Genomic DNA, 72,089 nt, shown 5'->3' on the forward strand with positions numbered 1-72,089 from the left:
CCCCAACCGGCGGGATACTGATATGGCGACGGTCAATGCTAAATTTGATGGCGATAGTCGGTGTGAAGTCTGTTCGGGCACAGCACCCAAATGGCAATGGGGCGATGCTGTGTTGGATGGCGATGACCCAGTGGGGATCATGATTGCAATGGTCGGTGGTGAACAATTTGGCGATGGTTGTTGATCAACGCTTCAGCGATGATCGGTGGTGAACGATTCAGCAGTAGTCAGTGGTGAACACTTCAGTGACAGTCGGTGGCATAGTGACTATGTAAAAATAGGAAAAAAGAGAAGGAAGGGGGAGTGGGGTGGGGGAAATGTGGGTGGAGCGGAGTGCACTTATGTTGTGCGACAATGAGGTCAGCATGCGAGAACATGAGCACTTATAAAAAATGAAAGAGCAGACTCTAGTCACCTAGTGTTGATTGTGTGTGCACGTGCATTGTGTTCAGCAGAGACTAGTGTGTTGTTGGTGCATCAGGTGAGATGCCTACCATACTGACTCACCTAGACCTAGATGTGATGATTATGATGATTGCGGTGGAGGCGGGCATCGTACTATAGCATAGCAACGAGTAAGGAGCCATGTAGAGTACGTGTCCAGCTTATTCTTTACCTTAGAGGCTAGTGGCACCTTTATGTTAGACTTTGGTGCTATGGCGGGCTCTGACGTCGAGTGTCCGGCCCCAAGGCGAGGTTCTTATGTAACTTTCTGTGGGGTGGAATTTGGTTCCTGTGAGGTCCCTCGACTGGTGGTGGCGATGCTTGTGTTGAGTCGAACCGCTCGTGGCACCATTGTGTATTCAGTACCTTGAGGCTAGCCTGTTGGGTCCGGATCGTTTGGCAGGTTCTTGTGGTGCTATATCCTGTGAGGATACAGGTTCTTGTGGTGCTGCCTTCATCGCCTTCGGGGTTTGCAATGCCTTCTTCTGGATCCAGGTGACCTTGTTGCCTTGGCTGCCCGAGCTGTTGGTGATGCATGGCGATGGATGAGGTGTGAGCGTTTGGATGCGGCTTCCTTCGGCTAGTGCCTATGCATGGGGGAAGCGATCTCAAGGTGGCCGGAGCTACTGCTGCTGCATTACCGTTCTTTGAGCATCGATTCCAATCAAAGTGATGTTGGGCAGTGAGGATAGCATCTTGTACTTGTAGCTCTCAAATTTCTGAGCCGAGGATGATGGCAGCAATGGCATTGGTTTACCACTGCGGTAAGCTTTGTGCTCCTTTTGAGCTGGGCCCTAGGGTGATGTGTTGGTGGAAGCTGGTTCATCCGGTCATCTTTGTTGCATCACTTCATTATCATGAATCAGCGAGGTCGGGGCCAAAGAGGGGGGGCTTGGTCTGATCAGTGGGACTATCGCCATGTAACCACCATTGGTAAGCAAAGCAGTTCGAGCATGCCAGTCAACTTGGTAATTGATGGCGTAGCACCAGGTTCTTCCTAGAATAATCTGTTCTTCGATGGCTTCTATAGGGAGAACAGAGGAACATCCGAACCGTTATGGTTGCCCAATATGTGAAGTAATTACCAAGGGACTGAATGTATCTATAATCTTTATAGAAGGAGGGAGAGATAGAGGATTTAGAGAAACCTTATTATTACAATTTTAACTTTTGCAAAGCAAACAATAGGGATCTTATAGAAATAGTTTAATTGAGCAATTATATATGTAAGCATAACTAAGAGAACCTAAAAAAAGGTCTACAAGGACTTTAAAACTTTTTAAATAAATCTAAATAGCAATATAGCTTAAAATATTGGGAATATGTATGATTAATACGTGAAAATTTAGAGGTTACCTAGTAAATGCAATAATGGAAGAGCTCCTAGACATCCGATCATATGGAGATCTATAGGCATGGTCATGGTACCAAAGGATATAGATCCATTCATGTTTAAAACCCAAAGATGATCATAAATATTACTTATAAGCTAGGGCCTAAAGTGGAGATCTAAGCACATGCACCTTGTATGAGAGCTTCTAAACTACTTCCTCAACATATGACCGAAACTGTGAGAATTCATCAATGCAAATACAGTTGGGGATCGAGCAAGTGTGACCTTTAAGACAACCGATACCTTAGAGTCTAATTCTGAAGGCGCAATAGCACTCACGACCATTCGCTCGTGCGGAATAAGGAGCCCAACAATCAAGGTGAAGTGCCATAGCATCCACACAATAGTCACAGTAGTTCAGGCAGGGCCATGTCGCAATAAAGGCGGGGCATGCGGGCTATTACTCTGCACTATGTAGTGCCAAAACGTAACGGCCAGGGAGTACAAAGCTCAAGCCTATAGAGTACAATCCGATCACACGAGAGGCTTTAAGTCTGCACACAGTCTACGAGAGGCATCACACAGCAACTAGGGAGGTAGGGAGGCATGAGGCGTAGTGAGATTAAGCAAATCTAGGGATCCTTAAATAGGCTAGGAGCTTGAAGTCGGGTGGGTCGATTTCAGTAATTGGGGAGAGGGGAGTTAAGATTATCGTGTAGGTTAGGGAAAATAGACTAGGCAAGCTTAGGTAAGCTTAGAAGTCGGCTGAAGGAAGTAGGTTGGGGAGAGGTGAGTTAGACTAACGTGTAGTTTAGGGAGTGATTTAGTAGAGGTTTTATTTTTAAATAGGTTTAGTTAGTTTTAATTTAGTTTAAGCTCATTTAGAAAAAATAAAATAATAGGTTTAGATAAAAAAGCGAAAAAACATAGAAGGGTAAATTAGGAGACTTTTAGTAAAAAAACCAAAAATAAGAGCCAGTAAATAGGTCATAAAACGGAACAACAATAGTAAAAAATAATTTTAAGAAAAAAAATTGAACAAAAGAAAAAAATGGGGGGAGTTTAATAGAAAAGGAAAAAAAATAGATTTAAAAATCAAACAAAGGGGCAAAAACATTCCTGATAGTAAGGAAGATTAGAGAAAAACTTGGATTTATTAGGAAAAAATAGAAGAGATAAGTAAGGTAGTTAAATTATGGGGGGAAGGACAGGGAGAGGGGGGGAAGAGAGAGAGAGAGAGAGAGAGAGAGAGAGAGAGAGAGAGAGAGAAAGAGAGAGAGATCAATATATATATAAATATATAACACATATACACATATATTAAGAAGAGGAATAGCTTTGACTATGGATAAGTTAGGGTAGAGATTAATTTAGGGGGGTTTTTGCAGGGACAAGAGAAGAGGAGGGGAGGGTTTGGTGGGGGGGAAGGTGGGGATAATGTGAATGTCTAAATGTCAACACCTACATGAATGTGTGTAAGAGTGTAAAAGATGTGTGTGTGTGTGTGTCTGGCTATACTAGCCAGACAAGGCATTTCGCATGTTATGATATTTTCTATGTAGGAGATAACTCCTATTTTGGGGTAGTACTTCTTGTGAATCATGATCATAGCCCATGTTGGCGTCTAATGACTGTTGAAATGGTCGTTGGTTGGATGATCATACAATGCCTTTTGAATAAGAGATATTCAAATTAGCTTCAGTCTATGCTCCTTAATCTTCTTGTGATGACTTCAACAATGCGCCACAACCTTGGATAATAATTCTAGTCATACTCATATGCTAGCTTTTGAAAGATTGCAATGGACTCAATTGATCTCTCATTTTGGTCTACTTGGTCTCCAGAAAGAAACACAGCATGTCCTTCCTAGTTACACCTTCCAACACAATGCGTAGTCTGCTTATCAATGCTCTCCTAGATCATTGGTATCTCTTTAATGTGCATCAATATCGAGCTTTTATGTGTAACATGTGGACTGATTATGCTTCCCTGCACTCCGATCATGATCCCCGCTAGTTGCATCCCTCTTTTTATGATATCCAACATGATAGATTGCTCAAAAAAGGTTGCTCTTGATAGACAACAGCTACTTGTAGCATGATGCATACAAAGACATGGCCAATGGTGCTATTGCTCTACTATGTCAAATTGACAGAAATTAGTCATTTTCATGATCTATCACAAGCTGAGGCTGATTGGTTATGCCATGCTACTCAATACCGTTACTACTGCAATGATTGCTAAAAGTTAGAAAATTGGGAAAATGGGGCTAGTTTGAGAGCTTTTACTAAAAAAGGCTGCTCCTTGGAAGAATTTTTCAAAAGTAGGACATTATAAAAGGCAAACTGATAACATTTGTTGGGTAAAAAATATGGACAGTACATGGACCATCTCAAGAGCATAACTTGCTTAGGCATATGTCACCTACTTTGTTAAGATTTCGGATAGGCTAATTTAACAACTCATGGATGGGATGTTTTGACTATACTAGAGTTTTTCTTACAGTATTGGATGCCATTTTTCCTGCACTACTATATATGATTAATCATGCCTGTGAAATCCAATACATGCCACCAAGTTGGAAAAAAGGGTTGGTCTAACTTTTCCCTAAAAAAACACTTATGTCAGCCTTTTGTTGACTGGCAACCCATCACTCTTATGCCTATTGGCTTCAGACTAGCTACAAAAATGTTAGCTTGCAAGGTCATTTGCATGATGGCTTACATCCTAGTCTATATGGTTTCATTCCCCAAAGACATATTATAGATAATATAGCCAATGCAGATGTGGGAATTGAATATGCAAAGTATACAGAGTAGGATGTTTTATTGATATAAGTCGATATTGCTAAAGCCTTTGATATGGTACAATGGTATTTCATCTCACAAACCATAAAATCTCTGGGATTTGGCAAAAAAATGCAACATCTTATATATTGGCTATATTAAGATAGCACAGCTACTGTTGGTATACTGGCAGGAGATAGAACTGATCAATGGAGTCTTTTTTATTTGGTACGACAAGGTAGTCCTCTTAGTGCTCTATTTTATGCCATAGCTACTCAACCTATGCTTTGTTATATGGATTATCTAGTAGCTATAGGGGCTTTGCATGGCTTCGATATACATGGCAGTAAGCCATTAATCACGCAAGCACATGCGGATGATCCTTTTTCTTTTCTCGAAACACAGAGAGGGATTTTTCACCTAATGCATGCTCTATCTTTATATGGTCTACATGCTGGTCTGCATGTTAATTTTCAGAAGTCTAAACTTCTCCCTCTTCATGGCAAAGCTTGGCATCATATTTTATGGCCAAGGTACAAAGTTTTGCCCATACAATTGGTATGCCACCTTGGCTACCCATTGGGATGGACTATCATCGCCCATCACAGTAGATGGACTAGGTCCTAGATATGCTAAAATAGAAGCTAGAATACTAGAAGCTGTGACCACTTGGTCTTTACATGTTTGCAATCGCATTATTCAATCCATACTAGTTGCCTACTTCTAGTTTTATTAACCTCTAATGATGTTTACAAAGTGGGATATTGCTTCTTTTATGTCTTCTATTACAGAGATATTTTGGAAGTCCCATTATCACTGCAAAGACATCAACTGCTTTTTGTGAATAATCTTTTCTCTCCCAAAATGCATGGGGAACTAAATGTCCTAAGCATTCACATAAATATTCCAGCCATGGATTCATGTGACTCGGCATTTGATTCTACATCTATCTTCCTTCACTTTTGGTCCCTAGAAGCCTACACATTCGGATTTTCTATTTGGTCACATTGAAGGCAAGGTTAGGGGATGCTTGTTTTTTACGTGTTTGCTCTCTGATTGGAAACACATCCTTTAACATCTTAATTGGAATGGTAGGGATACTATTGCAGGAAACTCTTTACGTGCTGAGAGCCTTCATTGGTCAAAGGTAATCTCCCCCTCCTTTGGCTTTACAAGAACCTCATCATTCTTATGTTCTTTGTTCTAAAAGAATGTCCCTTGTCAATGATGTGCTCGATCTTGTTGGTGTGGTCATCCCTTTTCCAGCTGTAGTGAGATAGTTTACATTGGGATAGCTATGGGGGTTAAAGGCCACTGTTCCTTAACCCTAGTTATGTACAATACTCAAACACATATATATGGGGATGACATAGAAGATTAGGGTGTTCAAAGCCCTCTCAACTGGTATTAGAGCGCGAGTGTTCTAGATGAGCCCGAGTGTGTGCCTGGAGCCTGAAGTCTACTACTGCAACTCTGTGGGAGGAAGGAGAAGCTTTGTTAAGTGACTTTACCTGCATCTTGGTGTGCAAATACCTTGCAAAACTTTTGGAAAGTTCTTTGAGTGGTTATGGAAGGTCCTAGAGTGGAGCAAAGATGTGTTTTTTGAGCAAGAAAGACAAATTTCCCTTCTAGTGGCCGTTTTTTCCCTGTGTGAACCTCGTGGGTGATGTTGATCTATATTTTGGACCAGCTTGGCTCATTCTATGAGCATTTTGGAGACTTTGAGGGGCATTTTGAAGCTATTTCATAAGTCCTTCTGATGATGCTATTTTTTTGTGAACCTTGAGCTTGAGTCCAGCTACCACTACCAAAGCTCTTTCAAGCCTCCATCTAGCTTTCAAGAAGCCCAAGAGAAGTAGTAGTAGCAAGAAAAACCCACTGGAAGCAATCATTTCGCATTCTTTGAGCTCCTATAAGCTCTAGATGCATGTGATTTGGATACATTCCCACAGACCACCATTTTCCATTCCATCTATTCTAGTGGATCGGGGGGCCAGAACGGTTCTTTGCAAATTTTGGGGTGATTTGATGAAGGATTTCTCAAATTTTGATGCTCTGTGTCATCGATCTACGTCTCTATTGCAAAATTCTTTAGTTTTTCACATAGGTGACACGTGGCATTTTTACTAAGGTCTAAGTTACCTAAGGTTTTTTAATTACTGGTAAATTGCAAGTTGACTCCCCGTTTTGCATCCATCAGTTGAGATTTTGGAGTTCCAGCGCAAAAGAGAGATATTCGCAGGTTGTCTTATTGAGTTCAATTATGCAATGATGCCCATGTTTTGAGCCATCTCAAGTCCTATTTTCAGTAGCGGTCATTGCCTTGGGGCTGTGATTTTTGGGACATACCTTATGTAGATCACTCTAGTTGTAGTCTAAGCCATGTGCGCTCATTCATGGTTTGCATTGGGTTGTAGTGGATGCTGTAACGGCCATTTGGAGCATTTTGATCCTTGTTGGATTCATTGATAGGCCCAGATTGCCTTGTGGGATGCTCTATTACTGGACGTTTGGCACACAGATGCTATTTTATGCTAAGGGATAGCTTTGACACATCGCAGTTAATACAGTGATAGTGCTATGCTCTCTTGGATGAGGCATTATTGATGCTTACACCCATGGATGGTGTCTATGCTTGAGGCATTTGGCTCTTAGAGAATTGGGTTTGCCTTTGTTTTGTCATTATAGGTTACATTTTCTTTTTGGCTGGATTTTCTCATATGGATGCACAGTGTATGCACATGAGTCAGTTGCATGTTTTGATGCTTTGAGCCTTTGATGTTTGGTGATATTACCTTCCATTGTGGCATACATATTTGGGTGCACCTAGTATTTGGTGTAATTCTTTCTTACAAGCACTAACATTTGGGATTTTGCTTTATTTGCATCATGGCATCCTCTTCCATGTCTGAAAAGGAGTTTTTCAGCATTGTGGTCTTCAATGAGAAGAAGATGCATAAGACACCCATGAGGGATGTGAAAATGAGGAGAATCACTTTCCAAGATGTGAATCCACCTGCATATGTTGATAGACAGCAAGTTTTCCATGCACTGAATGTGTACGAAATGGTGCCACCAAGTACTCCCATAGGTACAGAATCAAGAGCAAATGATGGATCATCTATTGGAGCCAAATGTGGCTAATATGCAAGTGGGACAGCAAGTTGAAATGCCCTTGAGAAGATCAGCTAGAGTGTCTAGACCACCTGAAAGATTTGTTCCAGGGGTAGACTATGCGATGCTTATTGATTGCGGAGAGCCTTCTTGCTATAAAAAGGCTATGATGCGCAAAGATCAATGCAAGTGGGAGTATGCTATGCAATCAGAGATGAATTCACTCATGAAAAATAAGACTTGGGACTTAATTTCTTTGCCACATGGAAAGAAAGCACTCTCAATGGAAGTGGAATGGAAGAGGGTGAGAGAGAGAGAGAGAAGGGTGTGGACTTTGATGAGATCTTCTCTCTGGTTGTTGTGAAGATGACCACACGTAGATGCGTACTTGGACTTGTGGCAGCAGAGGATATGGAGATTATGCAGATGGATGCCAGACAGCTTTCTTACATGGGGATCTGCATGAGGAAATTTACATGGTGCAACCAGAAGGCTTTGAAGAAAAGGGCAAAGAGCATTTGGTTTGCAAGCTGAAAAAGAGTCTCTATGGCCTTAAGCAAGAGCCTAGAGAATGGTATTAGAAATTTAATGCTTTCATTCGGTCCTAGGGATTTAGAGGGAGTGAAATTGATCACTGCCTCTACACTAAAAAGGCTAAGGATAATAGCCTAATACTCCGGCTTTTTATGTGGATGATATGCTATTGGCTAGCAAGAACACTCATGAGGTGGATGCATTGAAGGCCAAGTTGCATGAGGCCTTTGACATGAAGGATTTGGGACCTGCAGGTCATATTCTTGGTATGCGCATCACATGTGACTAGAGTAGGAAACTCCTTTGGCTTTCAGAGAAGGAGTATGTTACAAAAGTATTGCAACGTTTCAATATGGAGGGGGGGAAGGCAGTAAGTACTCCATTGCCTCCATATGTGAAACTGAGTCAGGTAGATAGTACCAAATCAAATGAGGAGAGGACCATGATGGCCAAGGTTCCTTATGCATCAGCAGTTGGGAGTCTTATGTATGCTATGATAGCTACTAGACCGAACATTGCATTTGCACTAGGAGTTGTTAGCCGATATATGGCTAATCTAGGAAAGAGGCATTGGGAGGCAGTTAAGTGCATCATGAGGTACATGAAGGGTACACGGAGATGTGTATCTACTTTGGCAGAGGAGAGATGTGTGTACTTGGGTACACAGATTTAGACTATGCAAGGCGTGTGGATAGCAAGAGATCGACTTCTGATTATGTGTTCACCTTTGCAGGTGGTGCAATGTCATGGATGTCTCACACACAGAAGTGTGTTGCTTTGTCTACCACATAGGTCGAGTATGTTGCAACCATAGAGGGTTGCAAGGAGGCTATTTGGATTGATTGGCTAGTGGGAGATTTGGGATTGATTGGCTAGTGGGACATTGAATATTGATTCCATTAGTGCTATTCGCGGCGGCTAGCACAAAATCCAGTCTTTCATGCAAAGACCGAACACATTGAGGTCAAGTACCGTTTCATCCACGAGGTACTTAAGGACAAGTGCATAGATCTTGTCAAGGTTCATAAAGATGGTAACCGTGCAGACATGTTGACGAAGAGTCTACCTAGTTAGCGGTTTGAGTATTGTCGTGTATTGATGGGCATTGATAGTATGCTCACTGTCTGTTCTCCCTTAAAGGCACATTGGCCTTTCAGTGGGAGGTTATGGGGGTTAAAGGCCATTGTTCCTTAACCTTGGCTATGTACAATACTCAAACACATATATATATGGATGACATAGAAGATTAGGGTGTTATGCACCCACCAAAACTTGTGTGGCTCTCCCTCTCTCTCACCTGCTTTTGTTGAGAGCACTTTTAATAGTATTACAAACCACTTTGGCATGTATAATCACAAATACTCGATGCATTTTAGCCTATACCTTGGCATATTTGGGACTCAAAACTCCCTCTTTGGCAAAAGTTATTCTTGTGGCAAGTTCTGCTTGGGGTTCTTCTTTTTGGATAGCTTTTGCACAAACCAATTGTCTCGACGATGCGTGTCCTTAAGGGATTCTATTCCTCATCTTTTGACATTGCCTATAGTCTTAGGATTTCTTACTTCTATTACAAAACGGCTTCAAGCTCAATCCCCAATGCCTGTTTGGCAAGTTTTTTGGTTGTTTGGATTTCATCCACTACGGCAGCGTTTTGATCTCTTTTTTTTACTGTGTTTGATATTGGGCTCTCTGGACACTATGGAAGGACCGTGATCATAGGGTCTTTGGATACCCTACCCTTTTCTAAATTACACTTCTTTTGGACATCACTATGGCAATCATTCTCTACATGTGTGGGATTTAGACTATCCTGCTTTTTTTGTTATACAATGAGATCTTCTGATACTTGCAATTACTAGTCCCTATTTCTAGGACTGCCTCTCGGAATATAATTTCCAACAGATTTCACATATTTAAAAAATATATGTGTGTGTGTGCACGCACGCGTGCTGCCATGTGTCTATGCGTGTTTAGATTTAATAGTCCCATCAATAAATCAATTCCATCATTTGGAAAATTCTAAAAAGAATTGCGAAAAAAATTTGAGAAAAATGAGAATTTTTACTAATATTGAGTTTGCAAAACAAAAAAACCACAAGATAGGTAAAAAAGTATCGAATCCATCAGGTAGTCCAGGTTTCAAGGTCAGGGTCCACTTACCTGTCACCATCCAAACCACCCAATTGTTAGAACAATGTGATTGCATTTGGGAAGACATGTCATGTTTGTATTCCCTGGCTTGTTATCGCTTTACTTATGAACTTGAACATACCCTTAAGATTCTAAAAAGACTTAGAACATTAAAAAATGGGGGTTTTTGGAGACTATATGAAATAGGAGATTGGTGTAAAAAAAGGTGGGAAAATAATAACGTTATACGAAAGTAATTAGATACTTATGTGTAAACAAGTTTATAAAAATCCAAGTAATAATAATGGAGCCAAATAGCCAAGTAAAGCTACATAAAGAGAAATATAATGATACAAAGAAATTATAAAGAGTCACATTATTCATGAAGAGATTTAAGAGTGTTCTATGTTGGGGGAGAGTACTATTAGGTATATGTATAAACAATACTATAGAATTAATAATATAGAGCCAATTAATTTGAACAACCATAATTATATGAAAAACCATTAGAAAGTATACGAAAATAAATATCTAAAAGAAAAGAATAAGCGAGCTACTCACACACACATATAAATAAAGTAAGTGTACATAAAACCTTTAAAGAGAAGACATAACACCTTTGAAGAGAAGCACAAATAACCACCGAGGTGGAGTTGGGTAGTGACAAAGAGCAACAAGAGTTGTGAAAACAAATTGACTTAAAGGAATCAAAGGGAACTTGCAGCAAGCAGACAAGACACAGTCTATTCCCATCATAACATCCTAATGTATTGGTCCTTTCTAGTAAGTGGGATGAAAATTGGTTGTCTCTACCCGTAATATAGTAGGGTCCAAGGCTTCACAATTATTCCAACTAAGAAGCACAGTGTGGCAACTGCCTGCCAAAAGTTGAGAGTCGAGTCAGGAATTAAGAGCAAATAAAGAGGGAAAGGCAAGAAGCTAGAGAAGACATGTAGCCAATGGCTGAGAACTTGAGTAGGGAGATTCGCCATGAGGCCGAATTGTAAGTAGAACTCAAGGAAAGACAATGCAGGTAGTTAGGGGGTCGTAAGTTGAAGGAGCATGAGAAGCCAGTTTGTCTCCAAGCCATGAGCCATCAACTAAGCAACCAGGCCATGAGCCATCAACCAAGCAACCAGTAGCCAAATAGTCACCAAGCAACCAGCCTCTAGCCACTAAATGGTCAAGCCACTAATGCAACATGAAGGGGAGCAAGAACCAGAAAGGCGCAGATATAGATGAGGGGGATGAGCACCTATGGGAGAGGAGAAGCCAAGATGATAGCTTGTGGGTGGGACAAAGATTCAGTAGAGTAGGCACCATGAACCATGGAGGGAGTGCGACAAGCAAGCAAGAGGCCATGAGAGGTTCCATAGTGGATCGGAGGGAAGATTTAGAACGTAGGGAAGGGAGATATAAAAACCAAACGATCACCTTAGAGTCAAAGGAGAGCTTGTGTGATATAGGGATGGTGGGAGAGTGTAAGGCAAGCAACACTACGAGGTCATGAGGAGTTGGCCATAAGGAGAAGAAGAGAGTGCAGATGTGTGCAGATGTGCACTACGAGGTCATGAGGAGCTGGCCATAAGGAGAAGAAGAGAGTGCGGATGTGCATAGTTTGCAACTCTTAAATAGAGCTTATAGAAGAATAAGGTGTTGAAAACTTGCAAGGAAGGGCAGTGCTACAGTAATGTTTCAAGGTTGGTGGTGGTGAATGGAGAGGAGAGAGAAAACGAGGGCTAAGTGTAGGTTGCAGGGGGCAAAAAGGTGAGAGGACTAGGGGTTAAGGGGGGTGGTTTTTTTAATACAAGCCAAAATAAGGGTGGGAAAATAGTTCAGGGGGTTATACAAAAATTAGGGGGAGAGAGATTAAGGCCTATAACGAAAAGAATAAAAGATTAAACAAATAAGCAAGAAGGGTTTAGAGCCTATAATGAAAAAAAAGGGGCCAAATTAGGGAGGGAAAAGATAGCTTATTAAAAAATGTGTAACTAATTAGTGCAAAAAAACTCAAAAAAAATGTGTATATGTGCGTCTGTCTGTGGGTGTGCATGGCCCACCCCCATCCTAGAGGCGGATGCGTCAATTTTACGAGCAAAAACCTATGAGCAGGTTTATACGAGCGTGTTTTTCAAGAGATTTTAAAAATAGTATTTCTTTAGGAAACATGGTTTTTACACTTTTATTTTCATTAGAACTAGATCCCTTTATCATAAAAATATACAAACTAGTCACCCATTCATTTTTACATAACATAAATCTTCTTATTCATAGACATCCCTTTGTACCCTTGTTATTACCTTAAAAAAGTATTGAAAAATAATTCATTTAAGAAACGTCCCTCATAATCACTCTCAACATAATAATATTATACATAAATAATTACTTATTAAACACATTTATATCATATGGCAATATCTTTCAAGTGTTTTTATAGTATTAATAACAATATATTTATGGACATATTTCTATAGAAGTTTAAATTACTGTAAATAAGTATTAACTTGGGCTTATATATCACTCTCATAAAATACATGTAATATTTAATACTATATATGCAAGGTTTTCCAAAATATAACCCCATAGATGTGCTCAAATGGGGTTTTCCGATCAATTTGAGTGGCTGAATGACTATATTTGGACATTGGATGTGAAAGTTATGTCACTTTTAAAAGTGCTGTCCAAGGTAGTTTCGCCAGCGAAACTACCTTGAAAGACCTTGTTCAAAGGGGTTTCGCTGGCGAAACTACCTTGATGGCTTGCTTCAATGAGTTTTCTTTGGAGAAACTGTTTCATGAAGATAGGGTGAGAGAGGTTTTTCAATGTCACCCCCTATTAAGTAAAAAGTTGTAAGAAGGATCATAAGGGAATTTTCATAGAGAAGTCTACTCTACATGTGGGTTTCTTCAAAATCCATCCCATTATGTTCTCACCATTCCCAAAGATTCACATAAATATTCGTGTATAAAATAGGCATTCCTATAATACTTTTCATATTTCTAAGTGAAACTATGTTTTCTTCTTATCCATTTTTGTCATATTTTTGCATAGTTGGAAGCTTTTTTTTTCCTTCGCTCGGACGCTCGGAAGATTTCGCTCAGAAAATGCTCGTCCCCCCTAGAGGCTAACACCACATGATAGGGGTAAGCCCACCATGTGGAACTTGCCCCCAACCAAAGAGATTAATTAGAGAATTAATATCACATCATAAACTAGGGAATGTGTTCTTTTATAGAAGTAAGGGAAATAAGTGGTTGAAGTTGTAGCATAGCCCAATTTCACGAGAGAAGGAATCCACTGGTTTTGCAAGTGAGATTTAATAATTAGGATGCAAAACTAAGGGGAACCACAAATGACTAAAAATTATCCATACCAAAGAATTGTCCAATGAGCGCAAATTAATTATAGGGCTCTAGCTAGTTGAGAAATTGATGTGTGTTTACATTTAATAGTCCCATCAATAAATGAGCCATACAATTAATTCCATCATTTGGATAAACAAGTTATATATGAGACAAGGACAAAAATATTGAAGACAACTACATTGGATATTTTGACAAAATTGTAACAAATTGACAGCTTTTCTTAATAAAGAGTCTGTAAAAAATTCTATTAAAATTGAGAGTTTTTACTAATATTGAGTTTGCAAAAAATCCACAAGATAGGTAAAAAAGTGTCGAATCGATTAGGTAGTCTACATTTCGAGGTCCCATTATTGTCACCATCCAAACCAACCAAACCAACCAATTGTTAGAACAATGTGATTGCATTTGGGAAGACAGGTAATGCCTATATTTCCCTGCTTGTTATCGCTTTACCCATGAACTTGAACGTACCCTTAAGATTCTAAAAAAATTTAGAACATCAAAAAATGGGGGTTTGGGGAGACTACATGACATAGGAGATTAAAAAGGGGGGGAAATAATAAAGTTATATGAAAACAATTAGATACTTATGTGTAAACAAGTTTATAAAAACTCAAGTAATAATAATGGAAGCAAATAGCCAAGTAAAGCTACATAAAGAGAAATCTGATAATACAAAGAAATTATAAAGAGTCACATTATTCACAAAGAGATTTAAGAGTGTAATATGTCAGGGGAGAGTACTATTAGGTATATGTATATACAATACTATAGATTTAATAATATAGAGCCAATTAATTTATATAACCATAATCATACGAAAACCCATTAGAAAGTATAAGGAAAATAAATGTTCTAAAAGAAACACGCAAGTGGATATATATATATATATATATAAAGATTGATTGATTGATTGATTGATTGATTGATTGAGAGAGAGAGAGAGAGAGAGAGAGAGAGAGAGAGAGAGAGAACAACTATAAAGAGAAGCACTAACATATATTACAAAAAAATAGTAAATTAAACTACATACCTAAGTGTGAGGGAAAACAAATAAGTATATAAAGGGAAAGTAAATATATATGTTAGTAAATTTGACTTTATAAAGCTAAAGTCACCAAAAAAGAATACAAGTGAGGAACGTATATAAATGTGTGTGTGTGTGTGTACATACATACATGTATATACATATATATATGTGTATGTATATGCATGTACACAAACACACACACACACACACACACATATATGCTACAATGATTTAGAAAGATGAAAATATGGATATTTTATTCTTATACTGAGGGTAAGATAGCAAGGCTTATAAGAAATATCAAGTGTGGTGTTCCCCTTAAGTCCAAGTACATGTTCATTTCGCAATGGAAGAGGGGGGGGACTCTTTAGTAACTCCCCATCTCATGTGTATTGAGGCAACAATTGTAATAACTTACAACAATTAAACCCTATGAAATTTATGGGTATAAAGTCAAATTGTTTTGATTGTACAACATCCCTAGAATATTTCAATAATTTTTGCAACATACCTTTGGGAATATTTTTTAAAAAGACCTCATGAACTATACATATACTTTAAATCTAGCAATGGAGATAAGAAAGTATTTATAAGGCTTTAAGCATTGTTAAAATCAGACCGTGGCATTGAATCCAAAAAAGTGTGCATTTTGCTTGAAGGATAGAGAACGCTGAAGCATGGCCAATCTTGTGTGGGTGCCATGTGGAGGTGCCTAGAGTGGGTATGCTTTGCCTACACCTACCTAGCCACTTCAAGAGAGTCTACATCCCACTTCTTCTCCTCGCAATTATTAATATGAATTTTCTCGCTTGAAGTCCTAGTATAAATGCGATTAGTGTTTCTCCACCTTTGGCACTTGTCACATCACTTTGGCTTTCCATTTTCACCATGCTTCAACATGCCTTCTAAAGCCAAAAGTTGTCTTGGAGATGCCCAATTGAGTTTCTATGCCCACCACTTAAGGAGGATTACTAAAAGGCGAGCGACAAAAAGCGAGCAAGCCAAAAAAAGCGAGCAATAAAAAACAATAAAAGATTTATAAATCCCCCATTTTAGTAGCAAAATATAATAACTTATTTAAAAGTCCATATGTTTCCTCAATGCTAGAAGGTTAAATATGCATATAACTTTCTGAGCCACTAATACTAATTTCACATCATCCATGAGATAGTTTGTATGTTCAATTTTCGATTCATTGTTTGTATTAAAGACAAACCCTACAGTAACTGCAATCAAGTTCTCTCTTTCCACTAGAGTAATTGAGATCATCAATGCAACCTTCCGCATAGGTGGGGTGTTTCCAAGGACTCCTTGCATGGATTAGTCTAGATTCCATGCATATGTAAATGCTTAGCTTTTTTTACTCTATTCACTCTTGGAATGAAACCCATGTTTCTTTGTTACTGGAAAAATATCCTTCCCTAATGATTTATTCTTACCTCCCACTAATCTAACCAATGCAACAAATTAACCACAAATTCATATTTTGGTGCATTAAATTTTACTAGATGGTGCACAAAGACATGATAATCATCTAAAGTACGCCTTGCCATTTGATTTGATATGTAACATGACCCTATTTGGACTTGTAAATCAAAAGATACAAGGATGTGAAAATGTCCTCTTTTGGGCCAAAACAGGGAGCGCGTCAAAAGAGGACATTTTCACATCCCTGTTTTGGCCCAAAAGAGGACATTTTCACATCCCTGTATCTTTGCAAGATGTCAACATATGATTTTTTTGGCCCAAAAGATGAGTTTTTAACATCCCTACATCTTTTTATTGTCAAATATAAATGGCATAATGTTACATATCAAATCAAATGACAAGGCATGATTTAGATCAATACCATGCCCTTTTGCACCATCTAAAAAAATTGTGCATCAGAATATGAATTTTGTGAAATTCTGTCCAATTTTTTGCACCAAGTTTAAAGCAAGGTTTCCCATAATGGGGAGTGAGAAGACACTGTCTATTTTGGCAAAAAAAAAACCAAAATTTAAAATCCTCTACCTTTTAATTGCACTCTGGGGACCACTCTTTATAAACCCATAAAGCATGTGCAAGCAAGCATGTATTAAAAATTACCCCTATTCTTGCAATTTACATTTTGTCATGTAAATGGTTGAACCCATGTATGTGTTTACATTTTAAAATATCTACATATATAAATTACATTAAGTTGCTATTTTATAAATCCCCTCATGCACACAAACAACATGTAAGTCCCCCCACTAAAAAATACCCCTCAATGCACAAAAGTGGTATCTTACATGTTTATGAGTGACCCCCTAGGATAATTGCCAAACCCAAATGGGGTCATGTTAGAATAGTCCTTAACTTTAGACTACTCAATTTCAAGAAATGTGACACATAACCACTCTTTTGAATACTTTATACTTCAAGCAATTATTTTATAAAAAACTTAGATTCTTTCTTTGCTTGCTTGATTTTCCAATCACTTCAACTAATTGTCGCTCGCTTTTTTGGGCTTGCTTGCTTTTTCTCGCTCGCTCTATTGACTGCCTCCCACTTAAGGGGGTGAAATGCCCTTTCTATTTGTGATATCATGTTTGCTAGGTGCGATGTACATTCAAGGGTCCATCAGCATGCCATTACTGCCACCATAGCTATGGCATATGCTAGTATTTACATGCGCGCATAGGCCCAAGCATGGTGGAGTACCACGTGTCATTTGTGTGTGGTGGTGTTGCTACAGCCTACTATTATTTTTTATCGATTCTTCCACACCATGATTGTGCCACCTTTGGCATCTTGTGTGACTCTTTCACGTCTATATGTGCATTGTCTTAGTACCAACTACAGAAGCATGTGCTATTGCCACCTATCTACATGTGTCCATATGCTTGAACTATCAACCTGGCTTGGCCATATGTTGTGTCTAGGATCTACATCACTGCCTACTGTCCCCATTTGGCCCATGCACTTATGAATGTCCTAGGTTGATACTGTGACGAAATGAGGCCCCCCTTAGTGGGTGGCCTAATCACTCTACAAGAGCCCAAGCCCCAAGATGGATCCAAGGTAAGGGCTTTGCCCTTTTTGTAGCCTTTATATGACCTCCTCACTCTAATGCCTAATTATCTATGAAATTAGTGTCCCTTGCTACCAAAATCAGTTGAAGTTTGACATTCCAAATGAAGTTGAAGTTCGGCATTCCAAATGTGAGTTGTAGATGTAGGGTTAGTGGTTGCGTGATGGAAGTAAACATGTTTAGTTTCCATATGAGATTGTAGGGGTCTAAGGATTTGTAGATAAGTAGGTATGACTATGCAAGGTTACTAGAGGCTTGTTGACACTAGATGTGGTGTCATCTTTGATTAAGGAGCAAGGTAGAACTCCATGAAGTGATTTTGTGTAGGATGGTGCTAGAAGCTCAGGCGACAAAACATACTCTTATACAAATATGTATTCAACTTCAAGATCATAACATATTGTCTACATGTGAATTATCATAGATATAACAAGTGCCATGTTCCATCTCCATTTCATTCTTATTATGTTTATGGGCTAACAATGCCACATTTCTTTTTCCATCCATTTAGCGCATGTGCTACTGCCACCTATGGATACATGGGTCCATATGCTTGAACTGTCAACCTTTGGCCAAATGTTGTGTCTAGGATCTACATCACTGCCTACTATCCCCATTTGGTCCATGCACTTATGAATGTCCTATGTTGATACTGTGATGAAATGAGCCCCCCCTCAATGGGTGGCCTAATCACTCTAGGAGAGCCCAAGCCCCAAGATGGATCCAATGTAAGGGCTTTGTCCTTCAAGTAGCCATTATATGGCTTCCTCACCTCCAATGCCTAATTATCTATGAGATTAGTATCCCTTGCCATCAAAATCAGTTAAAGTTAGACATTCCAAATGTGAGTTGTTGATGTAATGTTAGTGGTTACATGATGGAAGTAAACATGTTTAGTTTCCATATGAGATCATAAGGGTCTAAGGTTTTGCAGATAAGTAGGTATAACTATGCAAGCTGTTTGACACTAGATGTGGTGTCATCTTCGATTAAAGAGGAAGGTGGAACTCCATGAAGACATTTTGGGCTGGATGGTGCTAGAAGCTCAAGCGACAAAACATACTCTTATACAAATTTGTATTCAACTTGATCATGTGACCTATTGGCTCGCTCTGTTTGAGAAAATCATTTCTCAGAAACCTTTGATCGTTTGCAATTGGAATCAATTGCAAAGTGATTCTAATTTTCAATACAAAATTCACATGAACAAATGAAAGGCAGGGCCACTGCGAGAGAGGGATATAGAGAGGGAGAGATGACATCAGCACACAGAGAGAGAGAGAGAGAGAGAGAGAGAGAGAGAGAGAGAGAGAGAGGAGGTTGAGCGACAACAAAGAGGAAGGGAGGGCAAGGGAGCGAGTGACAGAGGAAGCCGATTTATAGAGGAGGGGCACAGGCACGAGAAGAGGCGAGAACCTTTGAGACCAAGCTTTCATAACCTCCTCAAGCTTAGGTGTTAATTCTTTCGCTCCATCCCCAAGCTTAGGTTAATTCTTTCGCTCCCTCCCTCGCTAATTAATAGAAAGAATAAAACTCATCGGGGGCACCTACTTGTGAGTTATCAAAGATCAAGCAGCGTGAGAACGAAGCAACATTTCTGCTGTATGAATTTCTTGACGGGTTTAGCTACATTCAAGGTGAACCTGTAGGTTTTGTTTAGCTACAATGTAGCGAAAATGGCAGAAAATCGATGTTGAAACTTATTGTTGTTAATCTCTCTGATGTTAATGCATGCTGTTGGAATGATTTTACAAACCTTGGAAAGCACAATCGAAGGCCAAGCTCGTCCAAGCCTCTATTTTTTCCCTTTTGGCGGGCAACACACCGCCCAAGCCCTTACAAAGTATGTGGCAAGGTATTATAGGTTTAAGCCGCACCAACCTTGTTGCAATAAATGCCTTCAACTATGTAAAACCCACGCCCATGCTCTTGGGCGGGGGGGTCTTGGCTGCCCAACTTTGTCCACCCTCCTTTTTTGGTGGCTCCAATAATCTCTTTCAAAGTGGCACCACACGCTTGTAACAAAGGCTTGGCGGGCGGGGACTTGGGCGATGTGCAAAGGCCCTAAGCTAATTTGAGACGGTGGATCGTGCATGGTGGGAATGCCCTCCATTTTTTAAATTGAGGTCCCGCCAGGACTTAGCGAGGGGTTGAATTTACGCACACACACACTCTCTCTCTTTCTCACACACACACACACACCCCGCCATAACTACGAGGTTAGGACCCCATTGACAAGGGAGTGCCGTCTTTGCTTGGGGTTCTCTCTCTCTCTCTCTCTCTCTCTAGCTAGGACCTAGTCAGGGGTTCAGCTCAAGCACACTCACACACACACACACACACACACCCGCCTTAATCGCCAGGCTAGGACCCCATTAGCATGGGGATGCCCTCTTTACTTGGAGTTCTAACTTCTCTCTCTCTCACACACACACACACACACACACACACACACTCTCTCTCTCTCTCACACACACACACACACACACACACACACCTCCTGCCGTAACCACGAGGTTAGGACCCCATTGACAAGGGAGTGCCCTCTTTGCTTGGGGTTCTCTCTCTCTCTCTCTCTAGCCAGGACCTAGCCAGGGGTTGAACTCACACACACTCACACACACATACACCCGCCTTAATTACGATGCTTAGGACCGGGATGCCCTCTTTACTTGGGGTTCTAACTTCTCTCTCTCTCTCTCTCTCTCCTCTTCTCTCTTTCTCTCTGTTAAGTAAAGCTCCTTCGAAAAGAAAAGACGTGGGTTACCAGAAGATAGCGTCACTGAAGAGATGGGGATTTGCCAAAATGCATGTATGTACGTGTATTGTGGTCAAGCAACACAAGCATATCTCACTCCCTGCTTGCAGCTTTCTGCATCAGAGTTATTAACAAAAGCACTAGCATCATCTCATCTAGCGACAGCTCTAGAAAAGTAGCCTTGCTTCTTGAACATTCTTCCTCTGCTCCTCGAAACAGAGTTTGATTGGAACTGCAAAGCACCTCGAAACAGAGCTTGATTGGACTTCAAAGCACCTCGAAACAGAGCTTGTGATTGTAGATTTTGCAACAGTCTCCAACACCTATCTATCTATCTAGCTTTGCATGCTGAGCACGATCGCCCAACCAATCCTTAAGAACCTCTACAGGCAACGCGCATGCTTTCGTAGAGATAATTTGAATCGCCTTTTCACGTGGAGTTCGCTTCCCGGAGCCTCATGAGCTCCTCCTTCGAGCATGCCCACCTCTCCCCGCATTTTCTTGCCTCCCATGCCTTCTGATCCCCCACAAGATCAGAAGGCACCATTGGGTGCTTTGTTTTCCTCTTCGCAGCTTGTAACTTTGAAAGCACCATGAAGGAACTAGCCCCAGATCATGGTATTTCCCAGACTAGCGACCTCAGGTCCGCTGGTGCTGCACCTCAAGATGGCGCGGACATAGCCAGCTGCTCGGAGTCGTATGGAGCCCAGCTTGCCAAGCGAGTAACGGCGTTTGTGCAGCAATCGAAGACATTGCAAGATGCTTGCTCCGCGTCGAGTGCACGGGTAAAGAGTGAAGAGATTGCCCTCAGTCAACAGGCGCTGGCACTGGAGAAAGAAATGCAGAGGCTTCGATCCGATGTATATACCGCTTTGGAGAACGACGAAATTGCGCCACGAGTTGCGGAAAAGGTACAGTCCGAAGCTCTTCGAACTTTCTGCAACGCGTCTTTTTGGCAGCAAAAATTGGGGCACGAAGCTGAGCCGCCAGCGAGGTTTTGGCCTGCTAGGGATAAATTGTTTTTCTTCTACGTGTCATGCAACGAATGAGAGCGCATTTCAATGTTGGTAGCCGGATATCGATTTCTGACTTTCATCTTTCTCGATTTTTTTTGGATAATAACGACCTTTCCAGTTGGAAGAGGATATTCATGGAGCGCATTGGATGATATCCGAAGGCGACGTGGGAGCGCTTCTTCCTCATAAACATAATGGTATTGGTGCTTTTGCAGAAAATTCCCTTCTGTGAACAAAACGTAACTACGTTTCTTTGGTAAACTTCTAAAGTAAACGAGACCTACATATGGATTTCATGTACGTAGGTCTTTTCCTGAGGATGCTTCTTGGTCCCGTCAACGTCAGAGCACCTCGAAATGATATCCGCTTCAAAGTGAAGGAGGAATACAACGCATATCGGGTAATTCAACAAGCAATGCAGTGGTCTGATTGTGACCATTTTTGAAGTAATACAGATGATAGAAACAGCACAGTAGCGTCACTACTGAACTCACCTTTTTAACATGATGAAAATGGCTCTCCCCAGAAGGTTTGTGTTACATGTGCTTGGTATAATCGTGTGATTAAAAATATCTATGCACATTCTCTTGGGCTTCCAGTGTTGTGAGGGATGCATTGTGTGGTAGTGGGAGTCAGTTGTTAGAAGACTCACACAAAAATGAACTTGGGCTTTTCAAGGAAGCATTCCACACACACGAGAGAGAGTGAGCGAGCGAGCGAGAGAGTTGCAGAATTCGCTGCTCTGGTTTATCCAATCCACTGGCTAGGCAAATTGATTATTTAGGCCTCATGTCACGTGTAGAACAGCAATTGAAAACCATCGCAGTGACTAGTTACAGCTGAGTTTTCTACCAAAAAATGAACGAGCAGAAGCGCTTAGGGCTAGAAGGATTCACTCATTCATTCAAATTTGCTTGAGTGGGACAACCTAGAGCAAAAACTTACGTATATTGAGCATGATCTTTGGAGTAAAGAACAGAATCACTGAAATGCAGTTAGTGTCAAGCTTCTCGTAGTCCAAGTACCTGCAGATAGGGAGTTTATGAGAATATGGTGGTATGACAATGCTGAATAGAGCAGAAGAGTCTAAAATGTCAGAAATTGAGGGCATAACTGACTGAATATGCTGCTTCTTGTCTACATGAATTCAAAATCATGTGAGCGAAGGGTGGATGTGAATTCCACGGTACACAATTGCTGGCCTTCTGCTCATTGAACAAGATAAAACCAATGGAAGATAGATCCTCTTGTTATATTCTGATTATGCCAAGAATTTAAGACTTGCATATCAGCTCACCCACAAGGAGGGGAGGAAGTTGAACGAGGGCAAGGGAAGGTGGGGGAGCTTGGGAGTACTTTGTCGTAGCGGATGACACAACTTTCCACGTTCTTGAGAGTACATTGTGTAGCGATACTGATTAATAGTCGTAGACACACCACGGTTGTGATCTGCATCTTTACAATCCCTGCAACGAGCACACACCAACCGAGAATCTCAAAACAGAAACACTGTGGCCTCAGCTTTTTCTACTTTACAACAAGGGCTGCTACACATCCCCCTTGCCTTTTCATATTATGTTAGTGATCCTTAATCTCTTGTGTGCTAATGTACATACATATGCCTGATCAGAGTTCTCAGTTCGTTATGTTAATATGTCTTACGAGATCTGCACATATTTTTACATGGATAGAGAAGTAAGATGAGCAACAAGAACTTTCAGCCCCAGTTTGTGCCCTTGGATGAGCTCCCCGCTTCCCTATGTTGATGTAACTGAAATGTAGTCTGCGTGTTATAAATTGGGCAAGTTGTGCAGTCAAGGCAATCTAGTTTGATTCAGCTTTCTGAATTAACCTGTGGCAACTTGGATATGGGAGGTCCTGAACCTTTGATTTACAAAGCATCTTTGATAAAGGTTTGGGAGAGTGGAAGCTTGTGATTTCTGCCTATTTACTGAATCTTTGATCCCTTTTTTAAACGCGCTGTATATGCAATCTCCTAACGAACTTTTGGGAAATGTTTTAAGTTTTTCATCCATTCATTTTTATGTAGTTCATCATCAGGGATTTTCTCCTTGCAAAGAGTGTGAGTTTTGGATTTGCAAAGGGACTGCAGCAAGTGGAAAACCTGGACTCCGCATGCACTATTCTTTCCTTTCTGGCAACATACTGTGTGTATCCCATATTTTGAAGTTTTGTTACAGAATATTCAATGGTTTTAAAGAAGAGGTGGGCAAGAGTCACAAACAAAAATGGGTATGGTTCTCTGGGTAGTTTGGAACTCATTCTGCAACAGACCTCAGAGCTAAATCTTAGAAACATTCATCACTTTTTTTTTCACGACCAATCCTTCTGAAGGAATCTCTACTGATAAAAATTTTATGTCTTTCTGCTTCGCTATATGAACATCCAAGAACAAGGGCTCTGATTGTTTTCTTTTATCTTTGGTTTGGCCAGGATAGGACGGCGATATTATTTCTGTTGTTTCCATCAGTCCTATTATTTTTAAAGAATTGGATATGGCATGGGTGTTTCCCTGCTTTACCTGTTCAAGCTTATCAGGTAAATGCCCTGTGATAACACTTAGTCAAAATGATCTCATTCTATTGTAGGTAATTCCTTTGATGGAGGAAACCTTATGATATGGGGATATCTTTTCTATAATGGGTTTTCATATTCCTGTGACAAAGAGTGTGATTGACAGGCTTGGCTGCTGTTCTTTTACACAAGTCTAGCTTTGCGGGAGAACATTTTAAGGGTCAATGGAAGTGACATTCGGCCATGGTATGGGACAACTCATGTTCCTCATATTTATTTCCTGAATTTAGTTATGGCATGGTTGTTTTTTTGGTCGATTCAATTCTATCAAGTACTGTAATAGACTGTTAAACCAAACGCATCTGTTTTGTTCACTCACTCCTGTTGTATTAGATTTTGAAGCCACAACAAAACTCTCCTAATGGGTGAGGTTTCACCAGGCTTTTCTTGATTCTATCACTGCGCTGCTTAAAAGACTCCTGATCTGGCTCCCACTGCCCATCAAGTGTGAATGGCATCAGAGGCCAGCTGATTCTCCACATCTTTGATTACCATCCATGTGTCAGTATGTGAATGATGTCCATGTTTAGGTCACATCTTCTACCAGAGTGCTCCAGAAGTGGCAAGTCATGGGGATTCCCTAAATGTCCTAACCTCATTAAGGGGAAGCCTCCATATTGTCCTCCATCCATGCCTGAATTTGGCTGAGATTTTGTCTGGTATCCTCAAAAGACAATGGGCTTCCATTGTATTCAATTGCCGGCCTGCCCTTTCTAAGACATGGAAGCATTTCAAGTGAGACAATAGCTATTTTATAAAAGCCCGCTTGAATTCATACCTTCTTTCATCATCTCAAACTTCTCTTCGGAAGCATTTCAAGTGAGAAATGATAAATAAAAGTATAAGAGTCTCCTTGCATTTTTTTTCATCGGTTGTACCTTCTTTCATCATCTCAAGCTTCCCTCTTACTCTTCTCATCGTTTGTACCTTCTTTCATCATCTCACGCTTCCCTCTTACTCTTCTCTTTTTTGCTTTTGTTATTTTTTTTGGGTGTGGGGGGGGCGGGGCAAAAACTGTCCACTAGGGCATTGTGATGGACCGACCCCTTTTGGTCTCCCTTCGAGTGGTTCTCGGTTCATTGCCTATAAGATCCCGTTAGCTCCTTCACTCCAGATATGAAAATGAGTCAGTACTTGGCCCCCACCAACTCACAGAAGTGAGGCACACTCCCCCATCATCCAATCTTGCCTTCACATCTGGACGAGTTGAGTCTTGCTTTGTGCCCAACCTCCCCATGAGGGAGAGAGGAGATCCTCAGACAGCCTATGTTCTGAAACTCTCTGATTTAGATTGATGGTCATGTTGGGGATATAGGGTTAATGCCCCGCCTATCTTGACACCTACATAGGCATGTGGGTAGATGGTTCAATAGGGGGAAGGGGTGAGGCTGCCATGTGCACAGCAACATGGCCAGCAGATCAGACTCCTGCTTAGGGTTTATTTGGGGCAGCCAAAGGACCACCACAGTAATGCCTTCATGGGCTGGAACAGGCCCAGCCATGTGGCCATCCATGAGGCCATCCATGAGGCCTTGGGGCTGGTGCAGGACCAGCAGAACAGAAGGGGACTTCCATGTATAGGCCTGGACCCAGGTCGGCGGGACAGCAAACCAACTCAGCCGTCTGCAACAGATACACAGCAGACCAAGTTGGGCGACCAGCAGCAGGTTCATTTGGGGCAGATGCCGCAGCAGGGCCAGACTAGGTCGAGTGACAGACTGGTCGGCCAGTTCCAGGCCTATATAGAGGTCTCCCTTGGAGGCATTTGGATCATTCACAGGTGGAAGAACTGAGCATTTGCTGGACGCTCCAGCCTGCAGACTAGCAATCTGCTGGAGAGCATTGTGGGGGACAAAAGTGCAGCATTGAACCTAGGGATCTACAGCAACAGTCCCACATACACAGTGTGTCCTTGCAGGAGCAGAAGTCCAGACATTTGCACTGCACTTATGTGCGGACCTACTTACGTAGGAGAGCGTAAGGGTGCAGCAAAGGGAGCACACAGTTGGAGCATTGTGGGGGACAAAAGTGCAGCATTGAACCTAGGGATCTACAGCAACAGTCCCACATACACAGTGTGTCCTTGCAGGAGCAGAAGTCCAGACATTTGCACTGCACTTATGTGCGGACCTACTTACGTAGGAGAGTGTAAGGGTGCAGCAAAGGGAGCACACAGTTGGAGCATATCTTTGCAGAGTGCTCAGCCTTGAGTAGCTACTGAGGAGCTGGGTCCGCTGTTGCTGTTGTGTTCATCAGTAACTATGTCGTGATCTTGGGGTGAATCGAGAAAGTGACCCCCCCTCCTTTCGCCACAGGTCACCTGTTGCGCTCAGAGCTGAGAGGCCACTGTCTGGGGTGTAGTTGTTCCCATCTTAGTTGGAATGGATTTAGATTGGTCAATATCTGCTGGCACCTTATTCATATTTGTGACGAGCTCTGCAAATTGTCGTCAAGTTGATCTTTCAAGGAATTGTTCCTCATGATTGGTGACTTAGACTAAAAAACCGTGTAGATCTTTTTGTACACCATGAACATTGTTCAGGATACCACAGACAGCTCACTGGCACAGGCTACTAGTCTAGGTTTGGAATTTAGCAGGACCTCACTCAGAGTTGCCTTTGCAATCATTGAGATCATCTTTGGGAGCCTTTGTCACGGCTGAGTCTGCCCTTCACTTCGCAGAGTGCTGACAGAAACTCAGTACGAAGACCTTTGTATAAATGGATGCTCAAGTATGCATGGGTGTGTCGATTTGTATGTGTGAGAGCATATGTTTATACTATGGTCTACACCCAATGTTGGGGGTTGATGACATCAGTGGGGATATCATAGTAGCTACTCCTTGCTATGCGTGATGGAGTTCATGGTATTCAACCTTATGAGTGACTGTCATGAGATTGAAATGTGGTGTTTTTAGAGGATGAGTTTGGGCATGTTCCTGGATTCATCTAGAGATATATCTTTGGGAGCCATAGGAAAGAAGAATCACCTTCTTTCTTTGGCATTTGCAACACCTTGGTTTCGCAGTGAGCATTCAGCTTTAGAGGATGGATACTAGATAGATGATTTCTAGTTTGTCCATATTATAGAAGGAATGGACAAACGGAGAGAACTAATGGCATCCTGTGTGTGATTTTGAGGAAGCTAGCTAAGGGTAATAGAAGGAATTGGGATAAAATCTTGGTGCATGCTTTACGGGTACACACAAAGTCACCACTAAGTAATCACCCTTTCAAATGGTGGTACAAAAGTTATTGTGTCCTTAGTATGAGATTCCCAGCTTGAAAATCTTGAAGCAATCACAAATTGCTGAGGCTGAAAAGGCTGATTCAGATACTATAGTTATGGAAGTTGGAGGAAGGCTGATATATGGCCAAGTTGCACACTGTGGCTCAACAAATGAAAAGGAAAGAGGCCTATGATAAAACCTTTCTCAAGACCTGCAGGCATCCATGATCTTTCAAGAAAGGTGACTTAGTCTTGTACTTTTATGCTTGTCTTGATAAGGGATTTGACAAGAAGTTCTTATTGCGGTGAAAGGACCATATGAAGTTGTAGTTGCATTGGACAAAGGCTCTTATGTACTGAAAAAGATCACTAGGCAAGCAATGCCTAAGATCTATAATGGAGTGTAATTGAAGAAGTTCCATTTAGGAATGAATGCCCATTTTTGGATGGGGGTGTAGATGGGACAAAGGCTCTTATGTAGTGAAAAAGATCACCAGGCAAGCAATGCCTACGATCTATAATGGAATGTAATTGAAGAAGTTCCATTTGGGAATGAATGCCCTTATGGATGTGCGGTGCTTTATGGCTCTACTTTCTTCTAGATTGATAACGATGAGCATGATATGAAATCGATTTTTTTAAAATTTTGTGTTGAAAAATCCCATACCAAAACCCCAATTTGCATCGTATTTTGGAAATGCACAATCAAGTATTTCCGTCATCTTAATTCACATTAAGGTGAGTGCAATAGATGATTAAAGAGACTCTAACCTAGCCTAGCCTAAGTCGTCGAACCTACCCTACCCTAACAAAACCTAGCCTAGGCTAGCTTGTCTAATCTAAGCTAAGCTAAACTAACCTAATGCACAAGCGAGCGGCATTGGGGAGGGTAGGTGATGGGGCGTTCGCAAGGGATGTGGGGAAGCGAGAGAAAGGCGGAGGGAGAGGAGAGGGAGGTGGTGAAGCAAGGGGGGAGTAGGGCAGGGGAGGGGGGAGATGGCGAAGCAGAGGGGTGGGAGAAGAAAGGGCAAAGAGGAAGATGGAGAGGAGACGAAGTAGGGGGGGAGAGAGGGAAAGGGCAAGAGGGAGAGATGAGGCGTGGTGTGATGGCAAAGCGAGGGGAGAGCGAAAGGGCAAGAGGGAGAGGCGAGGAGGGGGGAGATGGTGAAGTAGGGAGTTGGAGATGGTGGTGGAGGGAGAGAGGGTGAGACGGAAGTGGAGGGAGAAGGGGAGGTAGGGCTGCATGGGGAGGGAAGGAGGCGTAGGGAGGCGAGCGAGAGGGCGGTACGCAAGGGTATCAATTAATGGGACAGCTAGCTAACCTTACGTTTATCAGTTTATTAGGGGGCAGCTTACCTTACGTTAATTAGGTCGTGCTTTTTAAAGGGGGAGGCTAATTAATTAGATTTTTGATTTTACTCTCGATGGGGCCACATAATCGGCCAATTCCACTATAGGCAAGACCCATCGTATGACTCTAGGCAAGACCCATCGTATGACTCTAGTTGAAATTCATTAGCCTAAAGTTGAGGGGAGAAATTGTTGTAAGATTGAAAATTCCTTATGTTCTACTTTGTAATGTGGCATTTTAGGTATATGGTATAGGGAGACATCCTAAAATACAAAGATCCCATTTACTTCTTATTATAAGATAGTGAATTGTTCTATGGGTCAATGTTTGGATGCCGCATGCCAAGAGTGTGCTAAGCTAATGTTGGGCATGTGGTAGTGCAATATTTTATGATTACTACAATATCAATATTGAACTAGCCAATCAAACATTGCCATTCTTGACGATTTCCACGCCATTAGTTTACTAGCCATCCCGAGTCAATATTAAACTAGCCAGTCAAACATTGCCATCCCCACTTGACGATTTCCACGCCATTATTATACTAGATTAAACTTTTAAAGTAATATGCAGGAAAAGATGCATGCAATGTGCATTAAGGGATAATATTTCAAACCGGAACTTACATTCCTTTAAAAGCCCCTTTATGATTTTGTGAATTTAGAAACCCCTTTTGCATGTATATTTTTGTGCATGTTAGGATTAAAAAACCCCTTATATTGAATCCATGTAGAATGGTTTCATATATTTAGGTGTGCAATGCTCCAGTATGTCCATATAATATTGATAAATAAATAAAAATGAATAAATGAATAAATAAATAAAGTTTATTAGAAAATAAACATAAAAATATTGGTGTTGCTAAATATTTGAGGTTGGTTTTTTGATATAGAGCTACTACTAATTAAATAGGACATTTTAGTTGAATATATCCATTCAATTGCTACGAGTTGTTTTGGAATCATTCGAAATGGTCAACATTTGGCCTATTTGTTTCATGTACACACACTTTTTTTTTTTGTAAAACCACAGCTTAAATTATCAAAGACTATGTAATACAGAAGGTGAACTCCGTGATGGAGTCAACCTTTGAAAGTCAAAAGCAGTGGAAAAAAACATCCAAGACCAAAGTATCCAGATCTCCCTGTTGAATACAATCATAGAGTGACTGACGAAGGGATCCTCGAAAGAAATAAAATGGATCAAAGGAACCAGAGCCAAATGATAGATGAGTCCTCTGCAACCAAATGCTCCATAATGACCAGAAACGGACCCAAGCGAGGAACAAGGCAAATGAGCGAAGTCGGGGAGGGGTGCAACCAAAGATCCAATAGAAGCGGCCAAAAACCACCGAAGGAAATCGGAGCCGAAGATAGTGCGAAATCCGATGAATAAGATCCCTGGAGGTGGAGCACGACCATAATAAATGTGGGATGGTCTCCAATGAAGAAGCACAGCGCTGACATCGAGAAGAAGCAATGCCGCGACGAGCCAAAGTAGTGCCCACCGGTAGAGCTCCAACCAAACAACGCCAGAGGAAAAGGCGTTTGAGCGGCAAAGAACTTTTCCAAAGAGATTCGAGAGTTCGTTGCCACCAAATCAAAGGCTTTGAAAGATGCCAGAGTCGATTACCATGATCATGAATCCATGGCACCGAACAAAGCCCATGATAGACCCTGTGAGAAGTAAGGTCCTGTAGAGAGATAGGAGCTCCAAAAGGGGAGTGCGGAAGGAGACACCAATCCTGTAGCCGATGAAGAGGCTGCAAAGGAGGGGCCGGCAAAAAAGGGGCAAGCATGAGACCAATAGCATGCCAGAGAGCGCGATGATGTAAACGGAGAGCATAAGTTTGGCAAGCAACAGGAAAGGAAAGGAAATAACCCTGCTGGTCGACCACATCTCCCACAAAACGAATACCTGTCTTCATTAGATTATAAGCCTTGATGGGATACCGCAAGGCTAAGGGAGGAGAAAAAACTGCACTCCAATGTAGACTTTCAAGGCGAAAGGAATTCCCTTGTGGAGAAGGCTGACCTGTCCAAGAAGCAGTGGAAAGTACAGTTTTCCAATTGCGAATGAGCGCCGTAGCACATGGAGCACTTGGAATGCTACCAGAGAAGTGGCCTAAAACTGCTTCCCAATGATCTGTAATCCAATGTCCGTAAACATGCGATCGCATAGTAGTACACATGGTAGCGAGCATAATAGCCCAAGGCTGATCCTGCATAAAGAAAGTGGAGAGGAGGGTAGCCTTTCGCGCTAAGAGATGCATATGAATATTCAAAATGTTAAGCCCCCCATGCGACTTGGGCGAACAAACCAAGTGCATTTTGAGTAAGCGCAGGGCTTTACAATGGTTCTTTGTTTTCCAAAGTATCTCCATGGCATAGGACATGAATGTGGAAGTATCCTTCTTGGACCACGGAAGAAGTGGCAAATAAAACTGCACATATGACATCAAGATAGATTGGACAATGGGCAGACGGACATGTAGAGGCCAAGCAGGCAACTTCCAATAATGTAGCTTCCTTTGCATACGAGAGAATAACCATTGCATATGCTGCTTGGGAGATAGAAACCAGCCAATAGGATAACCAAGGTGGCGAATGAGAGCATGTGAATCTAAAATCTCTCCTGGCCAAAACAATGCATGCCAATCAGAAGCAGTGAGGGGAAGCAATTTAGACTTTCTGAAATTAATAAACAGCCCCGCTGCCAAGCCAAAATCAGCCAATGTGTCCATTAGTATTTGAACATCAGAAGGAGTATTTTGGAGCATAAAGAAAGAATCATCAGCATAGGCTTGGGCAAGAAAGGGCTTGCTGCCCGGAATGTGCAAATCATGTACACACACACACACACACACAGACACACAGACACACACACACACACACACACATACACACACACACATATATATGGAGAGAGGGGCAGAGAGCCAAATGGAGCCACACTAAAGCATGATACAAAGGAGACCCACACACACGACTCGATCGTATGTCAGCAAGTTTTGTCCCATGGAAATTTTTTGTGTGACTCACACGACTTACTCTTATCCTACACTATATATAAACGTGACATGTTTTTGAGGCATGCTTATCAAAATTATATTAAAATGCCAAAAAGATAACAGGCAAAAAGAGGAAAGAGTATCTCCATCTTCTCCTCAAACTTGAGAACTTGTGAGATGAAGGTAGTGAGGAGGAATGGTGGTGGTGCTAACAGTAGCTGTGGCCATTTTGAATTGAGACCGAAAGTGGACTTTACCTGAACTATTTACGATTTCACCTCTTTGTAAAGCTTCAAGTGTTAATTACAAAAACCTCGAAAATTTTGTTGGAGAGGAGCTGTATTCAAACACTATGTGCAATTATAAAGAAAGGATTGAAACTGCACTATGTTGTGTTTTTAGAGGATGAGTTTGGGAATGTTCCTGGATTCATCTAGGTATACGAATTGATGTTGCCATGTTTGACATGTACCGTAGTTTAGATACCAGCTGAATTCAGTAATTCAGCATCGCTCCCCCATAAAGGTAAGTTCTGTTATTTCCATCTTCTCCTCTTGACATGTATTGTAGTTTAGATACCAGTTGGATTCAGTAATTCCACATCCCTCCCCATGAATGTAAGCTCTGTTCTCCTCTTGACATGTATGGTAGTTTAGATACCAGCTGATTCAGGAATTCCCCATCCCTCCCCATGAATTTAAGCTTGGTTATCTCCGTCTTCTCCTCGAACTTCTGAGATGATGGTAGTGAGGAAGCGAGGAGGAAGAGAGGGAGGAGAAGGAGCAGCAGTAGCAGTAGCCTTTGCGCCCACAAACACCACTTTCATCAACTCACCCTCCCTGCCTACTGTCTTCATTAACACCTCCTCCTCCTTAGCTCGCTCCCTCCTCTCCACCATCGTCTTGGAGAACTTCTCCCTCTCCCTGGCCTTCCTCACCTCCTCCCCCTCCTCCTTCCTCTCCCCCCTCGTCGGCTTCCATCCCTTCGTCCCCCTCCTCACCTTCAACCTCCACCACCCTGTCTCTCAGCTTGCTTCCCTCTCCTTCCAGCCCAATGGCAACCTCGTCCTCCTTGACTCCTATGGCACCTTCGTCTGGGCCTCCAATACTTCCAATCAATCCGTCGTTGCCTTGGCCTTTGACACCAACGTCCCCTCAATTGTGCTCCTCGATGCCAGCAACCATAGCGTCTGGGCAAGCAGCACCTTCTTCACAGACTCCTTCTCCATCGGGCAGGTGTTTTCGTATCCCACTGGCAAGCTCGTAAGTCGTCTCTCCCTTGAGGATGGTAGAGAAGGAGCATACAGCTTGGTTGCGCAACCTGGGGGCCTCGCTTTATATGCGAATTTCGAGAGCCCTGAGCCGTATTGGATCTGGGGATATGTTGGCAAGAACGACACAGTTTCTGTGACGCATATGTGCAACTTGTCGAAGGCCATAGTTGCGTCCTATTCCGATTCCACCCCTCAGCTGTACTTAAGAATGCTTACAACGACAGACTCTTCACTCTCATTTCTTAATTCTGCTTCTCTATGCAATGGTTTGACAGACATCCCCATTACTATCCTCTACATTCCTGTGAGCGATTATGTCCAGTATGGATTCTTGAGGATAGAGTACGATGGGAACCTCAAATTCTATACATACAATACTGCGGGTCGGGTCATGCTCTTTGACATGTTTGCAGGCAAATCGTGGCTTCTTCCACGATCTTGCGGGTCTTATGGCGTCAACATGGTAGACAAGGATGGTGAGTGTTTCGGTTGCCTCGCAGACCCAAACGGTACAACCCTGCGACCAGCCAATGCTACCTCACTCGGTTGCTTGCCAGCGAATGTGCCGTCGTGTAGCTCCTTCCAGAAAAATTGGATGTTCCTCCGATTATCAGGCTACGATTACTTTGCTAATCAATACAACATTCCGGTATACTCAAACACATCGGACGAGTGCACATCGTTGTGCAAAAATAACCGCTCTTGTGCGGCAGCGTTCTATTGGATCGACAGTGGTTCCTGTTTCCTCGTAAATCAAACTCTAGGGAGTCTTCAGAAGAGTGCGAATATGAGCAAACTTGCCTTCTTGAAGGTGGCCAACGAAGATTTAACAGTTTCTGCTGGTTCACAGATAGGAAACACACAGAGATCATTATTGATGGGATTGCTTGTGGCAAGTTTGAGCGTAGCAGTAGCAGCCGTTATACCTTGCATCTTGGTTTGTGCCGGAAGAAGAAACGTGCAGACGGAGGACTCCGAACAAGAGGAAGACTGCTTCTTAGTAAATATTCTAGGCTTCTCGAGGTTCTCTTATAGAGAGCTGACTTCAGTGACTGACAATTTCAGCACCAAACTGGGAGAAGATGGTTTCGGTGCCGTGTACAAAGGTCTTCTTCCCGATGGAAGGCCGGTAGCGATCAAGAAGCTGGAGCGTCCAGGACAAGGTCAAAAGGAGTTTCGTGCTGATATCGCTTCTTTGGAGGGTATGCGCTATTGGAATCTTGTTCAGCTCTATGGGTTCTGTGCAGAAAGGTCACACAGGCTTCTCGTATACGAATTCATGGCTGTCGGGTCCTTAGACTCATGGATCTTCAATGAGATTGCCGATTCACGACTTACCTGGCCAGTCTTGTATGGAATCGCCCGTGGAACCGCTCGAGGTCTCGCCTATCTCCACGAGGACACCTCAAACAAGATCCTTCATTTGGATATCAAGTCGCAGAACATTCTCCTCGATGAGGCATTCGTTGCAAAGATAGTGGATTTCGGCTTATCGAGGCTCATGAGTAGAGACGAGAACTCCGTCATCACATCAGTCAGGGGGACGCGAGGCTACCTGGCCCCAGAGTGGCTGGTGGCGTCTGCGATCACAACCAAGAGCGATGTCTACAGCTACGGCATGGTGCTTCTGGAGATGGTGGGCGGGAGAAGAAACTTCGTCTTTCCGGAGGGAGAGTCAAGGGAAGAGGTGGAGAGGTGCTATTTTCCAGCATGGGCATTGAAGATGGCGATGGAAGGGAGGGAGGGGGAGGTGGTGGAGGCGGCAGGGAGGGAGGGGGAGGTGGAGAGAGGGGTGAGGATGATGAGGGTGGGATTTTTGTGCATACATGAGAGTGGGGAGAGGAGGCCATTGATGAAGAGGGTGGTGCAGATGCTGGAGGGAGAAGGAGAAGTGGAAGCTTTGGAGGAGGAGGTGCTCAATGAAATACTGCATTATGCATTGAGAGAGAGGCGTTATCGCCTGCAAGGTGCTGCTGCATCCTCCATTGCTGCTTCTGCTTCACCTCTGCAATTGCCTCTCGTTCAGTCCACCCCCCCCCCCCCCCCCCCCCCCCCTCTGGTCTGGACCTCCGGATTTTTCAGTAGTGAGCCCTAGGTGATAGACATCGGAATTATGCTGGGGGATGGAGAGCAACAGCTGCAAGAGATACTCCAGCTCGCTCTGAGAGAAGTGTGTCATTGACTGCCACCAGTAACCACCGAAACAACCTCAAGCAGAGGGATGGAGAAGAGAGATACTCTAAGAGAAGTGTGTCATCCATTGCAACCTTTAACCACAACAAGTGTTCTCACCCAGCTCCTCCTCCTATGTATAACTTCAATATTACATATGTTTACTTCTCCTTAATCTAAACGCCTTGCATGCATGCACAAACTTATAATTGCATCTGTCTTGGCTTCTTCATCAATAAGAGTACCCTTTGGCTACTTTCAGACTGTCTCCTTTTCTTCGCGTATGATCCACTTCATTTTTCACATGGTACGTCTCTTTTGCTCCAGACTTTCTTTGTCGTCCTTATACACTAGAGTAATTGTTCCTAGTCTTCGCCGACTCTAGCGAGTGAAGCTATATCATTCTTGGCCCTTTCATCTGCCCCACTCGCGTGTTCTTCTCCATGGCGTCTTCTAGTAGTACTCTTAAGTGATCATACAAGCTTGAGAATCTTTCCAAGGCAGATTATAGCATTTGGCGGATAAAAAATGCATCTTATTCTCGTGAAGTTGTGGGATGTTGTCAAAGGCACCCGTCCTGATCCCAGTGTTGCCCAACCTGCCCCTCATTAATAATGCTTACTGGCCAACTCCAAGGTCGCTCAGACATATCCTCCATTGCAGCGATTTGCAAATAGTGTTGGTTCATTCCCTCCCCAGCTCCAAAGCCATGTGGGATACTATGAAGGCCACCTATGATCATGTCAACGTTGTGACCTAGATCTAAGCTCAACGATGCCTTATCATCATGTAACTCCGGGATGACAAATTCGTTGTAACTTCATTGACTAATGGCATGCCTCTTTTCTCGACATGGTTAGTCTTGTCTTGATATGCCACAAATATATGGATTTGATGAAGTAATATGCTTGCTCTTGAAATGGGAGAGCCCGCTTGGACCCCCCTTGTTGAATGAAAGAGCATGTAAGAGGGTTTGAATTTCCCAATTGGAGTAATATGCTTGCTCTTGAAGTGGGAGAGGCCGCTTGGACCCCCATTGTTGAATGAAAGAGCATGTAAGATACTCTTTGCAAGATAAGGGTATCAAAGGTATGATATGTCAACCTTGAAATCTCAAATGTTACTTCCATTGAAGTAAGAATGGATTCTTGTTTGAAAGAAAAATGATTGAATATTGCCTGCTTGGAAAAATTGGGAGGGTCTATATATCGACCTCCTAGGACTAATGATTTGATGCAAGCTATGACTACAAGGTGAGATCACTTTGCGAAAGAAAGAAGGGTGGTATGAAACACCTTAGTGTGGGAAGGGCCCACGATATAAATATGGTAGGGTGGTATGAAACACCCCATACCAAGGAGAGGCCACCTGCCCAAACAAAATGGTACGTATAGCAAGGAGATGTCACCCGCTTGAAGAAAGTGGTATGAATTTTAGGGGGGCCACCTGCTTGACAAGATGGTAGTAGGTGGGTCAGCTCCTTGACAAAATGGCATTTGACAAACCATCTCTTTTTTGCCTCGACCACTAGACTATGCCATTGATGAATCTAAAGCATAAAAGATGGTGCTAGCTTGTTAAGAGATGGCCTAGTGGAATGATACGAGAATACCAAGGGCAAGACGGGGATCCCACCGTGATTCTAGCTGTTCTCTAGAAGGGAATGACTAAAAGGCTCCCATGAGAAAGCACATATGGATCGAGCATACATGATGAGGCACTCATGTAGTGCCTTGGCTAGCGTAAAGTGCAGTTTAAATGGGTTTTGCACATGAAAAGTATACCATTAAGAAGGGCAAAAAAAATCCTCCCAAAGACCAACTAGTTGGTTGGCAAGGCAAAATTGCCTAAGGGAAAGCTAGATGCAGAAACAAGGCGGTTGATCATTTGAGGACCTACTTCAAATAATAACCTCAAGATAGGAATGAGCTGCCCTTAGAATGATAAGTCCTAGCTGATGCTAGAGGTTATGCCATAGTTGAATTAAGCATTCGAAAATGATGCTTTGTCTTGCACTCATTTGTGTGATCGAGAGACATCAATTGATTCCCTATGAAGCAAGACAAACACCGCTACATAAATTAAGGAAGTAGTAGAAATGCTATATAAAAGAGTGAGAGACACTGCTATATCAAAGAGGTCCTATGCTATATAAAAGAGTGAGAGACACCGCTATATCAAAGAGCAGTAGGACCAACAGATGGGAAAATTCCAAAGCAAGGCTTATTTGAACTCATATGAGAGCCTTGGAACTCTATGGATGGCTATTGAGCCAAGATCTAGATGTATACTAGAAAGGGTGACATATATTGGTTTTCTTAAGAAGGAGCCTAGGAATGATGCACGTATTGACATCAAGAGGCTTTATGTACCTATGGTGATGTACTCAGCTCATAACCTCATAATTTTGGCTACTAAGCCTAGGTTTGGCAAAAAGCTTGACAAGGAACCCAAGAAAGGTCATGATGATGTAAAGCAATAGAGCTCCCCTTATGAATTCCAAGGAAGGATGATTGATTGTCAAAATCAAGCCTTTAGTGGAGGTCAATTGCTATTTGTTACAACATTGGTTACTTTAACCATAGCAAGTGTCATTCTAACCCTCACGGTTACCCTTTACCAAAGCAAGTTGTAATAACTCTTGTGGTTACCAAATTACAATTCTCTAATTGTGAGTTAAAGACAAGGATTATCCACAAAGGCCTAAAATCCACAATTCGCCTACAAAGTCGAATGAGAGTCATTTGTAAGAATACAAAAGTTGATAGATGTTGCTACGTGGCACATTCAGTATGGATCTATTGTAGAAGGACTTGGAGGAGCTTCGGTGTTGAGGAGGATTGGGCCGAGTATTTGTTGCAGTAGTGTATTGTCCACCGGAATATCCTTAGATGTATTTGGCGGCTCAAGCAGCACATCTCGTGTCTCCGTGTGAGTGCCAGTGGTTGCTTGTGAAGTGGATGGAAGTGTGCTGTTAGAGGCGTGAGAAGATGTATGTGTGGATTATAATATGTGACAAGAATGTCACTGCGATATACGCTCTATGTCACGTACTAGATAATGAGCATAACCCATGTGAAAGGCAAGAGTGTCATGACGGACACTGGATGATTTGGCATAGCCATGATGTGATAAGCTAGAGCCGACAACTTCTTTATATGATCTATAAAGATATGGGGAATAAGAAGGGTGATATATTATATCACTTTGGACAATGCATATAAATGGTGTGGTCCATAATGAAGTATGTGATGGCAAACCCTAGGGAAGGGCATGTGATGGCAAGAGCCCAAGAAAGGGCTGCACTAAATAATGTGCCAAGGCTTTGCAACATCAAAGCCCTAGCCAATGGACACACTCAAAATGGGAATTGTATCTAAAAACTCATGCTTACATTTGATCTATTTTGCCTTTTGTGTGCTACCCTTTGTCACGAGAAGGTATGTAGGCCAAAAACGGAGCTCTAGATCAAAATATATGAGCGATTCCATTAGGACTTAAAAAGGATGAAAGGAGAGCCATTGATCTTAAGATTAAGTCCCAAGTGTTAACCTTATATTGTAACCAAGTCCACTTAGTTTGGTTACATGTGAATCAAGATTCTCTAACTTGGTTACATGGTATCTCGATCCATTATGTTGGGTTACATAATAACCAAGTTCATCTAGCTCAGTTACATGCTCAGTTACATACTAACAAGCTCATCGAGTTCAGTTAGATGATAAGCAACTATGTGTGGTTGGAACCATGTCTCAATACCATGGCTTCCCAAAATCGTGGGCCAAAACTGTGGGTGACAAATTCATGGGCCAAAACCATGACTTTCTTGATGTAGAAAGATTATCAACAATGATAGCGAGAATTAGCCCAAGCCATGTTTGTTTTTGATTGATGGATCACGTACTAAGACTGCTTGCCAACCATGCAATCTCCAATTTTGCCTTGTTTTTGCCAGAGAGCCAAAGAGATCAAGTACATATTCTCATATTATACAATGGATTTCTTACTGAATTTGCGAGAAAATATGACTTTCTTATGAGAGCCGAAGATCTGCAACCTATCATTTTTGGATTTTGAGATAGAGAAAATTGTCCTGTATAGCAAAGGGTTGCAAAAGGAAATGATAAAGCTTGCTTTAAAAGAGGAGGAAGCTGCATCGAAGGATGCAAAACACCTTGTCTACAGAAAGCCCATAGCCTAAAAGGCCATTCTTGGCATGGTTCAATACACAATGACAAGGTGGACAAGTGCATCACAAAAGATGGAATATGCTGCATAGGCACTTCTCCAAGAAGGACATGGTGTGAATGTAATCGACACAAAGGAGGAGATTTTTCTTTGACAATGACATTAGAGAGAGAGCTATTGCAAGCACTTCCAATGCGGACAATAGCAACTTCTCATTGACTGCATTGGATTTTGACGGAATTGGGTCATTGCATTCATGTCGTTGACATAGAAGCATGTGAAGTTACACCGCTAGAGAGTCAAATAGTCTAGGAAGCATCATCAACGCCTTTAGAAGTGAAAAGCCTCTAGAAGGTTGTGCATTATGTTTTGTTATAGGATTGTACTTTGTAAACATTGCTAATGGTATACAAGACACAATTTCATATGCCATTACTTGTGCAAATAATGTTGTTTGTTTTTAATTTTGTATTCATGCGATGTATACCTACCATAATGTCATCAAAGGAAGCTGCATTTATATGAAATGTCGATGTAATTTACAATGCTAATTTTCAGATGTATAGGAAAAGCATCTAGAAGGTTGTGCATCATGTTTTGTTATAGGATTGTACTTTGTAAACATTGCTAATGGAATACAAGACACAATTTCATATGCCATTACTTGTGCAAATAATGTTGTTTGTTTTTAATCTTGTATTCATGCGATGCATACCTACCATAATGTCATCAAAGGAAGTTGCATTTATATGAAATGTCGATGTAATTTACAATGCTAATTTTCAAATGTTTAATAGATATTTGTAATGCTGAATATGATTGATGATAGTTCAAATTTCCAACAAGCATATGTGAGCTCGGTAAATTTTCCATATGTATTTTGTAATTATCTATCAAAAGTAAAAAATGTGAGTATTAAATTTATGGATAGAATGGTAGAAGGTTTTTTATTTTGAATGATTTAAATCTTTAAAAATGGTAAATAGTTTCTTGTTTAAAGGATTAAAAATCTTTATGAATGTTAGATAGTTTCTTGTAAATGTGATTGATTAAATATATTTAAGAATGGTAGATGGTTTCTTATAATTGTGAATGATAGATAGTTTTAATTTATATTGGTAAATATGTTCTTATATTTGTGAATGATTGAAAATCTTTTAGAAGTAGTGGTGAATAGTATCTTGTTCTGAATGAGTGAGCAATTATAAATTTGTAATGGCAATAATTAAAAAAATTGTCAATGCTTATCTTGCGTCCTCCATACATGCAATTAGAGCTTCTAAATCGCTAAATTTATGTATAGTATGGGGAAAATCAAATGCAAGTTGACAAGTGAAATAATTTTATGTCCTCAATATATTTGTCAAATGTGGACTTTCGAAAGTTAAAAAAGAATCGAGTTTGTTGAAGTCTTAATTTACCATATAGGACGTCACAAACGAGCAATCTTATAGGAGATCTCCCTTGTCGGAGCGTCCCACAATGATCACCGAATTTTTTACATAATTGTAGATATACTGAGCTAGAGCGGGGATGAGTTTGTGCTTGCTTGGGCAATTTCGCCTCTAGGGAGACTCACCAACCGAATATGCACTTGCAAGCATGCTAATCAGGCGTGCATGACATGGGAGATATGTGAGACTTGCGACGTGTGTGAGATGAAAGAGGCTCAAGCTATAAGACAATAAGACGATACAAAATTGGGACAAGGCTAGTATGAGAATATTTTGAACTTATATATTGGAGAGTTTACATGCATGAGTGGAGAGCACCTAGCTCCTTGGACTCGCCACTCTACCCGCCCTATCCACAAGATACTAATAACATAAGAAGATAAGACCCACACATTGACTAGATCACGACTCAGCACATGGTTCAAGTCCCAGGTCACAACAAGGTGGACAATACTTTTGACTTGCAAGAATCACTACAAGCCGAAGTCGACAATCAAGCTACTTTGTAATACAGAGATCAGTAGCGTAGAGAGGGAAAGCGGATGTTTAGTGCTGAGAAGTAAGAGTGAAGCATTGAGGAAGTAGGAGCGGTAGAACACAATGCCAAGGGGGAGGGGGAGGTGAGAGGGTGCAGAGAAGATGGGAAGACCCAAGCGAGTGGGAGATAGAAGGTGACTCATGGGAGGAGAGAGATTGAGAAGATGGGGAGAGAGAGGATGCAAAAAGAGGTACTAGGTAGTGGAGGATGGCTCGAGAGTCCAGTATGGAAGGTTGTGGAACAAAGAGCGAGTCCCTCCATAGTCGAGCACAAGACCTTTTGTGGGATACATCCAATGGCTCTCTCCCGCAATGGACAGGGAGTTGCAAGGTGCAGACAACAAATCTTCAAAAGTGTGGAGTAACTCCTTTGTAGGTTTAGAGGTGGTCCCTTCAAAAGTGTGCAGTAACTCCTATGTAGGTTAGAGGTGGCCCCTTCTTCCTTGAGCCATTGAGGTCTTATACAATGATGGTGGTCATTGTGGTACAGCCACAATGACCACCTATTGCATCCACCTTGTCTCCGTTCACCTTAAGCAGGGAGATGGCCAAGCTAAGTAAGGCCAAGCCAATCCAAGTTGGGTCGGAAAGCCAAATTGGGCTAGCCCAAGCCAATCCAAGTTGGGTCGGCGAGCCAAATTGGGCTAGGCCAAGCCAAACCAATCCGAGCTAGGGTAAACCAATTCGGCCGAGGCCAAGACAATCCAAGGTATGGGCCGGGCCAAGCCAAATCCATACAAGTCAAGGCCAAGCATGCTGAACTTAAGTGTGACTTATAGTGTTGTGAAGAGCATCAAGAGAAGGATGCTGAAGACTGTCCAGAAGACCACCACTGGATTCACCTACACATCCCATTACGTCGAGGATGGTCACTTGAAAACTATCGAGCATGACCTTTGTACATGAACTTTTTCAAAGGCGAGGAGCATCAAGAGAAGGACGCTGAAAGACCACCACTGGATTTACCTACACATCCCATTACGTCAAGGATGGTCACTTGGAAACTATCGAGTGTGACCTTTGTCCATGAACTTTTTCAGAGGCGAAGAGTATTGTGCCTCCAATCAATCACCAGAAATAGGACAACCACCCAATTGTCCTTTAGGCTTAGACCTACATGCGTAAAAGTATGTGTCAGACTAAAGCAAGGATCCAAACCATGCGCATCTAGTAGAGTCATGCATGATCAAGCCTTTGAAGCCCTACATATATCAAGACACAGATCTGTGTTCATAATATCCAAATCTGTTCTATTAATGATGCCATATACATGTCCATATTCTTTGCCTTATATTTTTTGGGGTAAAAAGGGCAAGCATGAGTTCTCCCTTTTTCATAGTCATCCATGATGGATGTTGGATGTTGAATATGGTCATGCTGGTCAATCCTTGATTACAAAAAAGATGCTGCTGGCTGCTCACGAACCCAAGTGGCTGTCCTTTGGCAGATGGACAGTCGGAATAGAAAAACATAGGGCTGGTTGATACATCGCAAGGCTGTTGATATGAGATAGAGGTGATGAAAATGAAAGGAGAGGTTGGACATAACAACGGAAGAGGTCCCTGCAGATGAGATAGTAATTGAAGGTAGGAGGCGGCAAAAGAGGAGTAATATAAGGTAGCGAATGACTAGGGTGAAATGAAAAGGAAGGGAAGAGGCCCAAAATTGGCTGTAATACCAATGTAATGAGGGTAGGGAAGGGTAAGTAGGGAAGATCACTAGGTGAAGCAAAAGTTCATGTGCTATGAAAGATGAAATTCTTCTCTAGCAGCTCTTTCATTGTTGAGTTGCTTCTTCCCAAAACAAAAAGGTCATGTGCCATGAGAGATGAAATTTTCCTTCTACAACGCTTTCATTTGTGTTACTTCTTCCCATGCTACCCTTGGGAGTTGTATGGAGCCTTATTATTGTCTTGCTATCTTGCTCTAGGTCCATCTAGGATAATGGCTTGATTCACATCTCTTTTAGTAGGCAATAGATTAGGCATATAGGCAAATGTATCATCAGAATCCCTAGGCACAGTGTGTATGCACACACATGCATGTATGTGTGCGCGCTGTGTTCTTGGACAGCATGCAACTTAAGTTTGATCAATGGCAGCCCAAAAACTTACAACACTTGGTGACTCCTCATTGAAGCTGGATGATACCAACTATCCTTTCTGAAAGTTGAAGTCAAGGAGCTTGATCATGGCCCATGATTTGTGGGAGGTTGCATCTCGTGTTACTCCTTGTCCCCCCCTCCAGTTTTACCAAAAAACGAGATTGCAGCTAGGAGGAAGAATTGATGCAAGGGCAATGGCTGTCTTCATGAATACGGATGACACAGTTCTTACACACATCTGGGTTACTACCATTGCCCTGAGTCTTGGGACATGTTAAGGAACTTGCATGAGGCGGTGACTACAATCTTGTATCCTCAATCTTGAGAGTCAGCTCCAAAATCTCAAGCTCGAGGATGGAAGCTCTGTTTTAGAGCACATAGTAAAAGTAAAAACCTTGAGAGTTGGCTGAGGTGGGAAAACTCATTGACACCTTGTCGCTTGTAGTCAGGTTCTTAAGTATGCCTCCACAGAGCTACAAGGGTTTTGTCACCTATGTGTTTCACTTATCTTCGAGCTAAGTGCTTTGATATTGTAGGAAGAGGCTTGCAACAAAATATATGATTGTGATGAAGAGAGGCAAAAGGGGGGTAAAACTATTAAGGGGGGATGCCTCCAAGAAGAGGACATGGAAAGGGAGGAAAATTTCAAGCAGAACTCCAAAAGGACGGAAAAGACATGCTTCTATTGCGTCCAGGACACTTTGCTAGAGACTGTAAAATTCATCGCATTCAAGCGGGAATGGGTGTAACATGATGCTCTGGGTGTAACATGATGCTCTCTATTAGTCTCCCGAGTCCTTATTTAGTCTCCTCGTAGTCTCCTTATCTAGGGTCTTAAGGTAGGCTGTATTTTCTGTTAGCCGTGATTAGGATGTGGCAAGTGTGCCATCTTGCTTTGACACCAAAGGTTCGAAAACTTGGAAAGGAAGGGATTAGAAAACATATGACTGTTTTCCTATCATAGATCGAGAAAATAGGAGAGAAAAGTCAAGGGAAAAGATGGTGTGGGAAAAGTGGGTTGACTGATTCCTGTCCTTGGGTTAGTGGCAGAAGGGATATATGCTGATGGGAGAAAGAATGAACAGGCCTGTGGGGTAAGGGGGTGTCCTTTCGGTGGAGTCAAATGGGTTAGGAATGAAGTAAAATGTAGGGACAGAAGCTATGAGGCTGTATAGTAAAGGGAGGCACAACAAGGAGGCAAAAGAAAGGGGCAACAAGGTAGGATGGTAGAAAGAAAGAAAGAAAGAGTCTTCGGAAGACCGATGGGTCTATGAGACTGGAAGAAAACCTAATACAAATCACAGTAAGGGTAGAGCTACTAAAACGAGCATCATCACCCGTGTTGAATCCTAAGTATGATCATACATAATCAAATACATCTGAGTGTGACAATGAAAAGAAACAAGACTAGAGCAGAGGGGAATTCTCTGTATGTCATGTCACCTTGGCTGGTGCATAGTCGGTGATGGGACGTTGGCGTCCGTCAAGGGGTGCCGTGTGTCTCGGTCTCCTAGACAAGGCTCAACGCAAGACCAGAGCCACCATGACTCCCGTGGGACGTTTCCCGGGTCTAAACAATGACGGGAGGTCCCCCAGAGTAATCTTTGTGTCCCCTTGATGTCTCGTGTGTCGTGCTGCGGTCGTCGGGTCGGGGTCTCTGTCACTTCTGCGGCTAGAGACTGGACGATTAGTGTCACTCAATGGGAAGAACCCTGTGATCCTGCTCTGAGAGGTGTCTGATGATGTGGCCAAGCCTCGTCGCTTGAGTAAGTACTCTCTGTGTCGGACCCCCTCGTGAATGAAGGCCGTGAGGCATCTCTGATCTGGGTAGGCGAGGAATCTGGAAAGGAGCCCAGAGCCGTCTCTGAAGAGACAGTGGTAGCGACCTCGGATCTCGTAGTACACTGGGCACCTGAAAATAAAATGCTCCTCCGACTCAACCTCCTGACAGTATGCATATGCGATGCTCCCTAGGGATCCCCTTTGCTCTACCGCTCTCTATGCGGAGGTGGTGTGATGATACCCGAAACTGTCCGATGGAGATCCGTAGTAAGTGAGGCATATGAAGCTCAGTGTACCCCGGTGGTGTGATGAATCCCTCCTCCGAAATATGAAGACAGTAATCTCTGTAGAAACTCAGGTCACTGGAAGCTCCCTCGGCTCCAACCAGGTCCTAAAGGTGTGTAGCTGCAGGAGATCCTCTCGAATGACTTGGTTGGTGTGTGGCCCGATCGGGATGGTGGGTGGGAGTACCGGAAAGGCATCTAAACTGTACTAAAAAGGAGGTATCCTATCGATGTGAAACCCTAGTCTCACAAACCTTCTGTGAGTCCGTGCATACCAGCATCGCTCGTCTCCCTCTGCTGCCAATCTCATGGAGGAATCGAGAGCCAACCATGGCAACCTCTATCTCCCTGATGTGCAGTCCCCATATGATCTAACCCGGTGTAGATATGTGATGGTCTGAAAGGCTACATCTAGCTGGAGTGGAGAAGCACCAAACTCGGCTTGAATGATGTGATGTGGTACAAATGGTTTCCCCCGGATCATCCGTGAGAGCATGAGGATCTGCAGGCGCTCCACCCGTGCCCACTCTATCTCTGACATGTCAGGTCCCCAACAAGGGCTGCCATACATATCGGCTGGTCGGACCAAGGAGTCGAAGAGAAGAGCCTTGGTCCGAGGGTCCTGGAAGTGGGAGTGGAAGCATTGTCTCTCTAGCCGAGCCAGTGAGGCATATCCCCTACTCAATCTGGCCTGCATCGCTGGTCTCATCGTGAAGATCGGGTCAGAGAAGATGACCCCCAAGTAAGTGTATGAGGATATGATCTCAACTGGTGACCCACTGAAAGTGAACTGCTTCCGTTGCATGTTTGCTCGAGAGGTGTTAAAGATCATGACCTTGGTCTTGCCAAGGTTGACCTCCAAATCATGGGATAAACAAAAAGCCTGCAATGCATCCAGGTGTCGCTGGAGCCCCTCAGGTGTGGACGACAAGAGTGCCACGTCATCTGCATAAAGAAGAATCCTGATGATGATCCCGACAAGTGAGCAATCGGTCCCTCCGGAAGCCCCCAGTCTCAAGCTCATCGATGTAGAGGCCAAACAGGGTTGGTGATAAGGGACAACCCTGTTTGACCCCTATGGTACTCAAGATCTCATCTGTCCAACCTGTGCCTGTCTGAACTCGGCCTGAGACTCTCCATAAAGTGCCATGACTGCTCAGATGATCTCCTGATCAAATCCCAGTGTTTGTAGGCGTGTGATGAGACGAGCTCGAGGTACTGTGTCAAAGGTTTTGCGGAAATCCACAAAGCAGCAATATACCCTCTCCTTCCGTGATCTGGCCTCCTCAATGACACTCCTGAGTGTGAGTATGTGATGCATAGTCCCATGGTCTCGCCTGAAACCGGCCTGACCCTCTGCTCTGAGCCCTCTCATCTTTGCGAACAGGCTGACCGACGCATCCAATACAGCTGCATAGATCTTGGACATCACATGTCTAATCATGATAGTCCTGTAGTTACTTGGGTCCATGGGATCCCCTGCCTTGTGGATGGGGGTGATGGTGTTGAGTGTCCAAGTGCGGGGGAAGCCAAGGCAAACATCGTCATTGAATAGCTTTGCTAGGATCGGGGCTAAGGTGTCGATCCCATATGCGATAAACTCAGTGCATAGCCCCTCGTGATACTTAGCTCGGCCATTGTGCAGTTTCAATGTCGCGTCCTTGACCCCCCCTCTGGTGAACAACGTGGAAGTGGTGGGGCGAGGTGTGTGTATGAGATCTGGAGTGGGCTGGTGTGGGACATCATAAAGGTGGTGTGCATACGTGTGCCAGGCTCTCGTGTCGGTGAGGGGTGATGGAGACCTACGCTCAAGGAATCTGTGCCAAAAATCCTTGTTGTTGCCGTACAAGATGTTCAGCAGCTCCTCCTCATTTCGATGAAGAAATGCCTGCTTCTTCTGACGTACGAGACGTCGGTACTTGCGTACCGTGTTTGGTGTGTTCGGGAGGTGACATGTGGTTTCAATTCGGAGTTGTCGGCGATAAGCCTTGCACTCCGCATCGTACGAGGAGTTGCAGGGTACAGAACCAAGAGGTGGTGGTCTAGTGGACCGTGTGGTGTGGGGAAAGATTTGGAGGGTAGCCTCGTGGAGTGTGCGACTAATCAAGGCAGCACGGTCCTCTATGAGTGGTATGTGGTCGATGTAGGTTAGGAGTCTGTTTAGGCGTCCAGAGTAGGGAGGTGAGAGGTTGTGATCAAAGTGTATGTCGTGATAGGTGTCGTGCTTCCTATGTGGTGTGGCTAAGTGTGGAGTGGCAATAGTGAAGAATAGGTATGTGTGATCAGCTCCTGGAGGGAGTGGTGCTACTGTGAAGTCGGTGATACATGAAGTGAAGATAGGGGATCCCATGATGTAATCTACTACACTAGTGCCCCCCCCCTCCTCGTGTGGGAAGCAAGTAAAACCACCTGAGGAGGGCCATAGGTCAAGCCCGTTGTAGATGATGAGATCATGCATCCTGCCCAGATCAAGGAGCGTGTGTCCATATGGTGTAATAGGCCCGTGTCGGTCCGATGAGATCTTGGTCATACCTGCTCCGTCTAGGTCCATGTCTGGTAGCATGATAGAGTCGTCTCGGAAGTCCAAGAGTGGTGCCTGGTGCGTGCTCGTCCTGGCGTTGAAGTACCCAACAAGGAGAACTTCCCTGCGGGTTGAAAGGTCTGGGATATCCTGATGTAAGGGTGCATATGGCGATGTCTCACCCTCCTCTCGTGCCACTCTGGCAAAGTGGGATGTATCTGGCGGGAAGTAGCATATTGCTATGAAAAGGTCACGAGTGGCTGTGCGTCGGCCGGATCTGGATCCACATGAATCGGGAGCGTGCGTCCTTCCTCTCAACGGAGATGGCTCCAGCGAGGGAAGACCTGTACAATACTGCGACCCCGCCTGATCCTCGAACTTCTCCTGTATCCCTCGTCTCATCCTTGAAGGCTGACTCCCATGTGTAGCCACTGACTATTGGTAGTGGACGCTCTGGGCTTTGGTGTGTCTCCGTGTAAAAGACTATGTCTCGTCCTGTATAAGACTCCGAGAAGTTTCCTGGGTCTGACCATAAGGTACCATTATAGTTCCAAATGGTGCAGGCTAGGGTCTCGGAAACCTGAGTCTCATAGGCCCCGTCCCCCTAGGGGGTACGGGTAGGAGCCCAATGGGTGCCGGTCAACAACCTACCATCTCGGACCACGACCCCCGCTAGCCTCTCCGCCCTCGCCCTGCCTCTCCGCTCGTGCCTTGCCTCTCCGCCCCCTCCCGTAGCCTCTCCGCTCCCGCTCTCTCGTAGCCTCTCTGCCCTCTCTCTGCTCGCGTTGGCCTCTCCGCCCCCACCCATAGCCTCTCCGCTGCCCTCTCTCCCACTAGCCTCTCCGCTCCCTCCCGCCTACCTCTTCGCCCCCTCCCGCCTGCCTCTTCGCCCCCTCTGCCTCTCCGCTCACTCTCGCTAGCCTCTCCGCCCCTTCCCGTAGCCTCTCCGCTCCCTCCCGTAGGCCTCTCCCGTAGCCTCTCCGCCCCGCCCTGCCCCTCCACCTTCTCGCTGCCCCTCCCGCGCTGCTCCTGTTTTGCCCCCTCCGCCTGCAGCTCCGCCCTCCTACAATCCCTTCTTTGCCCACTGCTGCCTCCCCCATAATGAATGGCAAAGGGGGATGAGGACAGGGGACTAGGCGGGAGACCCTTCAGTCCAAACTTACATACGTGAGGAGATGGGGAAGGGGAATGGTGACAAGGGGAAAACACAAAAGCAACTCAGTCTGGAGGACTGCAACAAACGCAGCAACCGGAGCGGCTTGACAGTGGATAGCACCGTGGCCCAGAAGAAAGGGGCCCACCCGAAGCCAATGCCGCTCACCACATACAAAGGACAAATTGCTGATGTTTCATGCTCGTTTGTTGGGCTTATTGGCCCATCAAAGAGAAATGCATGTTACCATCCCTATCACCCATGCTACGCCTTTGTGGGACCATAAAAAATTGGTAGGTTCCCACATAAAAGAAGTCTTCACGAACCTCAATAACTTATTGGATAGGGCACACATGCTAGCAAGATCTCATGCGCCATAGATCCATTTTGGCTCTAGTAGACATTAGATACATCATATGTCCTACCCCCTCTCCCTCCCTTCCTCTTTCCCCCCCCCCCCTCCTTCACACACACGCACATGCATGCATGCTTGAGTTGAGGGCCTCCAGTGACACTTGATGCGCTTCATACCTTCTGCGTGACACATGATCTAAAGGTCAACCTTGGTAAAATGGTTATGATCTTCAACACACCCCAGGCAGCCATGTACAGAGAGCAGATCACACTAGATGGATTACTAGTCATCGCATACTTGGGGGGTCTTTTCTTTGGCCTGATGTTCGCGATGCAACTACTAATGTAGGCTCAATTGAGCCCGATTTTTCACGATGCGACCAAGGATGTGAGCTCGATTGAGCAGGTGATATGCCGCACTTGCTAAACTTGAGCGGTAGTGCTTTCACTGTCATTTTTCTGGATCCTCGGACCAAGTATCTTCTCTTGACTTCTTGGTCCGTGTACTAGGCATGTTTGGCAATCCTTGTTGGTTGTTGATTTATCAGAGGTAGACTAGGACAGAGTGAAGAGGGTCCATGTTCTCTTATTGTCACGGATGATCCGCAGTAAACCATCATTTCCACACTACATCTTGACGCAGCATTCTTGGTAATCACATATCTCTACCAAGTTAGGGATTACGGCTCCTTGACCTCATGCCAACGAAGGCTACCATAGCTGGCCTTATTCTCATCTATGACTTCAGCAGCCGAGGGCAATAAGAGGTGTTGGTACGCCCGTATATGCAGATGGTTTGAGAGTTTGGAACTACATATGGACAGATTACCCCCTTTCAGTACAGCCATGGGCCCCTTTCACTTACCACGAGGCTAACCAGGTTATCCGGGAGGATCTTATACAATTGCAGACATTCAGGACCTGGTTAGCTCCTAGCAAGCTTCCTGTGAGGATTTTGTTCGGTTAGTTTCATGTTTCCTCGCATCAGCTATGCATTGAGACTGTATGGGGGAGAGGGCCACATTTGCACTCTGTGTGATCTATAGGAGATTGAGTTAGAGAAGCATTTTTCTTTCAGATGCCCTATGAGGTTGTCATCACTGTCTCTTCAGGGATGGGTTCGGACCCCTCTCCAGCCTCCTATCTCACTCGGATTATGGACGTCTAGTGACTTTCATTCATGACGCCGTACGACACAAATACCAGCTACTTAGGGCACATAGCTGAGATGAGGGTGCTCAGCCAAATTCCACTCAGAGTGTGATCACACAATTTTTCCAATCGGATAGCACAGACCAGCAGGCCCTAGGGAGATGGTGTAGTCGAGGCCCAAAGTGAAAGAGATAAGACTTGTCAATGTATCGATGCAAAGATTAGGCTCGGGGATCTTCCCTCCATGTTCACCAGACAAGAGGCATAGCCGATAGATGTGGTAGTGGCACTTGTTTGATGCAGGGCCACAGCGAGGAAACCACAACGGACCGCACATATCGCCTGTTATCATGGGTTTTATGCTGCGGCAGCCCCATATATTACTAGAGTCTTGTGTGGACTTCACTCCTCTGCCAGCATACAGAGGCCCACCACAGTGATGCCACACTGCGGCTTCTGTTCTCTCCATGGGTTCAGACACTTTGTACTAGTATTTTTATCATGTTGTATTTGTCTTTGGTGCAAATGCTCACTTAGAGGCCCCGCCAATTCAGCTCATTGTATCTGGTTTTTTCAGTCTTCGGTCTTTCGAAGACTTTAATAAATTTCTTTCTTTCTTTCTCTCCTCTTCTATTCCATTTCTCTTCTCCTTCTCTTTTTTAGGCCTACTTCTGCTTCTCCTCCGCTTCCACTCCTCTTTTGTTTGTGTGCGGCTCGGCTCAGCCCGGACCAGCTTGCTCCTCTTTCGCTTCCGCTCAGCTCACCCTCTCTATTGTAAGTCGTTAGTTCGTTATGTAAGCTGTAAATTGTTAATCGATCGATAGTGTCAACCTGTCGTGACAATAGGTTAGTCGTTAGTTAGTATGTGAGTTGTTCGTCACTGAGTCAGTAAGTCGTCAGTCCATTGTTAGACTAGGTTAGTCAGTTCAGGTCTGTCCATCACTGTCAGGTTTGCAGCTTATTATCAGTCATTGAGTCACTTGTTTAGTCAACAGTTGTCAGGGTCTTTGGTTTTGTCAATTCACTACTCAATTATTTGTTTACTTGAGTTAGTTAAGTAGTTCGTCAACGTGAGGTCTGCCATACTAGAAGAGGGGAAGTGGGGTACTGAGCCCTGTTGCCCAACTCAAAGTTTAACGCCGGTTAGAGGGTCAACACAAAATAGGCGCATCAAAATGGAACATTCCACAGCTTTGCTACTGCAACCCCCCAATGCAATTGGCCTACTTGTTTATAACAGCTCTTACCTTAGTCCTGTTTGACAAGACTTACCAGAGATGTTCTGACCAGCACATGAGTATTTTGGAACCTAGGAGTAGATTGAAAACAGGAGGTCTGAGAACCCGGCGACTATGGACAGGAAAATAAAAGAAATGCAAAGCATGGCGGGCAAGCAAGCAATTGAAGAAGAGGTGAACCATAGCTTGTTTCTACTGAAGAACACTCGGAGGCAGTCAGTGGAAGAAAAGATAACAAAATTAACAGTGGACATTCATGAAGAAATCACAGAACTTAAAAGCAATATCTGATATTCTTTTGTGTCTACAAATTGGGAAATGGTATCATGCAGAGGGATACACAGAAGATAAGTACAATATCCTCAAAGAAAGATATCCAATGTGGAATGGAATTATGAAGACATACTTGGGATTCTTCAAAAGGGTTCACATGCTTTAGTTTTCTGCAGATACAAGGCAGCAAAGATAAAGATTCTTAGACAAGCTCATGAATTGAAAGGCAAGAGATTTGGATATTAGAGGAGCTCACTCCACAGCAGCTTAAACAAAAAGCCATGGAACCCATCAAAGTAAAGGAAACAAGGAAGGAGGGCAAATGGGTTGTTAACAAAGAAGCATTTTTCAGGGAAATAAAATGTAATCCTAAAGACTCTCAGTCTTAAACTGATGTTATGATGGCCATATTATGTTAGCATTACAAATAGTTATGTTTTTATAAAAAGTTTGGAGATGCTTCATGAACTCCTATGGAGAGGCTTCATGCATTTACATTTTGGGGATTTGACATAATAAGCTACTTATTTGCCTTCCGCAAACATTAATACAGCTTTCTTTCATTCTCTCTCTCTCTTTCTCTCTCTCTCATTCTCTTCCTCTTTAATTCATAGGAGCCTTTTAGGCATTGTGCATGCTCTTCCCAATAATGTCTATATCATTGATGCTGTTTCTATTGGCACTCTTTCTGATTTGTTTTCAGCAAGTCACATCATCGTAAAGTAAAGCTGAAGTATCTTCTCCCTGTCCTTTACTTATGAATGAACCAACTCAGCTATCCTAAATGCGCATTTAGTTGTTGCTTGAGTTGGTTAAAGTAATTTTTGGAGTTTCTCTCTCCTTTCACGTCACATCTGCTAGACACATTTCAAATGTCTAGACATGATGAGGTCTGAAAATGATCAGCACAAGTTCATTTCACTTTTATTTCTTATTTGATGTGGCCTAGAACCTAGATTTGTAGTTCTTTTCTGTCTACCTCAAAAGGGAAAAACCTAGATTGATTGAACATTTCGCTTGCATGATTTTGTCTTATTTTGCAAAGCTACCCTCTGCTAAGATATTTTTACAGGTTGAAAATATTCTGGTGTTTTTCTGCATCTTCGTTTTCTTCTAGTTAGATAAGTTGGGTATTTTGAGGTTTGCAAAGTATGGTTGTGGCAGGTGGGTATATCATCATTACTGTGCAATGTTAATGGCACTCATAGCCCTTACGTGGGACTTCAAAGGACACCAACCCCATTGTGAACAAAAGCAGGCATCTTTTTTCCCTTTTTTAATTGATGGAGTTTTGATTCCCATGCTATGTTCTTATTAACCATAAAAGGCCTATCGTCTGATGCTCGAAAGGAAGATCTTTTTAGATCTCTCAAATTGAATATCTTGTGACTGCAGCATGGAGTACGGTATTTCTTAGTATGGGCACTAATGCAAGGTGTGGCCATGCTTCTTCAAAATAGATACCAGAGGCAACGACTTTATACACGGATTGCGTTGGGGAAGGTACTCCCTACACCAGGAACTTGAGAGCTTATAGATGGTTGTGTATGGTTTCTGGCCAATGTTGCACATTATCTCTTTCCCGACGACTAGTCGTTTAAAACATTAGCGTCATCTTTGAATCAGATGGTCAAGAAAGGCTGTGTTGCCTTTACAGTCACTTTAGCAGTCTCATGAATCTGACAACATAAGATGACCCCAACCCATGCACCCGGAAATTTTGTATTGCCAGATGCATAAAAAGGCTGAATCTTCCTTAGCTCCAAAACCGTGGACTTAGTTAAGTACATTATGTAACAGAAAGTTGCAGCTATGGGAAAAAAACAATTCCAATCAAACCTCTTTTTTTCTGAGAAGTCTTTTATCATATGTTTGAAAACGCCACTGCTAGCTTACAATTAGGATATCAGCAGGTTGGCTAGAAGCAGACAGGATTCTTCACAAACTCTCAAAAGCATTTTAGGCTTGAAGAATGGCAAATATTTCCACCAAAAATCTCTAGAAAGCTGGTTCTCTCAAGACAACTTGGTTGATCAAAGAGGGTAAGACAATCACTTTGCCAACCAAATGCACTTGACATCAGGAAATAGGACCAGAGAGGGTATGGTACTAGCATAATTTACAGTAGAAACAAGCTCTGGAAAACATTCATTCAAGTAGAAGGATTCTAATCAACACATTCTGCATCTTTCCTTTGCTTGGACCACAAAGCTTGCTTGGTGATTAAAGTGTCCAACAAAAGTGAGGTCTGAGGCAGGAAGTATAGATGTTGTATGGGGAGAAAACTAATTAACACCTTTTGCATCTTTCCTGTGCTTGGATACAAACCCTTTCTTGGTGATAAAGTTTGTCTACACTTGTGAGGGTCTCAGGCAGGAAGAATGGATGTCGTATGGGGAGAAACAGCAGGTGTTGCGGGACAACTATGGCTGCTGTATCCGCTTCTTTTCACGCTACAGGTATGCATACTAGATGTCATCCTTCGCACCCTATGGGAGTTTGCATCCTGGAGGAGAAGTAACTTATTTTTTTCTGCTGCTTAATGACCTTGCCACTTGCAGTGATGTCTTTCTACGGCATTACATTCCTTACAATTTGAATTTTCTGTGCGGAAAGCTCGTGTATCCTTTCCTGTGTGTTGTTTTAATTACTTGCATAGTATAATTTTGGAAATTATGTTTGAAAACAGTTTTTTCAAGGATATCTTGGTTTTCGGCTTCTGTTAACGGCTTTCAATGAAGAGGTTTCAGAGTGGCAGGTAAACTCATGCCTTTTGAGGAAAAATTAGTTGGTTGTCTCACCACAAATGGTAGTTTGAAAATTATGGGGTGTTTATGTCATGGCAGATGATAGGTTGCGGCCTTTTGTTGCTCGTTATGGCATTGGGGAACTTTGCAAATACACTGGAGACTTTGTTTGCAAAAATGAGAATCAAGACAAAGATGAAGGGCAAGAGCCTTGTGCAGGGGAAACAAGTTTAACTTCTCCCTCTCAAAAGAAGAGTGCCTAAGTAACCACTAGCAGACTTGTATATATATTTTTTAGCACCAACTGCCATGAAGTGAAGGATCTGTGATGGGCTTTGTAGCATGACTTACAGAGGAGAGACGGTCACAAGGGAAGTCCTTTGTGGTGTCACTAAATGATATATTTTTGCAAGTGAAACTAGGAGCACTGTAATAGCAAGCAAGGAAAGCAGCCAAAGATTGTAACCTCCTGTTATACAAGCAAAATTACGTTTCTTTTGAGTGTGACTTCATTCACAAATCCCTTTGATTATTAGATGGGAATGCATGTCTCAGTCAATATCGATACTCATCTGTAGTATGTCTAGAACTCTCCAGCTTTATCCTGCAATCGTGCCCCACAAGAAGGTATGGCTTTTGCATGTATGTATCGGTCCATGTTTGCATGCCCTATAGATAGCACTAGAATCGTAATTGTCTTTTTGAGCCTTTGCTATTTCTTCCAAGTAAGGTAAGAGTCTCTCTCTCTCTCTCTCTCTCTCTCACACACACACACACACACACACACGCACGCACGCATGCACGCACGCAATGGGGAAAAGAAAAGCTGTGAGAAAGAAAGGAAGAAAATTAAGTGAGAAAGGAATTATGAGCCTATGTAGCAAATAAAGAGCAGTCGTCATGGACAAAGGGGGATGGAATACACAGGGATTGGAGACACTATGGGTGTACTCGCTTGGGAGGTTTTTGGTTGAATGGTGGTTTTTGCTCTACAAATATGGAAACATGAAGTCAATTTGAAATCTTTGCCATTAATGGTTTATTGGAAATCATTGCCCAGTACTCTTTGCATCAAAGAGGAATATGACTGGGAGAGGTTTTTGGGAATAGCATACCACATCTGAAAACTGTTTGAATAAAGAAATATGACAAATCAATCCTACCTTCGGGAGTATGCTTCAAGTAGCCCTCGCTGAAAAATTGTTTACATGCATCTTGAAAAGGAATGTGTAGAACTTTTGCACTAGCGAGAAACGTCCATGCTAGGATTGGGTCCAATGGAGGAGAAGAATCCAATGCAAATTTGAGGAATAGGAATGTGTAGACCTTTGCACTGTGAATTGGATCCATACAAGCACACCCAAACGGAGGACAAGAATCCAATGAGAATTGAAAGGAATTGATCAAAGACTTCTAGTGATACGGTGCATGATTAAGCCATACATATGAGATCAATTGCTTATGGTAGCCATTTATAAGACATTATATGCTTATGGTCTATGTAATAGTTTGGCCTTTTTAGGAAGGTAAAGGTTTGAATTATAGTGGGCTGGGTTGCTTTTACATGCTTGATGAAGAAGCTCAAAGTTGTAGGAGAGTGTTTGAATCTTTTAGATGCCATGATCTACATTTCGGTAGAAGTGGAGGAAGAGACAAAAAACTCCAAAAACACAAAGGCAACCATCAAGGTGCATTAGAGGAAAATTATCATGTTAACACAAAACTTGGAAACCCTAATTTGTTAGCATTTCAATTGAAAGGAATTTTATTGGAAATATTTGAGTACATAAAAAACATTCAAGATAGAATATGTGCAATATATGCCTGGGAAAGATGTAAAATAGCTAGGAATATGCGAAAGTTAGCAATGTTGTCTACCAAACTAGAAAGGAAGAAAAAAGCTTGTGGGGCTAAGTAATGTTTATTGTGGGAAAGATGTAACAAGTATGGAATACGGGGAGGATCACAATGCAATCTATCAAACTAGAAAGGAGAAGAAGGCTTGTGAGGCTAAAATTGGACATCTTTTGAAAGAGTCATGTCACAAGGTGAACTAGTGTTAGTATAGAGAACAATTGAAGTGAAGGCTCTATTATAGTTGCATTGGCTTGATTAGGCAAAGTCTTGGAGGACCATTGATTGGGTATCCATGATCTTTACCATTGATTCTTGCAAGGAAGGTATTTTTGATTCCTCGATTGAGAAAATGATTGATAATGGGGGTGATGGAAGAAATTGGAGGATGTTTTTAATGAGAATAGTTGTTATGTTGGGTGAACATGGGGATCATGAGACGATTTAACAATGAGGATTGGCACAAAAAGGATGTTAAACTAATGGAAGAGGTTGAGAAGGGTAAGACCTTAGGAAAATGTAAGTGCAAAGGAGCTTGGTCTTGGTCATCGATATTGTTTAGGAGGGACAAACATCATGATTGCTCCTCCATTATTACATATTTCAGTAATTTCTCAATAGTAGGGACCCTTTCTTTAATTATTACTCAACCTCCATTCTCTTGCATGGGAATATATTACTAAGAACCCAAAAGACATAATGATTTCCACCCCATATAGTGACTAAAAGGGGATGTTTCCAGTAATGAACTTTGAGCTCGTGTGAGGCAAAGCCTCAGACATCATCAAGAAGCTCTTTCTTTTGAGGTTTTTTTTCCATGAAAGTCCACCTCGCTATTTATAAGGTTGTCATGCACCTTCCATCTTTAAGGTGTTTTAGAGTAGACCTTGTTATAAAAGAAGCTTCCATGGCTCTAAACCTAGGGTAAGGTTTTGCTAAGTATGCTGGCCCCTCCTTGGGAATGAGGCAAAACAACCACTTGATAATCCTCCCTGGCCCTAATGTCCCACATGCCACCTAATCCTAGCCAAAGAATGTTTTGTTTCGAGAACTTGTGGCACTTACACCCACGAGACATGTCATGGAGGAATCTTTTCCCCCACCTCATGTATTCAATGCCACCTCAAGTGTGGATTCCATGTTCCCATAAATAAATAGAGAGCGAAGAAGATAGTAGGACCTTGATGGACCCAGGCATGCGAGAGTTGCCTAGAGGGTGATTGATTTATGCTAGCAAAGTCAACTTCATCCCCTTTCCCACCTTCTTTAGGGATAAGACAAATCTGCTCGCGAGAGATGGGCATCTATCTTAAATCAAACACCCTTAAAATCATGCAAAGCTAGATGCCAACCTTATCCCAAAACTATTAAGACTCAAGACCTTGGCTAAGATCTTGTATGCTATGTGAACGTTATTGATTTCCACTATCAATATCAACTCCATTCCCCTCCCCACCCTCTTTGAGCAGGATAAGAAAAATACACCTAGGGAAGAGATACGGGGCATCTATTTTAAATCAACACCTCTTAAAAATCATGCAAAGCTTGATTCCAACCTAACCCCAAAATCATGAAAAGAAGATTCAAGGGATTCCATCATCTCTAAAAGTATTTTTGCATAGAAGGGCCTTTAAGGCCTCAAGAGGCTTGTTGTTTATCAATAGAGCATCCAGCTATCTATGAATCTATAAGGGAATCTAGGTGTATACATCCTTGCCTTTGAGACATGGAATAGACAACCCCAAAAAGTTGGGTATAAATTGAAACTCCAAGATTTCTTTTGTGTTAGTGTAAATTTCCCCCCCCTTGTCACAAAGGTACTAAGGTTGAATGATTGTTGATGCAAGTACTATAGCTTTGAAAAGACAAACAGTCATCCTATCACCCTACTATGTCCCACCTCACACACGAGGAATGGTAAAAAACACTTTTCGTTTTGCCTCCATTCCGTGAAACTTTACTCTAGCACACTCATATCAATTCTCCGCCTAAGGTGACTCTAGATATTTCTCCATTAGTCTCCCAATAAATGATAGATTGTGGTGAGAGGCTTTCTCCTACTCCTAAAGAGACTGGCATTGACTAAGGGCTTATGTCTATACACTATTTCATACTTTAGATGGCTCTTGCTATTGATTGTACCTAGCCAACATGAGGGGGTAACATTTATGATCTAGATCTAGATGATGGCCTCTTGAACCTCCTCTTCCTACTAAAGGTGATCTAAGACCCTCAATCCTTCACTAGCTAACATTTCCCATGGCTACTCTTAATAAAATGATATGGCATCTAGTCAAAAGATAATTTGCTCACTAGAAGCGCTCTTTAAAGGGGAAATAACTAAAAAAGGTTCCTCTTAAGAATCTTGTCCTTTGTAAACTCAAATTTGTTGAACTGTCCTCCAATAACCTAAAAGTCAACATTTGGCAACAAACCTTGTGAGTTGTCTCCAAAAGGGTCCCCTTCATTGTTTTCAAGTGGAAGCATACATATTCAAGATCCCCTAACTCAGAAGCCCATCCAAGTTTTCCAAACACCTAGCATGAGCTCGATATATCACACTAAACTATTTTGTTTATGTTTCAGCAATTTTCATAACAACTGGTTGATCACATATGGGTATATCACCCCATAACTTAATATTCATATCTTTATTTTTCATTGCAATAAAACTTCATCATGCATACATGTGTTTTTGTTCTATTAACCACACTACCCTAGTGCATTACTACTTAACTTTTATTTTGACTTGTCTTTGATTGTTTGTAGCCTTGAATGTTTTATACCTATCTTCTGGCATTTGTCATTTTGGTTTGAATCTTTCTTTGAATAAAAAATTATCATGATGATTAAAATTAAGGAAAACCATTGGATTATACACTTCACATTTTTTGTTATTGGTGTGAAACTTCCTTAATAGATTCTTGTCAACTTAATACTTCATTTGTTGTCTATCTTAGTGGCCATAGTATTTTGACACTAGGATAAATTTCATATAGGTTTTCAAATATTCTTAAAGTAAATGTCCATGATGAGTCCCAAACTTTTCTTTAATAATGGCCACCAAATATTTTTGAAAGAACTTTGAAAGAATTAAGCTCATTGTAGCATAGTGTTCACAATTTTAGCATAGGTACTACGGTCGTATACCAGTGAGAGGTGTAGGCTAAAGCATGGAAAGTAGTTCTTATATGTGCTTAAGTGAAAAAGAAGTATTAATCAGAAGGTCTTGAGTCGATACTTTGGAATACACGCTCTAGCTTTCCACAATTCTCCTTCCTTGAACTAAAAACGCAAGTATCATCCAAGAAAACCTTAACCAAATCAAGAAAAAGAGCAAGTACCTCATTAGAGCACTGTTGGTAAATAGATGGACCATTTGTCACACCAAATGGCATGAAGTTAATGTGGGGGTTAAAGGTCACTGTGCCTTTACCCCAGTTATGTACAATACTCAAATGCATATATAAATGAATGAAAAAGAAGATTAGGGTGTTCTGCACCCACCAAAACTTGTGTGGCTCTCTGTTTCTCTCTCTCCCTCTTCCATTCTTGCTTCTGTTGAGAGCACTCTCAACTGGTATCAAAGCCCGGGTGATCTAGCTGAGCGTGCGTGAATGCCTTGAAGCTCAGCAGCTCTGTGGGAGGAAGGAGAAGCTCTGTTGTAAGCTTTGTGGGTGACTTTACTTGCATCCGAGTGTGTAGAGATCTTCGAGGAACCTTTGGAAAAGTCACTTTAGCTTTGCAAAGTGTTTTTGAGAGCACTCTCAACTGGTATCAGAGTTGCTTACCACTTCAGATGATGCATATTCCCAGGATTGGATTTTGGATTCTAGTGCTTCATTCCATGTTACTCCCCATAGGGAATGGTTCTCCACTTATGACAGTGGAAAGACAGGTTGTGTGCATCTTGGAAATGACTATTCATGTGACATAGTGAGAGTAGGTGACCTAAAGTTTTCTTTTGCAAATGGGTCTGCATTTATTTTGAAACATGTGAGACATGTGCCTAAGTTGACCAAGAGTCTTATTTCAGTGGGTCAGCTAGATGATGCTGGTTTTCACACCACTTTTGGCTTTCAGAGTTGAAAAATTCAAAAGGACTCTATGCTTTTGGCCAGGGGTGCCAAGTGTGGGACTTTGTATCCCTTACATGTATTAGGGGTATTTGATCATGTTGTTGCAATAACCGAGCAGCCAAGCACTTCTTTGTGGCATTGTAGGTTGGGGCACATGAGCCAGAATGGAATGAAACTCTTATGCTGTTTGGGTTATGTACCGCATTTGAGTTTCTCTGATTTTGAATTTTGTGAGCACTGTCTCTATGGAAAGCAGACTAAATCAGCTCCACTACCACACCATAGTAGCATATGCCGCTCTCCAGTGCCCCGCAGTCGTGGAAGCCCTTAACTTTTCAGGCTTATAGAGAGTAGCAGCCTGTTTCCCATGCCACCTGGACATGAAGCTGCTGGACATACGACAACAACACCAACATCGGTGTCTTGAGAGATGCAACAGGCAACCCCCACCACTACTAGATCAATCAGAACATGGTACGGGCAATATTCAACCTACCAATGGTAGCATAAAAATATTCCAAGCAAAAGAATAGCCTCAACTCCCTAAAGACGGTCTGTCCCTACGACTACCACAAGTGCAGAGGCCACATCCAGTTCAACACCATCTACAAGCCCGAGGTAGAGCACCCAACAAGAGCCCTACAATGGCTCACCCAAGTGAAGCACACGGATCAATCTGTGGTGCCCAATATCTTGCTGTGAATGGTGAACATGCAGCAGACGAACTAGGCTGACTACTACTGCAGCCAGATGAGAGATGACCTCAGCACTCATGAGGACGTCGTCCGCAATCCAACGATGTACATGCTAATCCTCTATTACCTCAAAAGTCAGCATCCGCCCATTGGCTTCAGACTCACCGAGAAATCTACCATTGGTCCCGTGTAGACCAAGCAAGAAGAGACAGAAACCAAGACCAAGAGAGCGAGGACAACACCAAGTGCCACTCCGGTCCCCCAGGTGCAACCAGAATCAAGTAAGCCACTCAACCAATATGAGGAAAGCCAGTTGCACAAATTTGTGCAACGATAACTACGCAGAAAAGGTAGAATTAGCCCTGTGCATGACGTTGGAGCAGCAAGCATAGGCAAAGTAGCTGTACGCCCACACCTAGGAGACCCACAACCAATAGATCTGCTCCCTACAGGATCTTCTGGCACAAAAGAGGATCCTCACGGTCTCCCTCCAAGAAGAAATCGAAAGACACTGTGCCACTGGCCACACGGAGAAATCAAGGTTGGAAGACCACGAGCAGTAGGAGTTCACAATGTACCGGGAGGTGTCTACACAGTTAGCCACGTACACTTGCACCACACACCATCACCCAAACCCCCCAAATGCACTTCAATGCACTCCATGCACAAAACCTCACCTTCCACCTAGACCTCACTACTCCACTACCACCCAACGCCCTTTAAACTATTCTTCGTCGTGTAATCCCGACCGCTGCCGCCCCATCTTAGCCATGTCTTATTTTTCTCTCGACCTTCAGCCGACCACCTCCCTATCTCTTCTTCATCCCTTCGATCTCCAAACCCTATCCGCCCATCCCATTCTTCTCAACTTTCAAGGCTGGTGCCGCGTCATCACCGAGTCCCTTAATTATCCTGCGGACGATGAAGTGATGCAACTCGCAAAGCCCAAAGAACTCACGCCATGGATCTGCACTTCCAAAAGTCTGCATGTAGACATAACTTAGATGCAGACCTACGGCCGAGTCTCACTAGACCAAGCTCAAGGACACCTTGTGACCTACTAGACCACCACCTACCAACCCCTCGGAATAATAATACTCTTTAATTGAGTGCTACAAGCTCTCCAAGAATCACTTGAGTCCTTGGTGAGCAAATTTGAAACAATTCAGGTAGCATACCCTAAAGAAATAAGTGAGGACGAAGAACAAAATGCAATCACCCTCTTTTATACCACCGCCCCCCTTGCAGATATTCCATTACCACCTCCACTAGATCCTGCCCAACCCACCCAACATGCTACCCAACCTCCTCTCCTTCGGACAACACTGCCCGAGTACTCATCCAATGCCTCCAACACCACCATTGCACAGCACGGACCCTCCCTCTCCATCAGCTCCAATGCTCCAGTCGACCTCCTTGACGAGGCATTCAACACGCTACTCAAAGCAGCACATTTTGTACAAAGCACCGATGCTGCGACTCCTACAGGCCCCCCTGAGATAGAGCCAATGTCGCTTGCAGATGACAAAGCTCTGCCATTCTTGCCAAGGTCTCCTCCTGAAGATGTTCATTAGTGTCCAGACTTGCAGTCCTTCCAAGAGTTGCCAGATAGTGCTCTCATGCACCATTGGAAGCGCCAGCTCGAGGGCTCCAACCTCCATCTCTACAAGATTTTGGAGGTGCTCCCTCTCACACAGTTCATAACGTAGTCATTTGACAATTGGCGGCAAGCACATCCCAAGCGCACAAGAGGAGGATACAACCTCATCCCTGACGCCCCCATCCTCGTGACCGATGCAGATGTTGATCTATAGCTCAATTGGTGGCTCCCATTTTTGAAGTTGGAGAAATTTTGGTGCTACTACTGCAGTGCGCCCAACGATCTTTGAGTCCACTCACTCTACATGCCCATGGAATGACTTTGGACTTGGGCTACCTTTCAAGCTCTCCAGTAATAGGACCCCAATGTGTTGTACAATTTTCCTAAGTGCAACTTCCCAAATGAAATGACGCAAGAAGGTTTTTGCTTTTGCCTCCAGTCATTCAACGACACCTATGGCTCCGTCGTCCCCAATCTAGCCGTCGTCATCGTCATCCACTTCAATCACCTCATCCTCTTATTCCTCCGTGATCTTCTTGCCCATAGCCGCCCCATCAATGACCGCATTCACAATCTGACCAACCAGATTGTCTTAAACCCCGATGTTGGTCCGACTCAGTTCTAGGACCTCTGCCTCTACCTACGCGTCCGTAACCTCCACGGGCATCACCTCTGCACTTACGAGGGTATGCATGCCACCCATTTTTGGAAGTACCACTCGTACCTCACTCGCCTCATGTCTAGGTAGCTGGACCGCTACGCCATCTTGTAGTCAATCCTCTCCACCACCCTCCTCCAACGCGGCTGACCTGAGGACGGATTAGCAACAGGAAAGGGGGCATGTTAACATCCACAGAGTAGAACCGCCAAATGTAGGGTAATCAATGAGTAAAGGTAACCAAGCCGAATGATCTACTTCGATAGGACAAGCTCAAGGGAGTTTGATACCCAAATACACCAAGGTCAAATGCCAAAAGTTTGACTTTGGTCTTCATTGTTGTTTGCACACGTTTGAATACAAGCTCCCTCTTCTCTTCCAAGAGAGTTTTTTGGGTGTTCTCTTGTTTCATTGTAGTGCCTTTGTGGTTGTCACTCTATCGCCCTTCACTTCCTTTTCCTTCTTCCCTTCCTCCTCCTCCCTTCTCCCTCCTCTTCCTCTCCCCTCCCCTCTTTCCCTTCTCTCTTCCTCGCATGAAACCACATTACAACAATTCGGAGGCTGCTTGAGTGACACTTGCGAACGGCTCGTTCTATGCATTGCTCCCATAAGGAGTAGCAGGGAGTGGAAGCTCCGTCGGCATATCTTCAACTACCCCAGGACATGTGAGTCATCGCTGAGAGCACACTACAAGGATGAACACACAGGTGATAAAATGTATGAACCATACATAGTTGATGGAATAGAGGGTGTGGGAGAGGAGAGAACACACAAAGGAATAAGGAGACACCAAAAGTGGTGGAGCAAAAGCTACTCCAGCTTATTCCTCTATCATATATATATATGAGTATACATGGGCACTGTACAAGTGGGTGGGCACACTGCCCTTTACCCCAACAACCTCCCACTTAAAGGCAGTGTGCCTTTAAGGGAATATAGTACACATACAATAAATACAATCAGCCATAGGCTGAAAAACAAGATGACCAGACCGTCATCCTATGCCCATCGGCACTTTACAATGTGCAAAGTGCATAGAGGATAAGCTGCTAGCAGACATCAGGTTTGCAGGATAGAAAATGACAAGATGTAGATGCTTGTCAACCAAGATCTCATGCCAGATCTCACTGGGAGAGTGAACTCTCACCACCACGTGCTCCTGTGCTAAGTCCATAGCACCCGAACTGTCACTGTGCAAAGAAAATGTCTGTGTACCACCTGTGACCATAAGCACATGCCCTACAATAGACCTCTGCTGGTCTACCCAACCTGCATCACCTGCATGCTGCTCCTGGAAGCATGAGGACCTGATGTCCACAACCGCTTCCCTACTGCCAAAATCTGCCATAATCATGCTACCAACTCCCATTGCAACGGAAGCAAGAACCGGAAGTGTAGCCCCAATGGCAAACATGTGAGAACCAAGTCTCAACATAGTCATGGATGCATGAAGTACTATGGCTGCCATATCAACCATAACTTGCTGCTCAACTGATCTGTGATCGTCAAACCTGCAGTGTTTCAAGTATGGAGCCAATACAGGCAATGGAGTACTCAGTAACTTCCCCCTCTCCATACTGAAACAACCAAGTATCTGACAAACATCATCAAGACCATGCAGTGCCCACTGCAAAGCATCCCTGTCCATAAGGAACCATATGGCAAGTAACCTCAGAAGGATAGCAACCTCCTGAATACTGAGACCATAACCTGTCTCACTGCGCATCACATCCTGAGCTCTCATAACGGTATCAAACCTATGAAGCCAAGCTCGAGGAGATTGCTTATGGCCATGGAGGCACTTACGAAGCAAACACATCAATGATTTCTGCCCATGCGCAATATGACCCGAGTCAATAACTGCGACTTGCTCTTGGAATTCCCCCTTGAACATGACCTGTTTCTACCAATTGATCGACCTTTGGAGTGCATATCAAGGCTGTATTTCAGCCCATCAGGACATTTCAGCCCATCATGCTGTAACATAACACTATCATGGTCATACATCCGGCATATACGAGTGTAGAACTCATATGCATGGCAGTCTACACCTTGTACACCATCCTGTACCTGCAAGTAGACTGACTTCGAGAGTGATGACTGAATGATAGAGCATGGTTGCTCATCCATGTCATCCCAATCACTCTGTTTAATGCTATTAGGCTTGACACCTTTGCATTGAATGGGCTTATGCTGCCTCTTCTGCACTAACACATCATAAATCTGCTCTTTCTAATACTGAAAGTTTGATTCATCCAACCTCTCAATATCAAAGAGGGCACTACCAGCTGTAGATGCCATATTTGTGGCACAATAGGTCACAACCAAAGAGCAGTATAGTGCAATAGGCAACCCAAATGACCAAAAAATATAGTGTTGTCCAGACCAATCAGGTCTCCAAATAAATTGGCTGATCCAATGCTCAAAAGCACTCAGCCATAAAGAGGCATAAACAAGAATATATGCAGCCCAGTAACCTGCCAATGCCTGGCAATCCAAGTAAGAAATGCACTGAACCAAATGAGCAATGCCTGCTCAACCAATGGCAATAGGAGCCCAGCTCAACTATCCATAAACATCAGTGCGGCATCCACCAATGCAAATCCATAATGCATCGAAATGGCATTTACTGCATCATCTCAAGCGCGCAATTGTTTGGCAACAAAATCAAGCATTCACCACTTGCCAAATGTGCCAAAGTGACTTGCCAAAATGCCAATAATGCCCTTGGGCTGAAGTGAGATTCCAATCACTTTCTGTAACACTGTTGTGCAAGAGAAATTCCTACAACAATACCTCACAGCCACTTTGGGCAAAATAACACGCTGTCCCTGTTTTTGAACAGCGATATCTTTTCACTGAAAGACCGGATGCCAAAGCTGTGAACAGCAAAGTTGTAGCTGGTAGAAAGATCTACAACTTATCAGTTGACCTCAAGAGCCAAATCCTTCTGGATTCTCAGATATTCTCACCTGAAAAACAGCTTCCTGCACATTGGTCACAAATAGACAGTAGACTGCAACTTTTTGTGGTTTTGCAGAGGCTGTAACTCCTGCAGCTTATACCGGATCAACTTGCTTCCAAAAGCAAAGTTGTAGTATGTTAGTGAACTACAACTTTCCAGTTCGGCACAAAGTGCAATTCCGCACCAGGAAAGAGATATTCAGTCCTGAAAATGAATGTTCTGTCATTTGGAAAAAAAAACAGCAGCAACTATTCAAAGACCTGTCAGTCAAGAATATCAATCATTTTCTCGTGGGCTTCAAAGCATAACCAGATATTGAACATCCAATTTCTGAGCAAAATACTTGCATATACTGTGGCATCCAATGCATAAACCGCTTTCTGGAAATTGCATACCAGAGAATAAAAAATGCCTTTCAAGAGTCCCCAAAATGCATTTACTGCATGTATATGGCCTCATTATATTGGCATTCAAGTGAACATCAAATTGTATGCATTTTCCACTCACTTATGCATCCAAAATGCATCACCAATGGCATATACCAAGTGACATTTACTGCATCATTTTGCCAAAATGCATCAACTTGCCAAAGTGTATCAACATGTATGCATTTGCCAATATACAGTCTGCAAAATGGCTGTCTGCACACTGATCACGAACTGTCCCTATTTTGGACAGTAAATAACTCTATACTGTAAACTCGGATGACCAAGCTGTCAACAGAGAAAACGTAGCCCTTCCAAAGTTCTCCGACTCCTCTGTTGGGCACCGAGCCTAAATCCTTATGGATTTGCAAATACTTGCTGTCGAAAATGGCATTCTGCTCACTTTTACTGTCTGAAATACTGTCAGATTTCCAGACTAAAAACAAAGAACTCACTCTTTTTCTCCAAAGTGGATGTTGTTGCTATCACTGGGCTGCTCTTCCTTTGCTCACAGGAAGGAGAAGGGTATGGAGAGAAAGAGACTCCTATCTACTCCATCTAAGAGCTCGCAATGGCTCACGAGCCATCTGCAGCAGCTGCAGCTACAAAGAGCTTCCCTACAGCCCTCTCCAAACGCTCTCCAATGAAGGCTCAACCTCAACTCCAGCTTGCAGCACACCCCAACGTAGAAACCTCTGCATTGAGCAACTCCTACAACGCCAGTCGCACGGCATCACACCTCTCCAGTCAACGTCCTAACAACAATGCATTGCTCAAAGCTCTAGCCGTAGCAGTAGTAGCAAGCCTAAATGACGCTCCTATGATCGGATCCCCGAGTCTCCAAACACTTCACAAGCAAGCCCAAGCCTACGGCCGTCAACGATCTCCAGCAAGTATCTACGAAGCAATGCCTCCATCAACGAGGCAATGAAGCTCCCAAATGATGTCTTCTCCAACCACTCCTACTCACGGCTCTACAACAGTGTCCTGCAACACACGCTCATGGGTGCCTCAATAGCCTGGGCTCCCTCGATGGCTCCATTGAACTCTCTCCTTAGGCTCTTCTCCTCGAGCTCCCCGTAGATCGAACGCCATGAGCTCTGATACCAGTTGTGGGAGAGGAGAGAACACACAAAGGAATAAGGAGACACCAAAAGTGGTGGAGCAAAAGCTACTCCAGCTTATTCCTCTATCATATATATATATGAGTATACATGGGCACTGTACAAGTGGGTGGGCACACTGCCCTTTACCCCAACAGAGGGTTCTAGTGAGGATTTCATCCCAAGCAAGAATTCAATCTACATTAAAAAGAGAATGTATTGTATGGTGAATCAAAAGGCTAGGGTTATTTCTCAAAAGTTTTCTACATTGAGGTTATGTATGGATGGTATTTACAAGTGGCTACAACTGAATGCTGTGCTAACAAATGTTGCCAACTCACTTGTCGGGAAGCAATAAAAGATATTCACAACTACTTTTAGAGCTTGAACTTGGAAGCACGCACTAACTATGTGTATGATATTTTTGACTCATCAATTCGTGTTGATAGTGCGGGTACATGAAGATATAATTTTGTGGTTAATGGGAAGGATGTGTGTGCAATGGCATGGTAAGATATATGGCATCCCAAAGACCTCATTTTACAGGTACAGAGGGCAGTACGAGTATGGTGTGCCTAGAGCCATCCATGGAAACAAAGGAGTTTTAAGGAAAGCTTGGGATCACACACTCGGATAGGAAGAGCAATTATGAGAGACTTTGTGGAGAAGAATGCAGGTGAGTTTAACAATAAGACTGCATATGGAAACATTACTTTACAAACAACCTGTGATATTGATGCAGGGGAGGAACTATTTGCAGGCTATGAGTTTTAATTAAATTTTAAATGTTGTCATTGGTTTTAGCAAGAAGGATCATTGCTACAATTCTTTCCTATTGTAAAGATTATAGATAGATGTGGCATCTATCAGGCATGAATTGTGGGATTTCAATTTTGTCTAAACACTCATTTTATGCATGTAAGCTCACATGCAAATGTAAATGCACTACTTTTCTCCATTTAATCTATAAGATGTGGAAAGGAACTAATTGTTTTAGTACTTTAACTTATGTTTTGTGTCTTCTAAATGATTGGAAAATTTGGGAATTCTAAAATGGGACTTGGGAGATTCCCAAATTTCCCAATATGGTGTTACATGCTTGGAATATCAAGGACAATGATCGTGTCATTGCAGAGGCTCCCCAAGGTAAAGGGGTTAAAAGAAAGAAGAGCAAAGAGCAAAGAGAGAAATTCAATAAGTTATTTGTCCTCAATAGTCCCGATATGCAAAGATGGGTGGAGAGAAATGATGAGGCCAACGCAAAAAGAATAAATGAGAGGACGAGATTTAGAGTCATGCAAAGGTGAAGGGTGCCATATCCATTGGACCTTGCTCTTCTCCCTAGACACATGTCACGTGATTGGCTACAAGAAGCTCTTTGTGAAGCCAAAGATGATGGAGAGGACTTAACTAATCAAGAGTGGGAGCTTGCAGTCGGCGGATGTATGCCACATGTAGGTTTCTTACCTTTCTACTTAATTTAGGTATTTATGATCACAATCACAACAAAATGTATCATCATTATTTTCATCATGTTCTTTTGTAGTACAAAAATTACAGTGCATTATGGTCACACAGATGGCATTTTCATGTGGAAGCATCGATTTAAGGAGAGTCACCTATGATTATGGAGTCATGGCCAAGATAGCTGAGCAAGTGCTTCTAATACCAATCTTCTCTCTTTGTAGTTAGATTATTGTGGGAGCATACGTGACATCCATGAAGTTGCTTTTAGACGATTTAGTATTTTCATTCTTGATGTCAAATGGTTTAGATACAAATCCATCACCTCCCCTTAGTGCATACCTTGCTACTTAAGGTGGTCAAGTGTGGTTTTTACATGTCAATACCTCCCCTGAGTGCTTACATGGCTACTTGCAGGTGGTGAAGTTTGATGAACAAAATATGGACTAAAGGTGGCAAGGTTGTTGCTTCTCTTTGCTTGCTACATGATGCTTTGTTCTTCCATGTGCCTTTAATACTTTATGTTTGGATGTCATCCTTTGTGCTCATGCTCATGCACTTGTGCTTTTGGCATGCGTTGTGCATTCATGCATTGCTTTACCATTTGTTGCAAAGGTCTTACCATGAGCTTTGATTTACTTCAATGGCAGTGCCTAATTGCAAATAATGATTCTGACTTGACAAGCGCATAGAGCTAAGATAGGCAATCAATTTCTCTTTTTGGATTGCGTGCAAATTCATCCTGGATTGGAAGTTACGGCTTGTCGAGGTTCTATGAAGAAGAGGGGCAATTGATGAGGTGGCACAGAGAGTCACATGTTGCTTACAAATTGTGCTTAGGTGGCACTATGCATTGAAAATCTAACCTAGGATTTAAAACTTTGTAGGCTAAGGTTGCAGGAGGTAAAATTGCACGACGAGCAGCAAAAATGCATGGTGATGCAGCATGGGCATCGACAGTGATGGCGAATTTGTTGCAGACCGAGTCCTCCTCACACTTCTTTGTCCTCTCTCGTCGTTGTCAGCAAGTTTGGGAGGTCCGCCTGCAAGAGGCCATTGGGCACAATGTAGATGACTTGCACCTGCCATCTTGTCTCCTGAGAAGCTGCTATCGAGCGAATTTGTTGTCTATTCTCCATTCCTCCAGACCGCCGTCATCTTTTCCATCTGGTTGCTATGGAGGAGGTACGATAGTCATCATAGGAAGCTGCAACCATGGGCTCATTTTGATGGTTGCTTTGGGCTTTCGTTGAGAGAAGGCTTGAGCCGTGGACGTTGTGTGATGAGAGAAGGAGCCACTGTAGATCCAGGCTGCTGAGGTGCGGCTTTTGCTACTATCGACTAATGTTGTAGGTGCTGTCGTTGAGCACAAAGCCAAGTTGTCTGGGGCTGGTCGTTGATGGCATTGCTCATGGGTTGTTCATCCATGGAGGAGCTAGAACAATGGGTACAAGTCTCTCCAATTTTGCACGGACTCTCTGCCTACCTTTCGAGTTCCATGGGGTGGTTGATCAAGTGGTAAACCTCAATCCAATGGCATTGAAAGTGAAGCAAGGCTGTGCGTTGTGGTGCATTGGCTGCAACACTCGCTCTACAATGTTACATGCTCTTACAGCCAAATGCTGAGGCTGCTGCAAGAGCTCAATCCCAAAGTGGTGTACATGTCATAATTTGTCCTCCAAAAGGTATGACCTAATTTTCTTCTACCCCGCATTGAAGATGTTGTTGAAGTTGATCATTTGGCCGCTCCTCTGCTTCGTTGGTGACTGGCTAAGTGCTCTTGCGATTGTTGGCGCTTCTAGAGACAATTGATGCTAGAGTTGTGCATTGGTACACTTGCTATAGCTAAAGACACGTTTAGTCATTGATGTAGTTGCTATGTGGTGGAGCTTATCGTGGAGGCATTGCTTGTGATCGTAACCAAGGGACCAAAAAACTAGGAGAAGCAGCCCGAGATATGCCAAGTAGAAACCAAATATGGTTGGACAAAGAGCACACAACCTTTGAAACTCTCTTGAAATGGACCTCACATAAGAATGAATGTTCAAGAAAACTAATCAAGGAGCGCTAGACCTAAGCTCTGATACCATGAGAAAGTGTGGATCGTGCTCTCCTAGTGTAAAGTGGAATTAGCAAAAGATCATGGGGGATCAAACCATAGAAGAAACTCCGTGAAAGAGATGATGAGCAACCATGAAGCAATCTATTTCAAATTTATGCTTTTGCAATACAAGAGATAGGCTTCTTATAGAGAGAGCCTTTAGAA

At 43.0% G+C, this 72,089-nt stretch overlaps 1 protein-coding gene across 1 annotated transcript; it reads left to right on the plus strand.

The window, feature by feature from the left end:
- Positions 1-20,536: 20,536 nt before the first annotated feature.
- On the plus strand, positions 20,537-55,457 carry LOC147880546 (uncharacterized). Its single transcript, XM_087370543.1, has 10 exons — positions 20,537-21,460; positions 21,684-21,762; positions 21,871-21,965; positions 24,020-24,124; positions 24,267-24,346; positions 53,398-53,491; positions 53,629-53,736; positions 54,606-54,692; positions 54,923-54,991; positions 55,080-55,457. Exons 1-10 carry the CDS (start codon positions 21,143-21,145, stop codon positions 55,212-55,214), a joined length of 1,170 nt encoding a protein of 389 aa, XP_087226669.1. The 5' UTR covers positions 20,537-21,142; the 3' UTR covers positions 55,215-55,457.
- The last annotated feature ends 16,632 nt before the right edge of the window (positions 55,458-72,089 follow it).

This window comes from Dipteris shenzhenensis, chromosome 32, assembly GCF_047967505.1.
Source record: "Dipteris shenzhenensis isolate YYH24624 ecotype China chromosome 32, Dip_SZ_1.0, whole genome shotgun sequence".
In the NCBI taxonomy this organism is placed as follows: domain Eukaryota; kingdom Viridiplantae; phylum Streptophyta; class Polypodiopsida; order Gleicheniales; family Dipteridaceae; genus Dipteris; species Dipteris shenzhenensis.

What these genes read in the sequence shown, in the direction of transcription:
- LOC147880546 (XM_087370543.1), top strand. Translation starts at nt 21,143, where the DNA reads ATGAAGGAACTAGCCCCAGATCATGGTATTTCCCAGACTAGCGACCTC. An exon ending in CGCTTCTTTTCACGCTACAG is followed by an intron (nt 54,693 to 54,922) that starts GTATGCATACTA and finishes GTTTGAAAACAG; the next exon opens with TTTTTTCAAGGATATCTTGG. An exon ending in AAGAGGTTTCAGAGTGGCAG is followed by an intron (nt 54,992 to 55,079) that starts GTAAACTCATGC and finishes ATGTCATGGCAG; the next exon opens with ATGATAGGTTGCGGCCTTTT.